The 71,072-nt window shown below is 34.9% G+C and overlaps 1 long non-coding RNA gene across 3 annotated transcripts; it reads right to left on the minus strand.

The window, feature by feature from the left end:
* Positions 1–32,967: 32,967 nt before the first annotated feature.
* Positions 32,968–60,468, minus strand: LOC148130677 (uncharacterized). Of its 3 annotated transcripts, none has more exons than XR_015749587.1 (4): positions 60,135–60,468; positions 59,664–59,724; positions 34,966–35,003; positions 32,968–33,950 (listed from the first exon to the last, which is right to left on the minus strand). It is a non-coding gene; the product is annotated as an uncharacterized LOC148130677 (long non-coding RNA). The 3 variants fall into 3 exon arrangements; XR_015749588.1 differs by lacking the exon at positions 32,968–33,950 and adding an exon at positions 34,627–34,734; XR_015749586.1 differs by lacking the exons at positions 32,968–33,950; positions 34,966–35,003 and adding exons at positions 39,351–39,452; positions 39,900–40,189.
* Positions 60,469–71,072: the final 10,604 nt, after the last annotated feature.

Consider the following 71,072-nt stretch of genomic DNA (forward strand, 5'->3'; position numbering starts at 1 on the left):
CATTTGGCTGAGATTAGCTGAAGAGGTTTATGAATACTTATGCTGAAGTATGGAAGATGATGCAAGTCTATCTACTTGACATTGTAACAATGGACTAGCACATCTAAGGTTAAAGTTATTGTTGTAAGTTTAAGTACCAAGACCCTACTGACTTCTTCATGACTCTGACACAATGTTAAGTCTACTGTTATTGAGCATTTCTGATACTGTGAATAGGCATAATTAGTTTCAAGGTATCTGTTCTCAAAGAGCAAAATGGCATGATTTCTCCCCATCACTGTTCCTCATTTTCCGGGATGCTTTCTATCACCACAACTTCCTTTATATTTTTCAATACACTGCTGGACCAAGTTCCAAGTCAAGCACAAGATATTGCCATCACTTCATGCAAGCAACTTAAAGACCAGAGGTCTTTGAATATACAGATATATTTTCAGAGAGAAAGCGAAGGAGATTCAGATATATTTATGCCATAAAAAGATTACCCCCCCATAATTATATGATCTTTTATTTATTCAACCACACAATCATTTTTTTCATGTATACTTTCTTATAATTTATGCATTCAAAAAGCCAGCTGGATGACTTTGCGGCCATCATTCTTTCTCAGCTCAATATGCCTCACAGAATTGTTATTGTGGAGAAAATAAGAAGTGAAAGGTATGTTGGATATATTTGCCACCTTCAGTTATATGTTCTCCCATATTCGTTGTAATACGGGCAGGATACAATAAATAAATAATTTAAAATTCATTTTAAAAATATACTTTTGTACATTAGCAACATCTCAGCGTGCATAACAGTTTAGGATGGCTAACTTTGATATGGTCCTATCAAAACATAAACTGAAAAAAGTCCTTTCCCTCTTTGTTATATTTTAAAGCAATTCATGATAATCCACTGTTATTCATTATATCCATTTGTCCCTTTGAGTATTAAGGTTTTAAAATTAATAACAGACACAGAAAACTGAATACCACATATCCATGTTATGTTTTTAGGGAAAATTCCCGTCTTTAATGGAGTACAGTTTGATGCAGGAAAATCCATTCTTGTTCTCTTGCACATTTTCTGCTCAAAAATAATTCCGCCATTAGTGAGCTTCTGTAAATCTGAGGCACTGATTTGAATAAATCCCATAAGATTTATTGAATGCTCTCTGGAGATTCAATCCTTCTTAAGCAGTTGTAAGAAACAATAGGCTACCAAAATTATTTGGATGCCCGACAGAAATGTAGAATACATTCTAGGATAGAGATTATTTCATATTTTGTAAATAAAATAAAATAAGTGTATATGATCACAAAGGTATTCCACAAATGTTGCTGAAGAAACTTTTCATCTACAAAGAATCTTTTTGAAACTTAATTTGAAAATGAGCAATAAATTGCTCTAACACTGCTTTAAGTGTACTGAGCTTTTTCAAAATGAAAGAAAGATAACCCTATTCTTTTTATATTTTAAAAGGTAAATGCAGGGAATGTGTAAGCAAGAATTTTTCTGTTGGTGTTATTTCTTTTTCTATTTTGGATCTAGCAGATTTTTTTTAATGGTTAGAGATCAAGTACAAACTGTGAATGTTTATTTTAGTTATTTATTTGCTAGATTTATATCCTAACTTGTCTTTAACAGCTCAAGGCAGATTACCCAGGAATCTCCATTTTATCCCAACAATTACAAACAGAGTATTTGGGATAAGAAAAAGCTACTGGCCTAAAATCATCAGCTGACTTTTCTTGGTTGAAACCAAACTTGAATTTTTAGCCTAGACCTATTCCAATACCTTAACCAGTTTATCATGCTGCTGGTTCAAAATGATCAAGTTCTGCCATGCTTCATAATTTTCAGACTTTCTTGTGACTCAAAAGTATTTATATTGGCCCATATACTGGGATTCCACTGAAGCATTTTTTTAAAATGTTTGATCTAGTTTTATTCACATATTATCATCTTTTTTGTACTTCCATCCCAATTCAAGAGAGCTCACAACATAATAAAAACAATGCAGTAATAAAAGACAAATATTCAAACATAATAAAATCATGTCACAAAAAATAGTTACATATGCACACATCAGCTGCCCTAAACCAAGATCTTCTGCTTTTATAATATAAGCCTTTAAAAAGCAGCATATAATTTAAAGCAATCTGTCTTAAAACTTGCCATTCCCTTGATATTTGTTGTTAGACACCAACATCCTCAAGAAAACTATCTTTATCAAGAAAACTATCTTTATAACCTAACAAATGTTAATAGTGATAATTTGTTCCAGAATGAGAAGTCCGTAATGAAGATCCTATTCCTTACATTTTGATATCCCAGGAGTGGGCTTCAAAAAAAGGTGCTTTTTTCAAGAGACAACTGGACTTTTTGGTTTGTCTTTGAAGATGTTTGCAAGAGGAAATCCAAGAAGCTTCTTTAGCTCTGACTGGATGGTGGGAAATGGAAGGCTTTATACTTCTTTCCATTCCCCACTCTCCAGTCAGAACTGAAAAAGCTTCTTGGATGAGATGCAAAACATCTTTAGAGAAAAACCAGAAAGTCCAGTTGCCTCTTGAAAAAAGCACCTTTGGGACAACCATGACCTGAATCACTGAGAATCTCCATAGACAGGAGTGGGCATGCTATCTCGGTCCTCTCATGCATTACACTTAGATTCTACATGAGCAGATGGTCTTAACATATCTAGAATCTGAGACAAAGACAATCTTCTAGGTGCTAAGCCTCAGCCTGAATTGGATCAGGAAGCAGACTAAAAGGTAATTCATCTTCCTCAGTATCAATGTTAATGTTAATTCTGCAATAATGTACCCATTAATAGGCATACAAATTTAGTGTTGATCTTAGCTTTGGATTTAGCATTTTCCTTTGTTGGTTGTTCATTTTTATTTTATGCAGTCATAGGATGGTATACTTTTATTTATTTGTTTTTTTAGGAATAGTGGACATCATCACACTCATGCAAAATGAAATGTGTTGCTTGGAAATCAATATCAATAATTTTGTAGATTTTCTGTCTTTTCTTTTTCTTAGCTGTACACCTAAAAATTTTCAAGATTTTATGTGTGCGTGCATGCTCACACACGTGTGCGCGCGCACACACACACATACATAGACATTGTAATGATTCCTCTGAATAAGTATAATGTCTATGTGGTACTATAGTATTGGAATCTGAAGAAGGAGGAAGTCCTGAAAATCAAATAGATCTTTAGACAACGTTCTCAAAGAAAGTGTCTCTGTATAATTTATCCCTTTATCACGTCATATTTGTTCAGAACATCCCTGATTCTCAGAACAGATTTTGAGGAGCTCTGAGTCTATCATCAAAGCAAACAAGTGTGTTTGTGTGTATATTTGTGTATGTTTGTATCAGTGGTGGGATTCAATTTTTTTTACTACTGGTTCTGTGGGTGTGGCTTGGTGGGCGTGGCAGAGGAAGGATACTGTAAAATCTCCAGTCAGAGGTTGTATCTGCCGGTTCTCCGAACTACTCAAAATTTCCACTACCGGTTTTCCAGAACTGGCCAGAACCTGCTGAATACCCACCTCCGGTGTGTGTGTGTGTATGTATGTATGTATGTATGTGTTATGTCCCACCTTCTAAAATAAACAGTTAAGGCTGAAAGCAGCAGTCCTTGTAAAGAAAGGCAGCAAACAGGAAAATGTTATGTCCCACCTTTTAAAGTAAACAGATAAGGCTGAAAGCAACAGTCCTTGTAAAGAAAGGCAGCAAACAGGAATTTTCACAGATAGCTCCAATAAGTAAAAGTTCCAACGAACTAAATCCAAGACTCAACAAGATTCTTCAGATCAAAATCCTTCACAAAATAATTCCAATAAGTAGAAGTTCCAACGAATTAAATCCAAATCCCAACAAGATATTTCAGATCAAAATCCTCCAAACTGTGCTCTTCAGTTCTCTCTTGCAAATAGACACTTTGTTCCGGACAAAGTGCAAAGTCATATCTCTCCCTTTATAGAGTAACTAATTAGTCTAATTGCTGGTCTGCTCTCCTACTGTATCCTCGTTGGTTCCTCCTTGTCAGGAGACGTCTTGTCCTGACATCTACCCAGCAATCATCCAAATTATCATCTTCTTCACCTGAAGATAACATTTGTTCCTCATTATCACCCGTTCCCGGCTGACCACCTAATTGAAGGGTGGAGGAGTTTGAAGGTTCAAGCCGATCTTGCAAATCAAATGCATTCATCTCCTCCTCATCGTTAGAACTTGCTGATTCATATAAGTCCTCCTCGCTGGAGCTGTCATTCAAAAAACCTGTAGCAGATGCCGGAATCACAACATGTATGTATGTATGTGTGTATGTATATATACATATACATATACATATACATATATATACATATACATACATACATACATACATACATACATACATACATATATATATATATATATATATATATATATATATATATATATATATATATATATATATATTTGTTTTCTGAGGTTCTCGCGGGTATTTGTATGTGGATCTTTGGTTATTCGGGTTTTCTCCCGCGTAAGATTCAAAGTATCTAGGCAACGTTTCGGCGAGGTCCCACTCGCCATCTTCAGGCTGGTGCTTTCGGCTTAGTGCCAGTGCAAGCAGTGTGTGACTGGAGCTGCCATCTCTCTATATATACAAGTGGTGGGGGATAGTGTGCTGGGCTGGTTGGCTGTGCTGCAGCCTCTTGATTGGTTGATGGAGTTGATGTTGGTATAATGGGCTGTGTAATGGCCTTTTGTTGTAGAGATATCCTGGATCTTGTGCTGTCATCTCCTGGGTCGTTAGCCTCTTGTGTTTTAACGGCTTGGGTAATGGGTTGTGTGATGGGCTTGTGAGTTCTTTTGTTGTGGTATCCTGGGTCTTGCGTTGTAATCTCCTGGGTCGTTTGTGTTTTGATCTCTTTTCGATTAGCCTCCTGTGTAGTAACAGCTTGGGTAATGGGTTGTGTGATGACCTTGTGAGATTTATTGCTGTGGTATCCTTGGTCTTGTGCTGTGATATCCTGGGTCATTTGCTGTGTTGTGACTTCTTGAGTTCTTGAGGTGTAATTTCTTGAGTTTTCTGATGTGATGTCCTGAGCGGGTGGCTGTGATGTAGCATTTTGGGTTTTTAATATGGCTTTGAGTTTGGGGTCTGGGTCTGTGTTCGTTTGGCTTCGAGTTCGTGGTCGTGCCACATCTTCATGGTGGGGGTCAGTTCGCTTCATGTATGGTTCAGAGGAGTTTGAAGTGGGTAGTGATGCAGCTGCAGTGCGTGTGTGTGTGTGTGTGTGTGTGTGTGTGTGTGTGTGTGTGTAAACAATGAATTCAACATCTCTATGATTATTATAGATAAGAAGGAAGTTGGTGAAAGAGTGCTTTTAATTTATATGAATTTTTGGAAAGCAGGATGCCAGTGTTTTTAATAGGCATGTAATAGATTCTGTGCAACCAATTTTTCCCATCTTCATGGTATATTATTTACCTCAGGAAAGGAATGAACTGTGTCACACAAGTTTCAGAAACATTGTTCAGAGAAAAGGAAAAAAAGGGAGCTTCTGTAGGTTGCTCCTTTCTTAAATGGATCTCATAATTGCAGATTTTCAGGAAAGTTGTTCCTGTAAATCCCATAGGCGATGTTGTTACAATCATTCTGGGGCATCAGACGGTATTTAACAGTTCAGATTGTCTAGGATAACAGGAATGCTGTTATGTTGAATCCTTCTACCACCGGGAAGAAATGAGTTGTGACATATCAGGGAAGATTAAATTTGTAACAGAGCACATCTTAAGCACTAGCTTATGATTTCACAGTAACATTAAAAGTCAGTATTTAAGGAATGTGACAGTTTGCTTGTCATTAGGATTTGATTGTCTGGAAAGAGCCATGACAATGGCTTGTGTGAACTAAAGACAAGATTTGGGGACTGTTTGCTTGCTAAACTCAGATCCTTAAAGAAAGTGGCCAGTTTTGTTTTCTCTCCTTAGTTATTGGATGGCTGCTTTAAAACAAAGTAACAAATGAACATGCACATTTTGATCCATGAAAACAGTTTCTACATATTCATCTTTATCCATATTCATATTTATACATGATTTTCATCGCAAATATTTATTTTTCTGCATTAGATGTAAGTATTGCTGTTACAACAGTCTGTTCTTATTACTGGGTTGTTTCGTTCTGGCCTGTACATAGTTGTATCTTCTACTTTTATTTCCTGCGTTAAATTATACAAAATGAGTGCCATACTTTAAGGTTCAAGTGGGTAAATATATACACGGTATATATATTTATATATTTGGCTAGGCGTGGCTGTTATGGTCCTCTCCAGAGTGTCTTCAGCTACATACAAAGACAAACTTCAACTCATTAATAAAAATTATTCTTTTTTTGGTCTCCTCATCATCACAAATCTGCTCCTGGTCTCTGGTCGTTAAGATCAGATTTTTTAGACCAATGAAGCAGAGGTGATTGTTTCATAATAGCTATTGCATTTCCACTCTGTTTCAACCACACTGTGAATGTAATGGTGCTTATTACACCATATTTTAATGTTTGTTACTGATAAAAACACAGCTTTATAGATGGATTTGGTTTTCTAAGGATCAGGTCTGAAAGACTCTGACAGGTCTAGAGACTATGCTTACAACAAAGGACATATTATAAAATCTTATTTTTCAGTTGTAACATAAATGAAAGATAGATCAGAAAAAAACTTGGTCCTTTTAAATTATGATGCTGGAGAAAAATATTGAACAATTATTCAATACTAGATAAAATAAAGCGCGATTGCTGACAAGGCACCAATAATGAAGCAGTGGCTTAATAAGAAAACAACATAATAAGAGAACAACTGTCAATGGAAAAATCTTGATGCCTGGAAAAAAAAGTGGCTAAATACTATTACTACGTACACAGGCAGGAGCTGACAGAAACTCAGAGCAGTGATTTGCTGTGAAATGTTGCTCATCAGATCATAAAAAGCCAGAAGCAACTAAATAATTCAACTTTGCAGCAAATAATGTAAAAGTACATTACAATCTCTAAATCCAAAAATTAATTCCAGTTGATGAGATTTATACATTGATTTGTGGAACTTGTTATAAGACTCATTTAATGATATCTTCATATGTTTAGAAATAAGTTCTTTTTAGAAATATTTCATGTTTAAAATAGTTTACTGTAAAACTAAATTTTGGCTGGAAAGCAATAGGTTAAGTTTTCTATGTGGGTTGGGTTTTATGTTTATATTTTCTTAGTCCTGGTTAGGAGAAATGAGCTTGTGTTCTCTTTGTTGTGCCAAAGTGATAGGGTTTCATTTGTTTGAAAATCTAGCTTACCCCAAGAGGTTACCGTAGTGTAGATTTTGTTTGCTCTGAAATAAATTGCTTATTGTCACAAACTGTCCAGCACTGCTGGGTTTTGAAAAGACCCCTAAGAAGGTTTTTTTTTTTTTTTCCTAGTGGATGGGTAGAAGTTTCTATATTGCAAGGTTTTTCAATTCTGAAAACTGGAATACAATTTGCAGCTGTTTGGCTCGTGACAGTGATATGGATCTGATTGTACATAGTATGCTAAGGAACCATGGATGCAGCTGGAATAGAGGTTATGAAAGTTAAAAGCAATGCAAAGGTTGCCCATTAATTGGCTGCTAATAAAAGCAAACTCAACTGTTTATAACTGTGGGAGCCAGTGCTCTGTATCTGATAACAACAAGAATTCATACACATTACACAGTTCGGCCATTCAGACCACGACTAATTGCAATGTGAGGCATAGTGATCAAATTTAACTCTACCAGCATGCACTCTGGTTTGGGACTTCATGGCGACAAGGTAGCATTTATTACTTATTCTCCATAACACAGCCTGATTGAAATATCTAGCTACATTGTCAAAGAAGCCCAGCTGGGTTTTGGAGCAGCTAATTAAGTCATTAAACCAAGGGGGTCAAATAATTTACTCCTACATGCTGAATGATAGCAAATCCTGTATCCTGCTATCCAAGACATTAAGGTTTGAATGTTTACAGAGCTGTTTGGCTAAATATATACTGTTTTTGGAATCTGTTGAAAAGAAGTCTCTGTTCCTAAAGAAATGTTTCTGAACCTGTTTTATTTATTTTTTTAATGTTATAAATATTTTATGGTTCAGGTATTACTATAAGCCAGGGATGTCAAACTCATGACGTCACCGCGGCGTCATGTCATTTTCTCCTTCGCTAAATCGGGCATCGGTGTGGCTAGTGTGTGACACATCCGGCCCATGGGCCGGGAGTTTGACAGCCCTGCTATAAGCCATGAGTTCCTGGATAAGGGCTATGTGAAAAATATTTGGCTAGGTTTGCATAATATACTAGATTAAACTGTGATCTACAACAGCTAGATTTATACAGCACTTTAATTTATGGAAAACCACAACCAACTTTTATTTATGACTATTGGTGGTAATATAATTCCTGGAAAAACAGTGCTGATCTTTCAAATGGAATTTTATTACCTTGGAAAGTCTGACTTAAGCATGGTATATAAAATCATACATTGCAATGTCCTACCTGTCAATGAATACTTCAGCTTCAACCATAACAACACAAGAGCACACAATAGATACAAACTCAAAGTTAACCGCACCAAACTTGATTGCAGGAAATACGACTTCAGCAATAGAGTGGTCAATGTCTGGAATACTCTACCCGACTCTGTAGTCTCTTCCCCAAACCCCAAAAACTTTAACCTTAGACTGTCTACTATTGACCTCACCCCTTTCCTAAGAGGTCTGTAGGGGGCGTGCATAAGCGCACCAACGTGCCTACCGTCCCTGTCCTATTGTTTCTCTTATTCTTTTATTTTTCTTATATGTACCCATTTCATGTATTCACAACTATGTATACACTTATACTTATTATCTTGTAAACAATTGGCAAATCAAATAAATAAATAAATAAAATAAAATAAATATGCAGCCATCATCACTGTTAACTATTGATACCCCAGTCTTCCATGACGATTGTTTAATTATCTTTAAATATATTGAATTATGCCACAAAGAAGAGGAAATCAGCCTATTCTTCAAATGCACCTGAAGGCAGAACAAGAAGTAATGGATGGAAACTAATCAAAAAGAGAAGCAACCTAGAATTAAGGAGACATTTCCTGACAGTTAGAACAGTTTTAATCAATGGAACAACTTGTCTCCAGAAGCTGCAGGTGCTCCAACACTGGGGTTTTTGAAGAAGTGATTGGACAACCATTTGTCTGAAATACTATAGGATTTCTTGCCTTAGCAGGGAGTTGGACTAAAGGATCTCCAAGATCCCTTCCAACTCTGTTATTCTATTACGACAGTCTCAGAAACAGTGTTTTATGGCCTGTTAAGAACTTGTAAAATGTCCACACTTGCGTGATCCTGATTTAAGTGCTTGGCAACCTGTAAGTCTGTGAGGAAGCCAGCAGGGAAGGTTGCAAACTGTTGCCATCTGACAAGAGAACTCTCTCTCTTTTCTGGGAACTGGATGAAAGAACTGCCTGATGAGATGAAGGTATTAACATACTTTCTAGAAATAAAAGCGGTTGTGTATTGTCCAAGATACTTTCTGCCATATCTATGCTGGCCACTTCACTTTCAAAAATGTCTTCATGTAGAATTCAACCGGAGACTTCCAGAACATGGATAGCTATAACAAGCTATATCATTAGGTGTATTTATAACATATTATAATAGAAAAAAATCAATATGATTGTTCTGTTCAACTGACACAGTATACTTTTTATGGAGGCAATATATTTTCCCACTTATAAAGCTGAATCTATGAACAGTCTCAAATTTCAGAATTGGTCCTTAGTAGGGCATGTAACTTTTTCAAAGGAAATTGAATTCAATATAGCTAAAAGAATGAAGCAGCCACCAAAAGCAAAAGCACTTTATTTGGCCTTGGATTCACTTTATTGACCTCTCCCTATCTAGTAAGTCACCACGGTACAAAAACAGCAATAACAGGGACATAAACTTGAAACTAACTAAAGGTCTCTTGAAAGGAAAATGTTTCAACCTGCCTTAAAAGAATGCTGAAGGGAATGGCCCAAACCCCATGACATGTCTTAGCTGCGGGGCACCACTGAAGTTATCCTATTTCTTACACATGCTCTTAGTATAATGAAAACAGAAGCAGACCTCCCTCAGCTCATCCTCAGTATTATAAAATACATCTTCATAGGGAGATCTAAGCAATACACATTTCAATAGTGGCGTTTAAAATAAATTACCCTCTCACATGGACTCGCAGTTGCTGAAGAAAAGTTATTAGAATGGATAGTATTATGACCTCCATCATCTTTGTTATTTACAAATTTTAGAAAGAGAGAATATGATATAAAAATGGACATGGTGTGTGAAGGGGTGAGGGGACATATACGAACCAAATAATAAAAATAGAGGTTGACATCCATATAATTTTGAGATTGCTGGAGAATTCTACTGAATTCTACTGAATTCTACTGAAACATTTTAAAGAGTTGAAAATAACAGCTCTATCTACCTATCTATCTATCTACTATCAAAATCACAGCCACCATATTGGGTGAATATTCTAGGAGGAGAAATGTTTTGATCTATGGTGGCCAAAAAAAAAAAAAAAAAACCACAAGAAGTTTGATGGCCTTTTTCTGATTAACCCATTTTATTAAAAGTCATAAGCTTTCATGACCTACAGCACAGTTCAGATACATATAATAGATATAGGGTTTTAAGTTGTGATGGGGGAAGAAAAGAAGACAGTGTGTCAACCTCTTGCTGAATAGAGCAGGTAAAGCCCCATTTTTCCAAATGCTATACAGATAGTCCTTGACTTATGACCACAATTGAACCCAACATTTCCTCTGCTAATTGAGATATTTGTTAAGTGAGTTTTGCCCCATTTTATGAGCATTTTGCCACAGTGGTTAAATAAGTCACTGCACTGTTATTAAATTAGTAACATATTTGTTAAGTAAAACTGGCTTCTCCATTGACTGACTTCCCCATTTGTTTGTCAGAAGCTCACAAAAGGGGATCACATGACCCCAGGACACTGCAACTGTCATAAATATGAGTCAGTTGCCAAGCACCTGAGTTGTGGTCATAGGGATTTTGCAATGGTTGTAAGTGTGAAAAACGGTCATAAGTTACTTTTTCACTACCATTTAATCATCATTAAATGAACTGTTGTAAGTCGAGGACTACCTGTAGACCCCTGCTTTTCTTCTTTTAATTCTCTGCTTTTATAAAACTGTGTACTGTAGCCCATACATAGATGATTAGAACATCAGATACCTATCCTGCCTTAGATTCTCAGAGTTATGTATGACAATAACTAGTTACCGTTTGTTTCTCTTACAGATACAATGCCTTATTTGTTATGTTTGAATATCCATTTCTAATGTGCAGATTTGTTGGAGTGTTTCTGTGTGTTTGTTATCAGCTCACTTTGAAAAAGGCTTTTTTACAAATCCAGATCAAAATAAAAATTCTCTTGATGTCAGATGACATTTTTGATTTATTACGAGCAGCAGGGTGGTAATTTTTTTTTAAAGCCAGAAGCATAACACAAAATAAATTTTAACAGCCAGAAGCATAACACAAAATAATTTTCAGTAACATGAATAAATGTCATGGGATATAATTTTGAAGAAACTAGTCCTAACTAATAAATTATGTACTTGTAAGATAAAAACTTTAGATTGGTGAATGAAATGTTATCAGTGCTTGAAAGATAAAATATATATGTATGATTAAACATATAATTAAATACCATTAAGAGATCTGTTTCCATGCTGGTTGTACAGGAAAAAAAACTATGGAAAATTATCAGGTTTGTTGTAAATTGTCAGTTTGGTTCATGACCTTAATGGTAGTATATGCTTCCCTCTTGCTCCATATTTTCCCAAAGTACCTTATGCATTTTGGCTTGACTTTGTCTATTTGTAATGTGATGCCAACCATAATTTGGTACTACTGGAAAGAACATGGATAAGCTGCTACAATTATGAATTAGTCTTTCCTCACCAATGTAGCCATTAGGACAAGGGTGGGGAACCATGCAGTGGTTGGATTCAATTGTTTTTACTACCAGTTCTGTGGGCACGGCTTGGTGGGTGTGGCTTTGTGAGCATGGCTTTGTGGGCGTGGCAGGGAAGGATACTGTAAAATTTCCATTCCCACCCCACTCCAGGGGAAGGTTACTGCAAAATCCCATTCCCTTCCCATCCCCACTAACCTGCTTTCCAGCTCCGTTCTCCTGTGCAGGGCAACAAAAGAAAAACGTGTGATCACCTGGGACTTGGGAGGCAGAGAATAGATGGGGGTGGGGCCAATCAGAGGTAGTATTTGCCAGTTCTCTGAACTACTCAAAATTTCTGCTACTGGTTCTCCAGAACTGGTCAGAACCTGCTAAACATCACCTTTGGAACCATGGCTTTTTTATAACTGGTGGACTTCAACTCTCACATGTCATAAAAGGGTCATGGTTTCCCACCCAGCAGAAGGAGGATATTACAAACATTCTTGATTTAAATTAGGCACAATTTGCCATTACTAATGTATGAGCCAAGGTGTGGTTAGTTTAATATTATGGGTTTAATTATCAATAGTTTAAACTAAGTACAGTGGTTCATAGTGCATACATTCAAACTGAAATTAAATTAAGTTGGAAACTGGTTTTTCTTGTGTCTGTCCATATTTCACGTATTGATAATCTTAGAAGAGTAACCCATGAATAATTCATGTGTGTTGAGCACACATGACTTAAACTCCAATTTGGATTTTCTTGTTCTATGAAAAACTTTAGAATTAGGCAAAGTAAACCCATAAGATGTACAAAGTGCAAGAGTATGAAAATCTGGATAGGCTTATTATGAGTAAAACTAGCTCTAGTCACTCAAAGTGGAGTAATATGGTATGTACCAGGGTCAGTGCATTTCTCTAGACTGTTTAATATCTACATGAAATGGAATAAATCATTTAACTTCCATTAATATATGAATAATATTTACTTATACACCTCTGCTTTCCCTACATGGGAGATGTGGCGGAAATCATGAAGTGCACCCTGGAGGATATTCTGCCCTGGCTGGAGAAAAAAATAATCTCAGACCAAAACCAATCAATGCAGAATGACTTTTGGTTCAGAATCCAACTGATTCTGGGGTAGGATAACTGATATCAACTCTATCTTTTGTGTTCCCTCTGAAATTGCACCTTGGTAGACCTACTGTATTTAAGACTCTTTGTCAACTTCATACTGAATCTGGAAGAAGCCATTTTCTTGTTTCTCATTTGCCACACAATATGGTGGGCAACACTGGTCTATCTCATGGGAACCAAGGTAATCTCCACAGGTGTCGGATGAAGACGGAGGGGAGTGCCTATGGATCCCGCCAATTAACCCAATTGGACAATGTGACCTGTGACTCTTGGGGAGGACATTATTTATTTTTTAATTATACTGAAACTGCAGGGAATATTTAGAGTTGGTTTTACAATTGGTGGTGCCTATATAATGTATCCTATAAAAAAATTCTTTGAGGAAGAATCTGATCTCAGAGTTCTGATTTGTTTGGGTTTGTTAGTCCAAACCTTAACACTCTTGGTAAGAGAGCAATGGGTTGTCATGGCCAGTTAACCTTATTTATTCTTGATATTTCACATTTTGCTGGCGGCAATTTGCCTACTTAGATCTGATCTCAGAGACAACTTTGAAGTTCCAGTTCATACAATATGAAATTGCTGTATTCTTACTGGAAAATTATAGTATGATCATATAAGACAGTTACTGCAATGGGTCCCTCAGTTGTTTATTGTTTTCCAAATGCTGGTTATTACTTATTAAGCCCCTATGTAGTTCAAAATTAGGGGTATTAGACACCACCTATCCAATGTAACTTCTGTTCACATGACCAAAGGGCATAGATAACACCCATGAATATTCCCTTACAGGTACAACAAGGTTACTTCATTAGAACACAGATCTTTGTAAAAGCTTATCCTGAGGGAAGAATACTCCATTCTCATGCCTTTCCAGTGAATAGTTAAAATTTGGATCTTCCAGAAGATCTTTGGAAGTAAATTCTGGAATAAGTTCTGAATTAATAAAGATATGGCTATTACTCTATTATTTTATTTGGCATTTTATAGAATACAATCTCAGTGCTATATTGAGAATTTTCCTTGCTTGGTTTGCAGCTTTACTTGTTGCTAAGGCTCACTGTATCTGTGTAGCTGAAAGCTATGCCATCAGTAGACTAATTATTGGCAGATTCTTCAAAGGTGGACTGATCTGATTTGACTATGACAAACCACCCATTTCGGCAGTAGCAATATGAGACAGTGTTGGAAGAGGAGGATCACATTTCTTTGACAACGGCAACAACTCTGGAATCTATTTTAGGTTTGCCATGAAACCTAATGGATAGTTACTACGAAACAAAATGTGATCAAGTGCTGGAAGATGAGCCCTTCACATCAGAAGACTAGAAGTCTCTGGTAAAGATCTGAAGAGAGTTTGTAATAAAACTGGTATTTATAAGTGAAGCAAACACTTTGGTTATCTGACTGTTGATGTAGCTATTCATGAAATGATGATCAGAACCTCTTAAAGAAAGTACGGAAAGTACAAAGAATCAACCAAACAAAACTAGGCTCTGCTTCAGATTTTTAAATTGAGACTAAAATTATGGAGTCAGAACTGCCTGAACTGCAAGCAGAGTTCAAGAAAAGCCAAAGAACAAGATACATCATTGCAGATGTGAGATAAATCTACAAAAATACAATTGAACACTATAAGGATATTTACCATTTTTCATTGACTGCAGCCTTTGACTGCTAAACCATGAAAGGTTCTGAACCAAATTAAGAAGCATGAATATACCAGAACATCTGATAATTTTAATGTATATTTTTACATTGAGCCAGAAGCAGCAGTCCAAACAGAATAGGAAGCAAAAGAATGGTTCAAAATCAACAAACACTGCATACTTTCCTCATACTAGTTCAATTTATATTTATAACAAATCATTGAAGAAGCAGGACTGTGGGAAGAAAACTAAGGTGTGACAATTGATGGAGACTGACAACAACTTTTCTATGCTGATCATGCACATAAGTGGCTGAAAGTGCAAGTGATCTGAAGCATCTCTTATTAAGATCAGGGAACATTGTCTCAAAGCTAGAGTGTAGCAGAATAGTCAGAAGACAAAGATTCTAAAAGCTGGTAACATCAATAATTTCAGCCTGGACAGAAGAGAAACAGAAATTAGCTGACAATTTCAGATTGCTTAAATCAATAATCAATAATGAAACTATCCATGGCCAAGAAATAAAAAGACATTGCCCTTGGGGGAGGGGAAAAAACTATGAAGGGCACAAACAATATCTTTAAATACAAAGTGGTTTCTTTGATCTGACATTTAACCCAGGATATTTTCATAATATTATATGGATATGAAAGTTGTATACTGAAGAAACAAAACAGGAGGGAAAAGATGCTTCTGAATTGTGATGCTGGAGAAGGATGCTATGAGTACAATAACTGCCCAATGAGCAAATTAGTCAGTATTGGAGGAATGTAAGCGTAAACCTGTTTTAGAAAATGAAAAGACAGGCATATAGTTTTAACATTTTAAACACTTCAAGTGAAGAGAAAGATTATTTAGAGTGGGCACTATGCTTGGCAAGGCTGAAGGATAATGTAAAAGACTAATACTATCAGTGCAATGTATTGATGAAATAAAATAAGCATGGATACTGCCAGACAAAGTTTAGAACAGCTATATATTTGATGGCAACTAATAAAACTATACTGAGAATTTATTTAGAGTCTTTGCTAAATTTCGATATAAAGAAACAAACAATTTGGTTTTTGTGTTCACTTTTAGGGTTTGAATCAGTGGTGGGCTTCAAATGTTTTTTCTACTGGTTCTGTGGGCATGGCTTGGTGGGCGTGGCAGGGGAAGGATACTGTAAAATCTCCAGTCAGAGGTGGTATTTGCCAGTTCTCTGAACTACTCAAAATTTCCACTACCGGTTCTCAGAACTGGTCAGAACCTGCTGAATACCACCTCTGGTTTGAATAGACTGAAACAATAAAAACAGTAGAAAAAGACATGATTCCATGTGGTCAAAGGTTTGAATTAGGAGCCTGAGTAAAAACCACAGGGTAAAAATCTAAAAAAATAAGTACATAAATAAAATGTCTGGACTGTGCTAATATTTTTATTCCTTGAAACCATGCTCTTTATCTTCTGCATTGCATGCTCAGCTATATAGTATGAAGGAACTTCTAGTTTACCCAGACCACAGTTTGCAACATATGATTTACAAAAGCATTCCAAAACAGGACTGTGAGCCATATTAAAAGTCTTTCCTTAGAAATTGCAGACTCATGTCTCAGATGTAAAATTAAATTGATTAAAATATGATATTATTTGGTAGCTTAACTGCATGACAGTTGGAGTATAATTGCAAGGATGAGGCCAATTTCCTATTCTTTGTAAGTCAACTGAGTTTTGACAGACTAGATGTGAAAATAAAATTATTGGCATTCATTGCTCCTTATTTTTTAAAAAGAATAATTCAAAGTCTAAGCTTGTAAATAAATGCAAATATACATTACCAGGCAACCACATGGATATGAATGCTTTTTAAAAAAAATTATGTATTTTTAGAATTCATTCCTTTTAAAGTACCGAGAAAGAGAAAAACATGAAGAAAAAGGCCTCAAAACCAGTCTGCCAGGATTTTGATTGGTATAAAATGTGGTTGAAACAAACTTTGATAAACTTTCAAGATTCTGTCCCTCTGTTTTTGTTCCTCTTGCTTTCAGTTTTTAATCCTGCCAACCTCAAAGGGGCCGACAATTGATATTATTTCAATAAACCTTTGGCTTGTAATTGTATATGAATTATTATCATAATGAAACAATTTCCATTATTATTTTAACTGCTTTGTTTTATACTTGTATCTAGGACTACTGTAACCTGCATGAGTTGGAGAAGCTTATAAATATTATTAAATAAACAACAAATTGTTGCTGTTATTATTCCAACAGGCAGAAAGTATCCACCACTTCAATATCTTCATTGCCATTTTTAAACTGGTTATTCTGTCTGTTGTTAATTTGCTCTTCATTATATTTAACTTTAGTGCTGTTTTTTGACTGAATTCTTTAACTTATACTACTAAAGCCTGTAGATCCAGGGTGTCAAAGTTGTGGCCCGTGGGCCGGATGTGTCACAAAATGGCCTGTCTACCACCAGTTTAATGAAGGGGGAAAAGATGTGATATGTCACGTGGTACAAGTTTGATATCCCTGTTGTAGATCTTTGCATACACATGCACACACACACACACACACACACACACACACACACAGGGAGAGAGAGAGAAACATACATACATACATACATACATACATACATACATACTTGAATAAATAAAATGAACAGTATACAGCCTTGTTGCATTCCATTCCTTTGCCAAGTCTGGAGCCAATCTGTTTTACCATATTCTGTCTGTACAATGCCTTTGTGACCTGTGTATCAGTTTTTCATGAAGATGAGACGTTTTGGGATTTCCATTTTTTCTGAGCACATTCCACAGCTTGACATGATTGTCACTATCAGAAACTTTTCTATAATCCATGGAACACATAGGGACTTCTTTCAGGTATTATTTGGCTTTCTCAGTTATTCAGCATGCATCAGCAATAATGTCTCATATCCTTGGCCCAGTTTAAACATCTGGCATCTCTTATTCCATGTAGACTTCTAATCTGCATTTGATAATCCTAAACATTTTTTGCTAACATATGATATCAAGGGTATTTGTACAACAATTTATACACTCTTTTAAGTTTCTTTTTCTTTTTTTGGTATTGGAATGTACATTGACCTCTTCCAATATGTTGGTCACTATGTTGTTTTTTAGATTTGCTGGTATAGGTTGATTAGAAGAGGAACCCGGAAGAGCAACAGGTGATGCCTGGCATGCTCGGAGACATGACTCTACATGCTACTTCCGGCACGCGTGTCATAGATTTGCTATCACGGGCCTAGAAGTAGAAGACATTTTTGAGGCCTAAAACCAAAGGTTACTATTAAATTATATTTTTTGGTTGGACAGAATGAGGATATTATTAAATGTATACCAAGCAATAATGTTAAAGATTAGGAATTAAATATTTAAATTCAAAAGCCAACTGTCAGCCAAGTTCCCAAAATATTTCATATTGTTGGCTGCAGAACCTGCATATCACTTGTATTTTTTCAACATTTGTAAATTACAGAGAAATACAGTAAACTAAAGTTAATTACTCATTTTTGGACAAGCAATTACTTTCATGTTTAAACATAGATTAATTATTGTAACATCCTGACAGATTTAAACAGAATTTGAAAATGTCTATATGTAGCCCTGCAGGCCTATACATACTTACATGGTGTAAAAAGTAACAAGCTCAAAGACATGAATAGGATTGTATCACATAATATACACATGTAAACATTTTTCAAGAATTAAATGCTGAACAAAACATTTTTTTGAAGTTTTAAGCCCCTTCAAGAGAGAAACTGAGTGGCTCTTGTAAGAGATGGATGCTAATATAATTGCTGATAGTCAGTGATGCTCTGAAGTGTTTTTTTTTAATCCAGTTTTTAGACATGCAAATGAAAAATTGCCAGCATGAACCTTTGAAAATTAAAAATTGTGATACTGTTTGTGCCTTTGAATAAAAAGATAATTTTTTCATAGTTTACCATACTTCACTTGATGAATCTTTAAAAGTCTAAACTGTTAAAAATATACATAATGAAGTTTTGGAATAAAACTTGTACTTACTTGAAATCTGGCCCAATGTATTTAAACCAATTCTATTTTATTGCATTATATTTCAAAAGTTATATTGTTTAACTGTCATTCATAAATCATTTAAACAAACTGAGAATTAACTGAAAATGTTGTGAAAAATAATCTGTGGCACTTTTTAATTATACCATATATAATTTCCTTAATTCCCTTTTATTATCAGTTACTTGATAATTATCCATCCAGGCTTACCATATTTTATTTATGACACTTTATTGGTGTTACTATAACTTTTCGTTTCATTGCTGTAAATGACCAGAATCATTGGGAGTCATGCATCATACAAGTTTAATTATTATTATCTATAATTTATAGGAATACTTAACTAATGCTGTTGCATAACAGTAATAGTAATAGTAATAATAACACAGGTTGCAAAAATTGTCCATTAGAATTTATGCAGAAAATACAAGCTAATTGTTTGCAAAAATCGCATGTGACTGAAAAAGTTTTCTAAAATAACGAAGTTAAAATGTTGTGGGATTTCAAAATTGAAACAGGTAATTAGAACAAAATATATCAGATATTGCTATGATTGAGAAAAAAGTGCGGTTAATGACAAGGCAATAGCTAGAAATAATTGCGTTACAACTGGAGAAAATAAAATGCTGTGAATTACAAAGTTAAAAACATTGAATGTTTATGAAGTAAAATGATTGTTCTACCAATTTTAATTTGAGATATTGGTTGCCAAATATTTTAGGAAATATTTAGAAATTTTAAACTTCCTCAACGATATTAACTTTTCTTGATTTATAACATATACCTATCATTTGTAGTATTGTGCTACACTGTGTATATGCATAGTATTTATTATAACTGGTAGCAATCAATTAAATTAAAAAAACCTCACAGCAGATTTTTTTGGTAAGTTAAATGTGGTGGGAATGTGACATCAAATCATGTAGGTTGTATGCTCTTTATCTGAATATTGCCTATGCTCATAGATTTCTTAGTGATATCTGGTACTTACGAATCACTGCAAAATCTTTGTGATCAGATATCATGTTGCAAATAAAGCAAATATAATGTGTTTCTATCCCATGGCCAATGCTTCCTCAATCATATCATAATCTAACCTGTGCCTTTATTTCAAAAGAGGCAAAATAACTTTCTCATGTATGAAAGAACAGTTTACGTGTTTATTGTTTAAGGAGCAGGGCTCAAAATATAGGATAGCAAATGCTGTGCAAATAGGACACACTGTTGGTTTCTTTCGTATCTAGAATTATGATATACAGCTCTTTCGTCAACAAGAGACTCCTTTTTATTTTAGTGTGAGAAGTAGAAGGGAGGATGCATTCATTTGAGTGGTATGCAGTGGTGAGATTCAAATGTTTTTACTACCGGTTCTGTGGGCATGGCTTGGTTGGCGTGGCAAGGGAAGGATACTGTAAAATCTCCAGTCAGAGATGGTATTTGCCAGTTCTCTGAACTAATCAAAATTTCCACTACCGGTTCTCCAGAACTGATCAGAACCTGCTGAATACCACCTCTGGTGCTATGGTATGTAACATGTATGTAATGGACATCCATAATGGTCTATAACAGTAAGAGGCACAAAATAAAAATTGAGATCAAAGTGTGGGTGATCCAAAAACTTGGATTGAAGCTCCCAATGATGTCCAATGTTTTATTACCAAATTTTCAAAATGACGCAAGGAACAAATGATTAAAAACACAAATGGGGAACAAAGCAGTTAAAATTCTTCAAAATAGGTTTTTGTGTGCATTGTTTAAAAGAATGTGCACAGCCATAGCAGAGAATAATAAAGCTAATTAATTATAAATAAAATTATATGTAAACAAAAAAAAAATCAAATTTAGTTTGTCTCAGACATCAAATCGTTATTTTTTTTAACCGGATTCCATTTCTAAGCCAAGTACACTATTTGGCTCATTAAATCTTAATCTCAATTATTTATCTTTTCAGTATGGAAATGGTTAGGCCATTTAAAGAGCCTTAAAATTATAGAATTACATTGTTTCAGAATCAAATTAGTAATATATGGAAGGTTATCATTTTTACTTAATAATTTCAAATACATACATTCATCACTAAAAATGCAAAATTCTTGTTTTGAATGTATAGGAATGAAAATGACACTGTGACTTGTAGAGTTGTTGTTATAGTATCTGTTATTATTGCATTGGAGGATAATTTTAAAAGCTAAGGTTGTTGCAGTTCAACAAACATGTTGCCCTAATACACCCAGAGTATCCTATTGTGTGTAGTCTTTAAGCATTTCCATGCCATAATGCTTATTTCATATAGTAATTTTACTGAAGAAAAGTTTCAGATAACTGCAAAGAATGTATTCTCTTCTAATGAGGACAATCTCTTATTAACCAGGGGTGATTTTGGTACGTTCCTTATTTATTAGACTAAAGAGCTAATCTAGAAAAACATTCCCAAGTTATGCAAACCATACCCTTATTGTAAAGTTTCTTTTTCCCTTGCATTAAGAATGATGGCTTACACATGGAAAAATAGTTGCCCCAGCAAAAGATAGAAAAATGACACATTTTCAAGGCACTTATGAATTGAAATATAATCCTGATTAAAATGCATGCGTAAAACCCTTTTGAATGAGGTGCAGATCTGATAGTGTATTCGGGGTTGTTGTTTTTTAACGCGAGAAAAGAAAGCAGATGGTCTCCTAATTCTTTTTGTCATCATTTCTTGAACATCTTGTTTTTTCAGGAGAAGTGTCTAGCAATTGCAATTTTTCTGGAACCCAAAACTGGTAAGAACAATGGATTAAATTTTGGAGGCGGGTGGAAGAATAAACAAATCAGCCAAGATGTCCATTTTTATTGACAGTTTAAGAAAGCAGTGAAAGGTTTGATGCTGTTTTGAATAATCATACTTAATTTTCAATAATGATTCTCACCTGGCAATTATTATAGTCTAAAATTTATATTCCCATCTCTTGCCTGTCTCCTGTGTACCTCTCAGTATCTCGATTCATATGAGAAACATAAATCACTTTTTGATTCCAGACAGAACAATGATAAATATTTGCCAAGTATCCTTTTTGGTGACTCAGGGAGGGGAAAATCATTTCTGATGAATTATGATGTTGTATATCATTACTATAAGTCAGTCAGAAAAATAAGAAAAGAAACAAAGTGGGGAAAGGACTTGTTTCTGCAGCTCCCCTCAAAATCCTGTCTAGAGTCTAGTGAAATAAATGAAACACCAATTTGCTCTAATTCAGAAACTTATATTATAGAAGATGTATAAGTATTTGTCGAAGCTTTTACAAAGCTTAAACATTTTTCATGCTGCAACATAAATGATTTTCAAAAAGCTGGTATTGTGCTACCTTTGATTATTATTTTGTCAAGTGCTTTAATGACACTTCAGTAAAAAACAAATCTAAGTATCTTACAAAAGCAATAAACAGTAAATTATACAACGCATAATATTAAAAGTACAAAACCAAAAAGCAGTGCTTACATAGGTACATCCTAATTAACCATTTTTTCAAGATCTTATGTGGATCATGTTCAAAATTACTGTGTGTTTGACAGACCATAGGAAATCCGCCCATATATTTATGGTATTTTTGCTTCTACCTTACAGAAAAAGGAAATTGTCCAACATGGACTGCGAGAGAAGCATAAAATTGAAATGAATCATGTGTTCTTTCTTCTGTCCAAAATGTCTGATTGTGGTTTTGCACCTGTGATTCATCAATACACACCAAATTTTTAAGAACTTGTCCATTGAGATCACATTTGATAATCCTTTGAGGATTTTTGTATGCTGTGTTAAAATGAGAGAGGGATGTGTGAAGATCGGGTTTATTACATTGCCTTATGTTGTAGACAGTCTTTCTCAAATCAGGACACACTCTGAAGTTCTGTACCTTAGCTAATATTGCTAATAGTAGGGGATTGTGGAAGTTTTAAGCCAAAACACCTGGAGAAAAGACTGGCTCTTCTTTGCTCTTGAGTTTTGAGTCAGTTAAAACTAGTTTATTGACTGCTTCTGTCAAAATGAATAAATGTTTGTTTTGTATTACATACCTTTTCTTTTCCTTGGTTGTCTCACTGTCTGCTATTCCTGTTTAATGATATGAGCTTCGCTACTGATCCAAGAGAAGCTATCACCGGTTGCCACACAGTATACAGATCACAAACTCTCTTGTTGCTCTTTGGATTATAGTAGCCCTCTTTCATTTTTAAAAGTTTATCTTTTACTTCTTTGGTGTTCTGTCAGCAAATAATTTCAGTCACATGCTGGATTCGTTATTCTTTCATCTCTCTGCAGAAGACTGAAGACATGAGTTGGAATGTAGTAGTACAGCAACCGATCTGCTATTTTGTGGAGCGCATATTGGCAAAATTTGGAACAGAAAGGATCATCAGGATTTCATTCTGTATGATAAGCCTAAATGTTTTATGTTTGTGAAACAGACTGACCCTTTACTTGTTGCTCATCAAGATAATATAATTGCAGAAAAGAAACTTTGTATTAAATATACATTTCTGCAGCTTACATAAGACGATACAGATAAAATACGATAGCTTTGCTAATTTACGTTTTTTTACTGGCAAATTTACTAACTACTCATAGTTTCCTTTTGCTTTTAGCAGGCAATTAAAGAATAAATGTAGATATGAGTTTAAATTGAAGTTTGGGAAATGGATGACTTCCACAATTTGCAATTAGACTGAAATCTGTTTGTTACTTAGTTTTCGCTATCATTATGAAGACATCCCAGATAAAAGTGGAAGAATTCTCACAATTCTGAGAAGTTTTGTGACTTAGCTAGCCTGGTCATGGCCAAGTTAATTTATTGTCACCTGGATCTAGGAACTGCAGCAAAAAGGATATATGTTGAATTTACTTCTCATTTAGTATAATTATGCTGTTCGAAGTAGTTGACAGCCTTTAATTAACTTACAGAGCTAAAAGAGAAAGGAACAAAGGGAAATGGGATTTATTACTTGCATTTTAATTTTAGTGATTTATGCAGGTTATAGATTATCGAATGCTAGAATTCAGAGGTACATTTCTGGCTATGTAAACCCTATTAATTTAAGAAATTTCTAATAATAAATATCTGCATAAGAGTCAATATAGGAAGCACAACTACCAAATATTTCATATGAACTATAGCAATACTGTATTACATCTTTACAGTGTGTGCATGTGAGTATGTGTATGTGTGTGAATTTATATTTGTCTCTATGTAGGAAATGCACACATATGGCTGTATACATGCATCCTCAGCCATGTTTACTTAAAGCAAGACTTTTAAAATATTTATAGAGTTCAGCTATTGACACAAATTTTAAAATATTATGCCTGCCTACCCAAGATACACAGTCGCCAAATACTTGTCAATGAAAGTTTCACTTAGGGCACATGACACTAATGTAGCCATGGCAAATATCATTATGGACAAGTCAAACTTTTATAAGAATAAATATAATTGCCATACTACTGTACCTGGGGAAACATATTCCTATCCTTCCTCAAAATTTGAACCTGTGGATCAGAGTTATCTTCAAGAGGATATTCCATAAGAGAACGTTAGGATTAATGTCATTTTCTCCAATCCTGGAAAATAAATTTAATATAGATTAAACTGATGAGAATTAGTTGCAAGATTTCAGATGGAAAGGATATACTGGGAGTAATGAGACATTAACTAGCTCTGTGTCATGCTGCCTATTTAGGCAAAATTTTAGTAGTCAAAGTTATTTTATTTTCATTTTTAAAAGATATTTTTTAAAAAATCTCAAAAGAAAAATAACCCTGTGGAAAATAATTTAATGCAGCATTAAACCTGGCATAATTTGGGATTTGTCAAAGTTCTCTGATACCAGTCTGCTCCAAATTATTAGTAAGGTTATGCTGCACATTAGTCAAAAAAAAATTAAAAATGGCTAAGACCTTCTTAGTGAAGCCAAGGTCTTCCACAGTTCAAACCAATAAATAATACAGCTATTTTCTCAAATTATTTATAGTGTATGTTTTGATCGTTGATTTTTAAATACTATTTTTACTTTTAAATCTTTGAGATAGGATATAATAATATCTGGATCTATATTTAGAACCAGCATGTAGAATCTTTCTGCTTACAAAAAGAAAAAAAAGGTACAATAAGTTGTACCTATTTTCTACAATAACAAATTTTGGATGACTGAAATTTAGGATCTTTTTTTTATTTTAGCATGTTTTTTATATATGTAAAATATGTTTTGAGTTCTATTTTAATTAGTTCTAATTTATTATTTGATGAAAAATTATTATTAATTTTCTTTGAACACCATGTTTGTGCAAAAGTAGGATATAAATCCCACAAATAAATAAAATCACTAAAGTTTAGTTTTGCTAATTAAAAATATGTATAACCCAAACTCTGAAATAATTACAACAGTCTAAAGTATTATTATTTCAATGACCTTGTTGTTTGGCAGCTACATATACAACAACAAACATCTGCTGGTAGAAATCAGAAGAGATTCTTATTTTGTTAATTTTAGTTAATTTAACCTAACCTATATTTTTCTGATAGAAATGAAATAATATAGGTAGCAACCAGATAGGGTTAACCTCCTAATTAGTTAGAGTAGAGTAGCCATGGAAACATGGTGAAAGTGTGATAAAAGGATCAGTGATGGCACCTCAGCGACAATGGAAGATAGTGCAAATTTCTTCATATTGAAGTAAAGGTAATTAGCTGATCTAGGAAGCTTTTGCAAGGACAATCGGTGTAGATGTACCATCTTATCTTGCTCTACATGTTCTAAATCACTTTGATGACCCCTGTAAACAGAAGAATGTAGGTAGGCTTTTCAAAATGCTCCTAGAATTCAGAAGAAAGAAATGAAGATCTTAGTTATGCATTGTACTCCTACTAATTTTGTTATGACATTTCACATTATCAGATATATGTATTTGCACAGACCTGTCCAGAATCTGTCCATGGCAGAAGGTATGAATTTCTACCCGTTCAAGAGATTCAGTAAGTAATCCCAGTCTAAATGCTGCTCCTCAGCTTAGTCCATTTTGCACCATGGCCGTGCTGATACAGTATAGCAAAGCAGTATTTTCTGCACATTGAGCTTTTGGAGGTTATATATGTGTGTATAAATAGGCTCTTAATATATTATAAGAAAAAATATTAGAAGAACTAGTTTCAAGACCACACAGCTTGTTCCAAAATAATATTGGGACTCTTCTAAGGCTATGAGTATGCTCTATATCTTAAGTACATGCTGAATTAGGAAAACAAAAGCTTCCTCCCTCTTTAAATTAGCACAATTTAAAATAGTCAAAATCTATAATTTACAATAAATTATTCTGGCTGTACTGTCATCAATATTCTTATCTATTTTGCATTTGAATGGTTCAGAATAATATCAAAGAGAAGTATGTTTTGCTCCTTTTTCATGCTGTCTCCTGTTGTTGCTAGAGGCATCTTGCTTTGTCATAACTTATACAATTATCAATAGCCCCTTTTTTAATTTGACATTTTAAGAGCTGTGTTAGGTAAGGGATAATTAATAGCACTTAGTTGCTTTAAAGTTGAGCTTTGATTTATATATAGCATAATTACTTCTAAAGCCTCTAACTCAGTGCTTACCCCACTAGGTATTTCATGTGTGTTTTGCTTTAATATGTCTCCTTCCTTATAGCAGGACTAATCCTTTACTTGGGCATATTAAGCTCAGAAACACTGATTACATATTGTGATCTTCTTAATTATTTCCTTTTCTTCAGTTATTTTATCTTGCAGTTCAATATAAAAAAATAAAATAGTGGATGAAAACTCATAATAAAATTTGTTGCAGATGAAAATCCAATACATACAATTACTGTGCCTTCAAAACCCAAAATATTACAGTCTTCTAAAAGCCTGAATATTTTCACCTAATCCCATGGTGCCATTTAACAAGTGAAGCTATTCTTATTTTTTTTTCTGAAATTGCCAATGGCTTTTCTCAAGATTTATTGAGGCTTTCCTTCAGCTTCATTCATCTTTTGTATACTTAGAATATCCATAGAATTCATTTGTTTCTGGTTGTATAGTTCATCATTTCATCCTGAAATGAAAGTTAGAAACTCCTGGGTAAATTGCTTATCATAAACCTGAACAATTATTTATTCATTTGTGATTGTGCATAAAAAAACTTTTCTAATAATGATATGCCTATAAGTATTAATGAAATGTAATTTAGCTTCAGCATTCATATTTTCTTTTGAATTAATTATCTTTCTAGGCTATATTTATATTAATATGGGCTTCTTCTTAGTCTCAAATTCTAAGGGGAGTAGGGCCTCTAATTTTCCCTCATCTCATCTAGGAGATTATCTAAGCAGGGTCTTAATGTTGGTGATCTCTTCCTTACAAATACACTGCACTAGTGTTCTGAGATTTCTATAAACAACAGCAGTCTAGATTATGGGTTTTATTACACCTCTTCGATTAAGACGAATTAACCATTCTTAGTAAAATTTACAAGGAAAGTAAAATAGTGTTAGTGTGGTCTCACCGTTTCTCTTATTTTGGGTTAGCAATTGACACACTCTGAAACTGTTTTATATCTGGACTTGAAAGATAATATCTATCGGTTATATAGTATACGTTTTGAGCAAGAAACAATTTTTTTTCTTGTAGTCACCAGAAATAATTTTAAAACTGATTTAAAATGTTTTAGTTTCATACATATGAATACTTATAAACAGTCAACTAATTTTTTTTACAAATTAATGAAGAGTAAAATTAAGGGGAAAATGAATTTATGCTCTCAGCTAAGAAAAAAATACAGTGTGCGTTTTAAATATATATGTTATTGTTATTATTATATTGCTAATGGAATTTACATTGCACACAATACAAAACTGCATAATTTACAATTAATTTTAGTAAATATGAGACATAATTAGGAGACAAGGAAATATTAGATTAAAAATAATCTCTGATGTCTTAAAGAAATATTTTATGTGAGAGGGTTTATTCAGAATGAAGAATTGCTGTTTTAACATGTTGCTTATGTTTAATGTGATCTATAAAAAAATTCAAGTCATTACGTAAGATTCTAATTCTAATGGTTGGTTGAATGGTTGGTAGCTAATTTTTTAAATTTTATACTAGAAAATAAGTGTATTTTTCAAATTAAAAGCATTTTTGTGCAACATGTACAAGATTATTTCCAATAATCTTTAGTAGGAATAAACATGAATTTATCTTTATATAGTTTATCTGTTGTGAATACATTTGCTTGCAATTGCAGCTGACATTTGTAATATCAAAGCTAGTTATTACTGAAGTAAGTTGTCAATTGTTCAAAGTATAGCTAGTTTTTCAATACAATTGGCAATTTAAAAAAAGATTAAAAAAAATATTCATAGCAATAGCTAGAAATTAAACACAATATTTCCCCATAATCTTGTAATAAAATGAGAAGCTGTATGAAATGAATATTTTCTTCCCACAGTGCCTCAACCACTCTTAAAAGGAAAGGGAGTGATTCTGTGTATATTGCAAATAAGGGTCAGACCATTTGGGTTTTGATTAACCTTTCTAGCATGTGCTATGGAGCTTGGTCACACACCGTAAATAGCTTTATACACCCACCATTTATATAATAAAATTTCCAAGCCAACATGTTTGGTCTTACTCTTAACCAATATCTATTGGGAATGATGTGGCAACCTACCTAATCGCCTACAGTCCTTAGTTAAATCATTAGTTTGTTAACTGCTGTTTGCAATCTAAACTCTCCCTCTGGAATGAACTTCTTTAAAGCAAAATGAAATAAAATAAAGGTAAGTAAAAGTAAATAGATTTTCCTACTGAAAGTTATTACTTCAAGAATGAAGAAGATAGATATTGATCTGGCCCATCCTTTGCCATTACAGTCAGGTTCACATAGATAGCACAGTCACTTTATTTTAAGCAAACAGCCATTTTCTCTTCTGACTTGGATTCCAGCGAGAATTGGAAAAAAAAAGAAACTGAAACATTTTTCTGTCCTTCTTACAGGGACAATTTAAGTTGAAGTAACAGTTTTCTGAGATACCTGCACCTGTTATTGATTTATCTCTTCTATGTCATGAACAATCTCCTGTTTCATAATACCCTTGTATACTGGCCTGAAATAGTTAATTAGAAATAGTTTTTACTGTGAAGAATGTTAGGAGAGGTAAAAATAAAAACTTTAGAATAAAACACACATGCTGTATGTGTAATGTAGCCTCTGTTCCTTCTTATACTGCATGTATTTGCAAAAATAATAAATGGAACAGTATCATGACTTCTATAATACTGAAAATGACATTCAGAATCTGAGTCCCCATTCTTCTGGAGTGTACTGCTAGCTAAACATCACAAGATGACCTTAAAAAGCTGTAAAATGAAGAATAAAGTATCAATCCTCCAAAACTTGTTATATTTCTTATAACAATCAATGTGCTTCAGATTTGCATCACTGAAAGGGATAGAAGGTTTGGTCTGTGTAAATTAACAGCTACTTTAAGGGAGTATTGTTGATTATCTATTTCCACAGAAACTTCCTTGTTTGTATTCTATTGTATTCTTCTTGTTTTGTTGTTCTCAATCTAGAGTTGCAGATGAAGACTTGAAGTCATATTTCTCCCAACTATCCTTCTTTCTCTTTTTATCATATCTTTTGACATTTTAGCAAATAAATTTTGACAGGAAAGGACATCTGCAAAAGATATTATCATATGTTGAGTTTGACCGTAGTACTAGATGCATATCAGGTCAAATTACAGTAAAGACCAGGAGTTCATTACAAGTTCTTTCTGTCTGTCTGTCTCTCTCTCTCTCTCAAAGAAGTTGTGTTTGTGTTTCTGTGTGCTGGTTCAGTTTTTTTTAATGTTTGTTTTTAAAGCACAATTTATCCAGTAATACTCACTTTGATACATTTTATTACCAATCTGTATATTATATCAAAGAATACACAAGCATGTTTTATATCTATCTCACTTCTCCAGAGTCCATTTTTAATTTTTAGACATATAGGTCAGTGAGCTTTTGCCTGGTTTAAATCCCTTAAAATAGCTTTTAACTTGAATAGACCTTTAATTCTGGCAAAAGTATCCCACTTTATTATGTCTCTCTTTTATTCTGTATTCACCCAAAGAACTGTGTGCATTATGTGTTTCATGGATAAAGCAATAGAGACAGAAATATGCAGTTAGTCATTTATGTGCATATCACATTATAAATCACGAAGATTAAGGGGAATCATATTTGGGAGCATAGCAATTTTGCAACCAAAAGCACTTAAATAATTACCTTTTTAAGCAACTTTTATTGACTATGCAGGAGGATCAAAAGTAATCTTACTTGTTTTAAATGGTATAAAGTGCCGAAATGCCATTAACAGAGTGTTACAATTCTTATTTTCGCTAAGATTCTTGAAGCTTATCAGAAAGAGACAAAAAATGTATAAATTCAGGAGCACTGGCTAGTAATATCCCAATTTCCCAAACCATTGTCAGTGGACTTCTGCTTTCTCCTGCCAAAATATGTGGAAGCATGCATGGATTCGACTAGATTAGTAAAAGGGGCTTGTTTCCGTGGCATTAGCCAGGTATCTTAGCAACAGGATCATACCAGATTCTATCAGTGCTCTGTGGTGGTGCATGTAATATCCTGGACATAATCTGTCTTTTAATTTTCTTTGGATTGTCATGATATTACAGATACATGTGTTCAGTTATAGATCTTTATTTAATAAGAGGAATGCTTTAGTTGAAGATTTGTACTATGTCAGAAGTGGGCAACTCACAATAATGTTATGGGAGCTTTAGCCTCTGCACAGCCTTGTCTCACATAGCAGATTGACAGGAAAACTTGCTCCCTTCATTAAGATGTGCCTCGTAGTTCATATCTTTATGCTAGAGATGAGCATGCTGCCTGAATTCATAATGTTGATAATGTTATTTAATGTCACATAGAATGCAAATTGCTTGTACAATTGAAATGTCATTCGAAAACATGCCACCGTATGCAACACCACTTTATTATAAGTCACTGAGAGCAATAGCTTAAATTTGGAATTGCACTAATCCTTCATCTGCTTTTGTTTACTTTTCATCTATAATAGAGATGTTGAATTTTCTGCAAACCACATTTGCATGGTTTATCTGCTAGCTGACATGGTACAATATGAAAAGGGAACAGTGGGCTAGGAACTTCCCTTTCATTTTTCAGTTGTTTGTATAATGCAAATTAATCACACATGAGAAAAATACAAGTTAAAATGCCTTGTCAAATCTTTTAAAGGAATAAGCTAAAGCTTATATATGAGCATTTCATTATTTAAATTTGTAATACAAATTTGCCATTGGTTTATTGGTAATTGATTTTCCTGGTAATTTAGTCTCATGCAGTAGCTTTTTTTTAATTGAAACAATAATACGGATTTTGAAAGATTCAATATGAAATAAATAATGTATTTGAAATAGTATACATGTCTTATATGGACACACAAAATGCATGTACAGAAACAATTTTATCCATGATTTTGAAGGCACATAAATAAATATTCTGTGATTTGCCACATTTGCCATGTGGCAAATCTTGTAAATAAACAATGACTTTATGACTTTGCACATAGGAATAGGTAACTGGCCTTGCTGGAACAGATCAAAGCTCATATTCATTCAGAATTTTATTCTTCCCAGTGACCAACAAAAACACCTCTGGAGTGCTTGCTGAAAGGAAATGGAGACATACTCATTTCTAATTATTATTCCCCTGCCACCAAATATGCTATATTTCAATAAATCTTTGAAGACCTGTTTTTTTAAACAAATCCTGGAAGAGAGTAGCTTGTGAACTGGCTGATACAAGTTCCATACCATGTTGGTAAACAATGCACTTTTATCCCACATACAATTTCATAATTCTATTTTCAATTGTTATTCCTTGATTTTTTAAAATCCTAATTATTATATTCTATAAGATGCCTAGAGTTCTGATTATAACTTATATGGTTTGATATGATATAGCAAGAGTTAACACAAATAACCACTGAAGGTCAAAACTAACAGCCCTTGACAGGCTTGGCTTCCATGAATCTTGTTTAAACATATCTGTGCTAATCACCATTCCCTCAATTTTTTCTTAATAAATTCAATAGATTATGTGCTGTGTCAGAATTGCTTCTGTTTGCCTGTTCTAAATTTCCTTCTGTCATCTTCATTGGATGACCTCTGTCCCAAGTGTTTTGAGACATACAAATGTGCAGCAGAAATAGCAAATGCAGACTGACAATATTTTTAATTGTAGGGGCAAAAAACAAAACACAATTCACAATGAAGTAATGCCTCACTTCTTCCCATAGTATTTATATTTTGGTAGCAATAATGGCTCAGGATGACACAATCCTTACAGGATTACTGCAGTAAGTTTCTTTATGATAGTTGTGGCAAATCCTATCAGGGTGATTTTCTATTTTGAACAGGTCAAAGCTTATCCCTATTTGGAAAACTTGGGGGGGGTTTGTGCCATAATTATGAATGAAGGAATCTTAGCTTCTCTTCACTATCTACCAATACATGTGATAAATCCTATACTTTCCAATTTGCTTTGAGACCAAAGTAATTCCTCTGGTCAGGGGCGATAGAGACTTTGTAATGGAATGCTGGAGTCATATTAAGAGAGATTTAGGAAGTGATTCAAGACTGCTTTTAAAAGCTTTTTGAAGTGTATGCATATGTTTTGGGGAACTAGAAGAAGGCAGAGAGTAGGTGAGACCACTTGGAAGAAACAGAAAGAAGAAGAAAAACAGAAAGCAGTAGCAGGATGCATGATGCTTGGAAAGAAAGGGGGGAAGACTGAGGTGAAATTATAGAAGAATGAAGGCATTGTAAGGCAGTGAAGTAGGAGAAAAGAAGAACTGAAGGATGGAGGGTCCAGATCTCTGAAATTCTGCAGTGAAGTCTGAAAAGATATTATCAAATACACCTAACACTTTATGGACAGGATGTGATGCATAGTATGTGATGCAAAGTTTAGAAATTTGGTTCTTGCCTTGTTTAATTATGAGTTGGTCACTGATTTATGTTTTCCAGACAGAAAAATCACAATTAATTTCATTATGAACCAGAAATTTGATGATGTGGTGGCATAATGAACATTTGTTTTTCTTCCATAATCTTCAATGACATCTTAAGTTAAACTGAGCCACCCAGAGGCATCCATAAATGGGCAGTCATATAAATGTAATATTAATGATAATAATCCAGTCTAAACATAGGGCTGACAGTGTGACCAACCAAATAATATATTAATATTCTTTCAATGTCTCTTTGTTGGATTTAGTAACTAGTCCTCCTTTGTTCTTCTCTCTATTGTTCTATTTTTTCTGAATCCAAACTTCCCAATATTGTTAGTATTAGAATGAGCTGCTTTCGAAGACCTTTGGCCAGTGGACAGCAGCAATAGATAGAGATAATCGTCACTGGTGTCAGGGGCGCCTGTGATGGTCTGAGTACTCTGCCAGCAAAAATGGGTTCCCAAGCTCTGTTTTTGGCTGTGACGGCCTCCTGCAACCCTCTACCTGTGAAAACAGAGTTCGGGAGGTCCGCATGTGGCCTTCCCAAGCTCCATTTTCACTGGCAGAGGCACCACGGGCTGGCCTTTCACTATTTCCAGGGTGGCCCTGCGAGCCAGATCTAAGTACCCTGTGGGCTGGATCTGGCCCCTGGGCCTTGAGTTTGACACCCCTGATATAAAGCAAGTGGAAATACATATCCAATGCTTTATAAGAATTTAAGATAATCTCACTTAACATGGCAGTTCTGCCTGTATTTCTGTCACTGTATTTCTGTTATTCATACAGAATAACATCATGTTAATGCATTGCTTAGGGATGCAATTCTGGTAAGTTATGGCATAAGCACAGCCAGGCTGGGGAACTGAGCTACTTTCAGCTAGGGGAGGGTGCATTGATGGCATGGATCTTTTCATGTATCTATTTCGGATGTTTCACATGTTGCAGATGCAGGAGATGAAGGCAGAGACAGGTTCTGCTTCAGTATATAGATGAAATCATTCATTTTCTGTAAACCAAGCAAAAGATATGGGATATGATATTTAATTGTCAACATCACTGGTTTATAAGCATTTTAGAATACAAATGTATCTATAAGCAAGAAGCAAGTTAATTATAAGCAGAAGGTAACAACACTGTTCTTCTCAGCTATGCATTTTTTCTTCTTACATCAAATCAATTTTAAACAGCATAGTTTGTACCAAATAAATCATTTGCTCAACACTGGCTATTTGACACGGACTGTCAGTGAATGTTGTTATGTCCTGATACTCTCAGCACACCTGCTGGACTTTGTAAATCAATGTTCATTTTTTCCCAAGCACTGTTCAACAAATACCAACCTGAGAAGAGGTGACCCTTTTAATTCCTTAATATAGGCTAGAGTTTGGCTTGATTTATGGAATCTGAGTGACCTATTCATAAAATATGTATCTGCAAGATGCAGTTTATGAGAAACTTGGCTTTTGGGACACATTAATTCTAAGTGGAGATCCAACTTTCATGTTTTATAATATAACTTTGACAGCTGTAATTTCAGATTAAAGATTTTTCATTCACATTCTCATCCTGATTGCTCTGCATGGGCCTTGTATTACCTTAATGTCAATAGCAAGTGTTAGTCCTACAGGGAGTCATCTAATAAACAGCTGCCATTTAAAGTGGAGACAGAATATTTGTTTCACCTGGCTTATCTCAAGGATGTTGTTCTTTATCTGAAGCTGGTAATTCTTCAAAAAAAAAAAATAAAGGATGAATTGTCACTATTGTCTTCTTTCTTTTCTTTGCAGAACCTAGTTAAAATAAACACCAATACTCTTGAGTTTTTCAGAAATCCTTTGTTAGCTATGTCTGTGCATCCAAATTGGTCATACACACAGTGCGTCCACAGATCAAAACTTTCATATCTCTTCCTGTGTAGGAGTTTATGCTGTAAATTTTATAAAACCCTTTTAACACGGATATGTAGATAATTAAAACAGTTTTATAGCTTTTTACCAATCATTTACTTCATTTACACTCACCTGCTTTGTTTCTAGAAAAATGTAGATTCTGCCTGAATCTAGAAGAAGAAATAAAGTAGTTTCAGAAAGGCACTGTTAGAAATAACTTCATATACTAGATTTTATAAGTCATTTCATGGGGGAGAGGGTAATGCCTTTATTAAGTAGTTGCCTTTTAAATTTTCTTAATGTGACAGCAAAGGATTATCCTTTCTGGCTGTATTCTATAATGTGTGGGTTTGTGTATGTATATACAAGACTGGAAGAGATTTCAGGACTAATGGTCTCTTTCATGGATAATTAAACTGCAAAACAAATCAATCAGTTGAAACAGCTGATGAATTTATTATATCTTCAGCAGTTTTCTTCATCCTGATGTTCTTGATGTGCACTAAAATTACAAGTCCCATCACTGTATAGCATGACTATTTACCTTTAAGGTTTACATCTATCTGTAATATTGATTGGCCGATCCTTTATAAGGAAACATAGATTTATGTAATTTTCCAGTTCTAAATGCAAAAGCTGTAAAAAATTTAAAAAGCTGACTCTATTTATTAGACCTTTTTTCATTTAAAAATCATTGTATGTATTAATGCATGGAGCAATAGCCTAAGAAAAATATTGCTATTATGACAAAGGAGTATAACCAGCAAATAAACCTTTTTCATGTGTTCATAAATGATTTTCCTATATATCATTTGCCAATTTGGAAATGCTCACAATGTTTTTAAAGGCATCTATTAAGAGAGCTCGGAAAAATATTCAGTTTTTATTGGTTACAGCAATAAATATAAACTGCAACATTTATATTTCAAGTCTGGTTCTTAACCAGACTTGAGCCTGGTTATTTTCTAACATTGGAATGCTGTGGTCCTATATAGGACAACATATAATTTGTTAGTTGGTTTAAGCATCACCACACTTTTAAAAAGTGAAATATTTTACAGATGAGGAAAGGGACTTGATAGCCATGTGGTTCTCCACTTCTATGGAAGTTCATAAATCTCCATTGAGGTAAATATTTGCTGTAAAATCTTATATCAAATTGTATTTTTCTCCTATGTATTTTATTTTAAATTTGATATATGGTATAGAGCAGTATTTTTCAAATTTGATAATTTGAAGATGTGTAGATTCACTCCCAAAATTTCTCAGCTACATGTTTGTTGAATTCTGGGATTTGAAATCCATTTATCTTAAATTGCCAAGTTTAAAAAACACTGATACAGAATCTCAATGTGTGTGTGTGTGTGTGTGTGTGTGTAAAGAACTTGATGCCTCTGTATAGAGGCTACATAGATTTCCTGAATCCTATCATCTTCAACAAATCTCTATCTTTATTTTACCTTAAAAAGAATAAATCTGACCATTTCAGTTTTTGCGAACATCACATGATTACATTACAAATCTAATAAGGTGTTGGCAATTGTTTCAGATAATTGCTTTTGAGAATGCTTAACTTACCATTTTTTTCTTTCCTTAACATCAGATACCTATTTGCATAGTTCTATTCACCATGTTGTGTCTCACATGGCAAGGCTAATAGAGAATAAAATCAGGAGCTCGCTATGTAAATATCTTAGAATATGAACATCTACATTTCAATTATGCTTCTGTGTGAAAAATAAATTATGTTGTCTTCATTACAGTGTTGTCCTACCCAATGTAACTAAAAGAATGAATCAGCTTAAGGTATTAACACTAAGTATTTTAGGAAAAATAATATAAAGCAGATTTTGTGACTATGTGCATGGAGCAAAACAGACTTTCATTTAATAGACTTGTCACAGTTCTCAAAGATCCATATTATATAGGATATTGTACTTCTTAGACTGTGTTAAACATTAATAATTAGAATTACAATAATTTCTGTCTGAGTCTCAGTGTTCTGGGTACAGTGAAAGATTCATGGTGGAAACTAAATTCCAAAGCTACTATCTAAAAGCATCAACCGCAACAGCAACAGCACTTAGACTTATATACCACTTCACAGTGCTTTACAGCCCTCTCTAAGTTGTTTACAGAGTCAGCATATTGCCCCCAATAATATGGATCCTCATTTTACTGACTCGGAAGGATGGAAGGCTGAGTCAACTGAGTCAAGATTGGTGAAATTTGAACTGCCAAATTTCAGTCCAGCAGAGGTAGCCTGCAGTACTGCACTCTAATCATTGCCCCACTGCGGCTCAATATATTGTCTATACATGGGACCTCAAGTTATCAGTCAGTTAAGGCACCAAGCAAGAAACTTTAAGAAAGTGACTGCTATTCCCATCTTAGTCACTAAGACAGCTAAGTGACTTTGAGTCAGTCACTCCCTCTCAGTCCTAGGAAGGAAGCAATGGCAAACTATTTCTGAAATCTTTCCAAGAAAACTACAGGGACATGTCTAAGCAGTTGTCAAAAGTCAATACTGATTCAGATATAAAATGGAAAAAAAACCCAGTAAAATCCTGTTTTCTCCTTATGTTATATGCATAAATAAGGAACATCAGTATTTCAGTTACAGGTATATGGATAAAAACCATGCAAATTACTTATCTCAGCACTATATCTTAATGCAGTGAAACTTGTTCCTCTAAGGAAGGTGATGAAATGAAATTCAGATATGATGCTGAAGATATCAAAATTCATTGAATATTAACTTCCTAATTTATATACAGGGAAAAATTTTGTAAATAGCTTAAAATGCTACTACAGCTTTTTTTTTTTAGCTCGTTGTGAATCTATTTCATCATGGCATTAGCCAAATTTTGGTGTATTTGACTGCATGCCATTTCAAAGGTGAATACTAGTGATTTACAGGGAATGAAAGAAAAGACCCACATTCACTTAGGAATGTAGCTATAAGCCTTAATTGATTTAAGCTGTAAATTAATTAGCAAAATATTTGGTTGGCCAGCAGGAGATATGTTTTAATAGTTGAATAAATGATGAACAGCAAGACTAGCAGTAAAGTATAGCTGGTTTCTCCATATACAGTATGGAAGAACTATTTTGGGGGAAATTCAAGGTGGAAACTATCATCCCTGTGGAAGTAAAAAGGTCCTATATGAAGAATTTCTCAAAATAGCTTCCTAGCAAAGCCAGTAGAAACAACTCATGTTTTGAAAATTAATCTCCATGTAAATTAAGCATAGATTCATAAGCTCACACACTCCATACTATAGACTCTTAAGTTTTTCTCCTTCCCAGTTCTGTAGTGTTTTAAAACAAAAATCTTGTTTCAACTATAATTTAATGAAGTTATTTCTTATTTGGCAACAAGCATGAACAATGGTCGAATCAAATCAAATATCTTTACTATGTTCTTTGACCAGTCTATACAATAAAAGAGTACTGTCAAAGGAAAAAAAATACTTAAATACAGAAATTAGTTATTAGAGAGGGGGAAAAATAATAGGACAATAAAACAGCATATCTAATTAAGATTTTTGTGCAGTTCTGTCGCTTGATGAAAATATTTGGCTACCTAATATGTGATTATAAGATTAATGTCCCTTAAAAATAATAATTATAATTTATCTGCAAGATCCTTTAGAAATTATTGGGACAATCAGAATATGTCTTGGAACATCATAGAAAGGGCACCTTATGAGGACATGGGTGAAAGTTTCTACCTCCCTGGAACCACAAGGGCAAAGTCTCTATGAGCAAAGGATCCCATAAAATCTTCACTCCAGTAGAGCTGATGGGAGGCCATCAAGTTGGGTTCTGGAAAATGCCTGTCTCTATTTGCTTAGTATTAAATTGTATAAGTATCCTGCATACTTATGACTGTCTAACAATTCAAGGGCACTGGTGATATAATTTTGGCCATCAGTGTCCCTGATTCTCTCTTTTATTATTGATTTGGTTTTCTCCAGGGTTAGTTGGCCTAAATATTCAGGAAAGAGACCAAAACTGTAAAGTTCTGCTATGTAAGTGCAGTATCAATGGTATTGATAATTATTTGATAGCAGCAGACACATCAAGCCTGTAGGATCAACTATGATTCTAAGAACTGAGATTTGAGGCCTTGTCCAGACCTCAGCCTTAAGACATATTAGCTTCAGAGCTCAGTACTGCATTGGGGGTGCATTTTGGGGTGCCAAACAAGATCCTGAGAAAATTTGAACGATTTCATAAGCTTTCAGGTATGAGCAATGGTCAAGTATCACTGGATCTATAGTCTAATGCAATTTTCTTAGAACTGAGTGAAATTACATTTCTACAGTTGTATACACATTTATTTACTAAAATTAATATCTAGAAACCTTATTTTATCCATTCTTGGCAGAATAAACCAGTAAAATATTAACCTTAGAATTAAATGAAACTGGTTGATATCTATTAATAATTCTATATGTGTAAATAACAATTAAATGCTCTGTTTATATTAATATTTATTAGGAGACATGTTAGTTGCACAGGCCAATTCTAAGCAGTTATGGACTTAATGTGTTATGCTGGAATGTGACTCTAGGATTCATTTGAGGATCCTTCCATTCCTTTTGGGATAGGACCTGTAAATAACAATAATTGGATAATCGATTAATAATATTTATACATTTCTACTATCTATGTACTTTGGTAAGCTATTTTAGATATGAAAACTTATATAACAAAGTTTTTTTTTTCCAGTTCAGTTTAATTATACCATGTGGAAAACAACAAGGTATTCCAGGAAAATTGGGGGCAGAAATCAGTCCAGAAGAGGCAAAATAAAGTACTGAAAAATTAAGAAATCCCTGAAACTCATTATTTCTTGAAAATGGAAGAAAGCTAAATTTTAAGTATTTATCCTTTTATCCTTTCTTTTTAACATTCATACATTTCTTTTAATGCATACATATTAAAATGATGCAAAAAAAAGTAAAAGAAAAAATTGAAGCTCATTTGCAGCAAACAATCATCACCATAATTTTAAAAGTTTCCATCCATCCTGGTACAGTCAGTGTTTCAGTATTTACCAGAAACAGATGTAGAAAGTCTCTGGGGGCTAATAGGCTCTTGATTGGTATTTGTTCAGCACAGCAGGGTCTGGTGTGTGATAGCTCTGCTTCTGCGTATTGATAAGTGTGGGCTGATGACGGGAGGTATAATTTGAAGGCTGGAAGAGGCTTGTTAGCTTTCTGTTGCTGGATGGAATGAAAGACACTTGTTTATTTAGAATTCTTAAGGCTTCTAGGATCACTGTGAAATCTGTTAGTAGGATTTTTTTCCCCTCCGAATTTTCCTTCATGTCTCTCGGTGGAAGTATCTGGTGATGAAAGAACTAACATGATTTATCTGTTCCAGAACCTACAGACAGATGCTGTTTTTCTCCTATTTGCTCCCTCCTTCCCCCTCCCCTGGCTATCCCTCTCCCCAACCACCCCACTAATCCTCAATAAACTGAACAACAGATGAAATCAGGTGGGCAGTTTTAATGCCTGTAAAGTTAGCTAAAATGGTGTTTTTACAAAGTAAAATTATTTTAAATACAATCTCCCAAATAATGAATGAAATGAATGATAAATTTATCCAGGTAGTAAACAATTCTACATCCTAATTGCTACAATGTATATCTGGGTAATATTAATTTTTCAATATAATTTTAATTTTACAGGCTTTTGACAATTTTAAAAAAAACAAGGAGGGATTTAGAACTTAAATTTCACTGTGTTTCTACTGGTTTCTACAGTTGTTTTATGTCAGACAAATTTTGAGAAAAGTAGAGTATTTCCTTGTATTATACTTCTCACTATCACATTTCAAATACCATATGTGACTGTAAGAGGATATAATTTAGTATTCAGACATCCTCCCTTTAGAAAATTATTCACCCAAGGTGAGATTGTCCCCCAGCCTTGTGTTCTTCTGGAAGGTCCTCAAAACTTTGTTTTTGGGAGGAGAATTGGGAGGGGAATCCCCCAGAAGTGTCCATTCAGTTTTGTGTATGTGTCTAGGTTTAGACTGAATTTTAATTATTACAGATATCTAATTGTTTTATTTAAATTGATTTAAATGTGATTGTTAGCTTGTGTTTTATTGTGCATACTGCCTCAGAGTTACATGTAAGTGAGGAGAGCAGCTATATTAAATAAACAAATAAATAAATAAAGTGGGGAAACCAGATGGTGTTATCAGAATAATCAAACAAAGAAACTGTTCAAATACTTGTGTTCCTGTAAAAGAGAATTGATGTAGCTCAAAGTTGAACTAGGAATCCTTGGTGCTTTCTGAGCTTGGATGTTTGTTTGCAAACATTTCATAATCAGATTAGATAATATCTTCAATGCTACAAATGCTAATGCTGAAGATGTTATCTAGTTGAGACAAAATGTCTGCAAGCAAACAACCAAGCTTAGAGAGCACCAAGGACTCCACTTCTGTTCTGATCCATAGAATCTGGAATGTCACATTGGTATTATTGAATTGGTACTATTCTTATTCATTATTCTCAGCTGATGTAAATTGATGCAAGGAAGAAACTGGGAAATTGAGAAAGTTCAGGGCTATACGAACTGTACTATAGCAGATCTAAACTACAGGTGAGGAGTCTGTATGAGGAAGACATACCAAAAGGCCAATTGAATATGAGGTATAATAAAAAAAAATATTGAAAATAGTGATGTCACCATTAGAATTTTCTTATAAATCAATGTGTAACAGCATCAGGAATGTTCTGTTCAGTTCTGGTCACTATGCTTCCAAAATGACATAGTGGAACTAGAGAAGGTTCAAAGGAGGGCAACTAAGATGATAAAGGTGATGGAGCACTTTCTGTATGAAGAAAAGTTGCAAAATTAAAGGCATTTTAGTTTAGAAAGGATGTGAGAACTTACGGTAATTGAATGTATTCAAGCAAAGCAAACTTGTTTCAATGAGTCTTAATACTTAAAAATATAACAGTTAAATACTTGATCAGTTTTGGGGAATACATTCTATAGTTCTCCACACCCAATACTGTATTCTACCAAAACTTTTTTCTTTATTCATATTGAAGTTTGTAATATAAGAACGTAGGGAAGAAATCTTTCTTTTTTTAAAAAAAATAACTAATTTTAAAAGTAGTAAATACAATAGCTTGAAGGCTGATTTAAGGCAATCTAGCAGCTTTGTCAAAATGTCAGGTAGATTTGCCCTCAAAGACCATCCCATTTTAGTGAAGACTTGTTGACCTTGTTGATATAAACCAAATGTCTGCAACTTAGTTCATTCAGGCAAAAGTTTGTGACCCTTAACCACTACATTAACATGTCTAATTGTAACTGACAGGGCAATTTCCTGGTGACTGTTGTTTGAGAGAAGCAGAGTTTGAAGCTACTAGCAATCTAAGACCTTTGACTGTCATATTAACACTTCTAATTCTAATTGACAGAGCACTTAGGCAAATGCAATCCAAGGACTGTTGGTAGACAGTTATATTTATCATCTGATAAAGCAGAAACACTAAACTAAGAAAATACCTATAGATACACAAGCTCATTGAACTGCTTATTTAATATGCATATGTTCCCTTGATAGTCCATAATTTGGAACTATTTTAACTGACACCTTATAAGCAGAGTTAGTTTAAACCGTTCTTTCACCAAACCAATAACTTAAAGCAAATCTTGATAAAGTGAATTGCTTCTGCTTTACTCAAACATCCTTCTAAAGGAGAGAGAATACCCTGTTTTCATTTTAGTTGCAATTGTTTCTTTAGTCATGTTAATTGAAAAGTTCCATATATGTTACTTTTTCCTGGAAATATCTTTTTATTGCAGTCAGCCAGTTTTAACTTGACATAATTAAAAAAAAGTATTTAAAAAATTGAAATATTTCATTGCCAGAGAAAAAAAATGATAAATACTATTTGATTTGTCCTATAATTAAAAATAAGATAGACACATGTCTTATTCCAGTTGATGAAAGATAATTTGCTTTGAAAAGAGAAGAGAAATTGGCAAAAGCTCATCTTCAGAACGCAATACTTTTGTACCTGTATAGTCTTGACTTTCACTGTATGTTCATGTCTCCAGCCATTTGAAACTATCTTGGCTTTACAAGCTTAAATTTCAGCTTTTGCTTTAGGTATTTTAGCTTTTGCTTTTAGGTATCCTACCTTTATTATTTTTAGAAATAAATCAAGGCAGCAAATAGATCTAATACTCCTTCCTCCTCCTATTTTCCCCTCAACAACAATCTCTGAGGTGAGTTGGGTGGAGAGGGTGACTGGCCCAAAGTCATCCACTCTGTTTTCAAGCCTAAGGCAGAACTAGAAGTCACAGCCTCCTGATTCCTAGCCTGATATGTTAACCACTATACCAAACTAAGAAGCTCCCTTGGTTCAATTTGAGAAGCCAGGAAGGTTTCAGAGCAATAGAAAGATCAGCAACTGAAAATAATATCAATTGTCATATCTCCTGTCACTTTCATCAATAACAGATAAAAGATAACAGATAATCAGAGTTGGAAGGGACCTTATAGGTCATGTAGTCCAATGCCCCCCTGCCCAAGTGGGAGATCCTACACCATTTCTGACAAATGGCAGTCCAATCTCTTCTTGAAAGTCTCAAGTGATGGCGCTCCCACAACTTCTGAGGGCAAGCTGTTCCATTGGTTGATTGTTCTCACTGTCAGAAAGTTTCTCCTTATAAAGAAAATGAACTAAAATAAAATACAAAAAGTCAAAACAAATTCTCAAGCAGAACAAGAATAAGGTAGGAAAACTGAAGCTTCTTTTATAGGAGTCTAAATTTTTTGAAACATTGCAATTTAAATTTTGGCACAGTACAGGGAGTCCTCAACTTAAAATCACAGCTAAGACCAGAATTTTGGTTGCTAAGTAAAGCAGTTGTTAAGTGAATCACATTTGCTTACTGGTCCTAAGTTACTTTTTCCAGTGCTGTTGTACTTTCAATGGTCACTACATGTTTCTCAGGTAATTTCCCATGTATCTGTATTCCATTGAGTATCTTAACAGAAAGCCTTCCTAATAATGCAAACCCAATAAAATCCTTTGTCTGTAAGAAACCAAATACTGAGTAGGTCAGTGGATAAACTATCCACTTAAAATGAAACAAAATTATCACTTCTGTTCGCTCAAGTAACCCCAGCCATTTTAAAAGAACTAATGATTCTAGATCACATTTCATATGCAGAAGTACTAATTTCAGGTGTAATAAACTGTGTTATTAAATAGTTGTTTCTGAAGTTTCTCTTTCTACAGAAGAGTATAGGACAAGTATATAGAAGAGAAAGGAGAATACTGTTCCTATTATTCTTTTAGTCTTAGCATTGCTTACTCTGGAATGGATCCAAAAAACCTTGCATCTTGATGTTGTATTTGAATGTTGAACAACAGCTTTCTATGGCATATCTTTTTTTTTAAATGTGTTCCAATCATGATACATAATATAGTATCAACCTCTACAGGTCAAGCCACAGGAAATACTTTCTTATTAGTGATTGGATATGCAACCCATTGAGCATATCCAACATAGATCTTTTTAATGGTTTATAGGACATGAAGCTGACAACCACTGCACCAATTATAATGCAGGTTCCAAACTCTTTTTAGAAACAGTATATATGGACTGTATAGCAGTAATCCATCCTGTATATGCATTGTTCTATTGGTAGAAGATAGCTGTATAAATTTGCTTAATAAATAAAATAAATATATACCATATACCAATCACCACAACAAGCTTGTCCCATAAATTACTTGGGCTCAAAACAAGAAAAAACTGTTTGTTTTGCATGTTTTACTCTGAACTCTGAATCCATGATTAATCACTCTACTAATCAGGATTAGATATACCTAACAAAGTTAAAGATTCAGTTTGTTTATCCTTGTTTGAAATATTACCATGCCAAGCATAAGTTACAAACTTTGATGTGTTTTTTGGTTGTTATAAATAAGTATTTGGCCACACAAATGCAAAACTATGTATCTTGTATGCAAAATACATCTATGTATTAAAGTAAACATAAGTTTGGTCTAGTGGTTAAAGCACCAGGCTAGAAGCCCGAAGACTGTGAGTTCTTGTTTGGCTTAGGCATGAAAGGTGATTTGGTGGCTTTGATTCAGACCACTCACATCACAGAGTTGTTGTTGTTTGGAAAACATTATTAGATTTTTTTTAAATTTTTATCCTGCCTTTATTTCTTTATAGGTAACTCAAGTGACAAACATACCTAATACTCCTTCCTCCTCCTATAGAGTTATTTATAAAAATAATAAAGACAGAATATAAATAGAAGGAAGGAGGGAAGGAAGGAAGGAAGGAAGGAAGGAAGGAAGGAAGGAAGGAAGGAAGGAAGGAAGGAAGGAAAGGAAAGGAAAGGAAGAGATAGAAAGAGAAAGAAAGAGAAAGAAAGGAAGAGAAAGGGAGAGAGAAAGAAAGACAAAGAGAAAGGAAGGAAGGAAAAGAACAGAAGAGGAAGGAAGAAAGGAAGGAAGGAAGGAAGGAAGGAAGGAAGGAAGGAAGGAAGGAAAGAAAGAAAGAAAGAAAGAAAGAAAGAAAGAAAGAAAGAAAGAAAGAAAGAAAGAAAGAAAGAGAAAGAAAGAGACAGGAAGGAAGGAAATAAAGAAAGGAAGAGAAAGGAAGAAAGAGAGAGAGAGAATGAGGAAGGAAGGAAGGAAGGAAGGAAGGAAGGAAGGAAGGAAGGAAGGAAGGAAGGAAGGAAGGAAAAACTAACAGAAAGCCACTGTACAAGATCTGTCTTGGTTGGAAAGTTTGGAATGATCAGAAAATAGTACCAGAACTTCTGTTGCTAAGTGAGTGAGTCACAAACAATTTTACATTTTTTTTGCCACAGTAGTTAAGCAAATCATATGGTTGTTAAGCAAATCCAGCTTTGCGTGGACTTTGCTTGTTGGAAGCTGGCTGGGAAAGTCTTAAATGGCAATTATGTGACATTCCCTCCCCCTCAGGATATTGCAATTATCATAAAAACATGCTGGCTGATTGACTGCATGATTCACTTAGCTGTAATTATTTTAATCATGTGACTGTGGGATGCTACAACAATCATAGGTAGTCAAGGACTATCACAAGTCACTTTTATCAGTTTAAGACTACCTGTTATATAATTGGCACTGGAACTGAATCATACCTTATGGTATTTGGGGATATGGGACTTGATCTATGATTGTGAGCGATAGATTCCATAGGACTGTGATTATTACAAAGCTTCCATAAGCAACCTAGCTGGTGGGGGAGCCCCAATATTTAGCCTTTCTGAACAGACCAGCGTTTATGGGAAGTTTCCCCATCTTCTTGATTAGGAACACACATATGGATATATGGTGAGCCATGCACAGAATTTAATAATATGTTATCAACTTCTCCCTACTTTCTGAAGCAAGTTAACAATTATGTCCTTTGTAACTACTCCATTTTACTGCTCCCCCCACCTTTTTTGTTTACATTTAACACTTAACATTGAGAATAAGTGACAGATTAATAGGTAACTTTGTAGACACTGTATGGGGCGATTTGTTCCTAAAACTTTTGCCAAAATACCACACGTCTTTGAGAATAAGCATATTATCCACATTTATGTGCACAGCAGCTGCTTGATTTGTTTAACAGAAATTTTGTAGCAGCACAAATGACAGTTTAGCATATAGGATTCCTAAATATTAAACAGTAAAACTCTAAACATATCCCTTTGTTCTTTGACAGGGATCTCTGATTATATATTATCATATTATAATCAACTAGTGCAAATGAGTGACAATTAAATTTACTTTATAGAAGAAAGGAAGTGACCATAATGAAGGATTATAGAAACCACTTCTAGGGCAAGGAAGTTTCTTCCTTCCCTCCTTGTTCTCCTCTTTTTCAACACAGTGCAATGTTAGGCAGTGAGAGACCAAGCTTTCTGGATAGTCATACTTTGATCTTAAATGGTGGGTGGGCCCCCTGCCATCTCATGTTATGTCAGCATATTTCTCTTCTAACATTCTCCATCCTTCACATATTCTATTTCTTGAAGTTGGAAATACCGAGAGGTCACATATTTCTAGATTTTGATGGAGTGAGCATTTTTAATTCTTCCACTCTGCTTTATTTTTTTCCCCACTTTGACACATTAACTCTGGCTGTTCTTTTGAAGGACAAGATATTCTTGCCAGGTGGATATTCCCAAATTCTCACAACTCTGTTCATATGGTCTTTTATCAGAATGTCTCTGAACAGTGAGAACTCATAACTCATATGAATGGGAAACAGTTGGGGGCTTGCCACACTTCATCCCTCTTGATTGTTGACATTGTTAGCAGCTGCTACTGTCAATCTATCTTTTACCAACTGGGAGCACAGTATATAAAAATGTTACAAATACAGCTTCCTTTCTTCCTCCTCCTCCTCCTCTTCCAATTATGGACGGGGAAAAGAAACCTTCTGGACTTGTTGGCTTAGTCATTTAAACTCAGTTAACTCTAACAAAATTATAACTTGAATACTTAACATGTTCAATCATTATCTGGAAGAGTAGTCTTCCCCAAACTAATGCCTTCTGATATTTTGGGAACACAAATCACAAAATCCACAGCCATTTTATGGGATTAGATATCATGTTGAGGAAAGCTGCCATTTGGAGAGCCCGGATTTTCCCTTACATTCATTTTGAACTCTACAAATGAGTGACAGACTTTAACCAAGCCATGTAAATCTATTGCTGATGGACAAGAGGAAAGAAAAGTCAATATGGAGCTCCACTCTGTTGGATATCCCAGAAAGGAGGTCAGCAAATTGGCCTGTATTTTTAAAATCAATGTTCATTCACTTCTTTCAAAGAAGAACATTTCTATAAAATACTTATAACAGAATGTGATATTCTTGCCTTAAATAAGTATGAATCTGCCTTTTATTGTAGTTATCTCTACAGCATTTTATATGTCTTTTCTTGGTTTGTTATCATTCTACTAAACCCTAAGAAAAATCTAAAGAACTTCTAAGTATCCCATGAATTTTTAATTGTAATAGTAGCACCACTTGGAGAAAAAAAAATCTGACTTTGAAAAATTGTTAGAAACTGTTCTTTATATTCAGAGTAACAATCTAACACATTTCCCACAACAAATTTGGTGGATAATTTTTTTAAAAAGTCCAACAATAAACAAAGCTGTTGTCTACAGTTCTTGGTCCAGATTCAGAAGGTTTGGAGGGCTAAACTTTTACCAAGGAGGCATATGTTTAGTTCTCACCTTACTTGGGATTGAAGAGAGAAAGTGATGCAGCAATGATATCATTCTGTTGAAAGAGCAATATTCCTCACACTTACCCTGAAGTTACAGAACAGATGATGAGAATGGTGTTAAGCTGCCGGAATCCAAGTTGGATCTCAGCTTAGTACATATTTTTGTCCCCCTTCCCACAGTATTCATAAGTAATACTAATTAAATACCAACAATACTAATTCTATTAAAAGACCATTATTATACAACATACAACCTGAAGATTTTGCCAATTCAGTACTACAAGGGTCTTGGATAGAGTCTAAAGGTGAGAGTGGAATATATTGTATTCTGCTAATATTTGCTTCCTTCTAAGAAACAGATTTATTTCTGAATTCAGACATGAAAGAGAAGGTAAATGGCATTGCTAAACTTGAGGAGAATAAGGAAATAGGGTAGAAGTGTGGGAAAGAATTGGACCAATGGGGGAGAACAATGTGGAAGGGAGCAGGACAATATATAAGAGTCTCCAAAAACATCTTATCCGAGGTGTTTCTGGATAAGATGCACCTTGTTATATCTTTTTTTTTCCTATGAGAGAAAGACACCCATTCATTTAAGAGGAAGTTTATTTTATTTTATTTTATTTTATTTTTATTTATTTATTTGATTTGTCAATTGCTTACAAGATAATAGGTATAAGTATATACATAGTTATGAATACATGAAATGGGTACATATAAGAAAAATAAAAGAAACAATAGGATAGGGACGGTAGGCACATTGGTGAGCTTATGCACACCCCCTACAGACCTCTTAGGAAAGGGGTGAGGTCAATAGTAGACACTCTAAGGTTAAAATTTTGGGGGTTTGGGGAAGAAACCACAGAGTCAGGTAGAGTATTCCAGACATTGACCACTCTGTTGCTGAAGTCCTATTTCCTGCAATCAAGTTTGGTGCGGTTAACCTTGAGTTTGTATCTAATGTGTGCTCTTGTGTTGTTATGGTTGAAGCTGAAGTATTCATTGACAGGTAGGACATTGCAATGTATGATTTTATATACCATACTTAGATCAGACCGAAGACGGCGTAATTCAAGGTTTTCTATGTCTAGAATTTCAAGTCTGGTGGCATAAGGTATTCTAGTTGAAGTTGAAGCTGGAGCATCCAATTCCAGCAATGAGGTTTAATCTTGCTTTTATAAGAAAGTTGTAATCCGACAAATATCTGCTAAATATATGCTTGTTTGATTGATATATTTATATATGCCTATTTATAGTTATGTCTTGAATTTTAATAAAAAGTAATACAATACAATCAGGGGTGGGATTCTACCAGTTCGCACCTATTGCTAGAACAGGTTGTTAACATTCTAAGCAGTTCGGAGAACCGGTTGTTAGAAGAAATTACTGGCCTAATCCTGTAAGGAAGGCAGGAAGGAAACATTCTGGTGTTGCTTACAGAAATTGCCTCTCCATTAACCCTTATTACATTCTTGGCAGGACTAGACTTCCTGTCTCAGGAATGTCTCTGGAGGTTTTTTTCCCTCCTTTGCTGGTACTTTGCTTGTGTGGAGTGACCATTCAAAGTTACAATGGCACTGAAAAAAGTGACTTATGACCATTTTTCACACTTACGACTGTTGCAGCATCCCCACAGTCATGAGAGGCCAAGTGAGGAGATGCGTGCCTTGATGTGAGTGATATTGAGTTGGCCATGCCCAGCCAATAACATGACCACCAAGCCACGTCCACCAACTAAGCCACACCCACAGAACCAGTTGTTAAGAAAATTGAATCCCACTGCTGGATACAATACATTAGAATAAAGTATATATTCATAACATACTCTCAGGGAAGAGTTAGGGGAGGTTTCTAGTGCAGCCCCCATATAGGAACTTTATAAAGATACAATAAAAAAAATTCTCTGTGTCAAGCTATACTGTATGACATGATGAAAAAATAACTCTTTCTTTAAAAAAAGAAGTAGTAGAAGAAGAGGAACCTGATTTTACCAGGAATGCAAAACAAAAATACTTAAAAAGCTTTTCTCTTCTTTTCAAAACTCCCCACTTTCAGTTTTCTTTGGATTAATTCATGTTTGCGTCAGATTCTTCTTATCCACACTGAGAATACCCTAGGCCTTTCAGCAGTCCCAGTTCAGTTTGAACCCCACTCAGAAAAACAATTAGCAATCAATTACATTAATTAAAAGGTTTGCCCACAGGAAAAGGCAAAGCTTTAAACAATTAACAGGAAAAGGTTATTTTTTAAGAAACAAAGTTCTTTAGAAGCAGCCACAACCTGAGCGAAAATGTTTGTTTTCTCAGTGCAAAGAGGCACTCTTAACCTATTTCAGATGTTGGCAAATGACATGTTAGAGCTTCTTTTTCACAAAAGCTCTTTGCTACAAAGCACTGTAATATAAAGCACAATTATCTAATGGTTGAACTATGCCAATTAAAATATGATATTCAAAAACGTCAAGCAGCTACAGCTGCTCTCGACTTCACTAAGAGTTAGAAGTTTGACACCTCTGAAATATAGAACATTGTCAATTATGTAATCTGAGCTGGATTAATGAAGAGAAAACAAAAATATAAACCTTATTCCTTGAAATCCTGAAACACAGTTATAAAAAATTGAGCTATCTTAACAAATCCACCTAAAACAAGTAAAAAGATGATATTCCTTGGTAAAAATTGAGCAAAGTAAGTTATTTTTCCATCACACAGTAATTTTTAGTTTCTCTCAAAATTATTCTTTTTTGTTTTCAGTATTATTTTCCAATATTATAAGAAATTTGTCTTCTTTTTTTAAGATGTTATTTTATTGTTGCCAAATGTTTTTGAGCAAGTGAGCAAATGGTTTTGCTCACTTGATTAATTGTTACACAGATATTGATCCCTTCCTGGTCTTCTCTCTTTTCTGGCTGAAAAAGCACCATAGAATTTTCAATGTGACATCTTTCCTTGGGCTTTTTTAAAGCATGGGAAACCAAGCAAGCTGCAGGGCCAGGGAATTTGAGATGAATGCACAACGAAAGTGATGACTCTTCCCACACATTCGTTCCTTGGTCAGGACAAATGAAAATAAAAAAATAAAAAATAAAATAAAAAACCGCAGTTCACCAGATGAAAGTGTCATTCATGTTTTCTGCAGTAAAACAATGTTAAAATCCATTTATTTTCAATCTGATTGAATGACAAATATGCAATGTAATAATAGATAGATAGCAAGATTTGTCAGATTGACCAAAAATGAAACAAGCAGAAATGTAGAGACCAGCATACACAGAGTGATAATTGTATTAGAATACTAAATTTACAACTTAAGGTGGCCCAGGAGGTTATAATTATATAAAAAGTAAGCTATGGATTATTTAAAAAATCTAAATTTCTATATACAGACAATTCCCTACTAATAAATAAGTTATATTCTGAGAGGCTTGTTCATAAATCCATTTTGTTTGTAAGTCCAAACAAATATAAAATATAAGAACAATACAGTTCTTACCTTAATAAATTATATTTTGTATTCTCCACCCAATTGATTGCTGGCTAACGCTAACCATTGCATCTTTCAAATAGTAGTGAGTGCCTTGGTTTCCTTTCACTCCTTGCTCCTGGTGGGCATTCAAGGACGCATTCCCCTGGTAATGGCAGGAGCCTAGCTTTGGGTCCAGAGGATGTCTCCTGCATGGATCCATTTGCCTTTGACTGTCAGTGCTGGGGTAGACCATTATACCTTGGGCCACTGGGACCTTTTTGGGAAAGAGCCACTAGCAACGCAACTGGGTGCCATTGCTTTACACCACCGTCAAGGGAAGAGATAAAGTTCATGCTGGTCAGTCTTGATCTAATGAGCAGCAATGCAGCCCTCCATTCTCCATTGGGATAAGTGAGAAACATTTTGTGGAGACTTCCCAGTGGTAGGAAAATCCCGGCTACAGTTCCTGATGAACGTTTTCACTTCTTCCTTTTTTCCCATTTCTGCACTGTGACCCTCTCCAGGGGCATTTAGGGAAGATGTGATCACTGACTATCCTTTCCTGTAGTCTTGTGCATGTGTGTGGCTTGGCTTTTTTCTTCTCTACCTTATCAATTGTGGTGTCTGTGGCCACCTCAAGAAAGAAGCTCAACAGGTCATCCCTTCCAAGTCAGTATTCAGACAGAGCAGAAACCTCCCCACTTAAGCAATTTTCTTCCCTTCTGGGGCACTTGGACTATTTTTCAATTCTAAATACTAATTTCAGAATTAGGCTCCTAACAAATGTTCCAAACTCTTAACAGTGTCTTACATCACTGAACATTCCATCATAAAAAAGTACATAGTTTCTAAAACCTCAAGAAATTTTGGGATGTTAAACTAGCCATGTGATTCTTTCCTGTTGTAGATTAACTAAGGAAAAACTGACAAGATATCTAATAAGTGCTCATAAAGATTGTGACGTAAACCCCAAGGTCTTGCAAAATTGGACTGAACTGATTTTTAGAGCAGCGTGCATTATTAGACTTCCCACTGCAAATTTTCCTGCTTCAATTTTTCTATTGCAAATCAGTGAGACTGAAAATATAGTAGATGGTAATTAAATGTTAAAATAGGGTACAATGAATTAGAATTGATTTTTCCCATTCATATTTCATTGAAGTAAGTAAAAGATTTGTGACCATTCATGTCATTCCTTTCAATAAGCCTTGCAGGAGACCATTCAGTAGCTAATGCACTTAATTTGAAATAGCCTATGTTATTACTTTGAACAAAAACAAAATATAGTAGAGCAATGATCCACAAATGTTGTATATGTATAGAGGCAGATTGAACAGGTCTTAAAGACTGAGAAACATAGGCATGGTGCCAAGCTTTATGCAGGGAAACATTTAACAGCTTGATAACTCAACTAAATCTGAAAGGAATTATGTGGGGCAAAGAGGGGGCATTTCTATAGCTAGAGAGAAATGGAAATTCCCTCTCATTAATAGCAAAACAGAGTTTCCTGCAATATACATATGAGGTGTTTAGCTGGTTGGTATTTATTTTTGATGATTTCAAGAGTTTCTTTTATCGGGACTTGAGTGAATAGTGAAACCACATCGAAACTTACAAGCAGATCTTCTTGTTCCACGTGTAGATCTTTGATCATTTCCAAGAAGTGGTATGAGTTTTGTACATGTGAAGCTGCTGTTTCAGCATGGGGCTGTAGCTGTTTTGCTAAGTGTTTAGCTAGGTTTTGTAGTGGTGCTCCTCTGGAGCTGACTATGGGTCTGAGAGGTATGCCTTCTTTGTGTATTTTTGGGAGGCCGTATAGTTTGTGGCATCTGGAAGATTTTTCTCTTGGGATGATCGTCTGTTGGATCTCTTTGCTCATGTGGCTGGTTATAATTTTCTTCGTGGTTATTTTTTCCAGATATGTGGTTGGAGTAGGTCTGTCAATTTTGTTTCGTATTCAGACCTATTGACAGACCTACTCCAAGACTCCACATACAAACCCATAAACACGGACCCAACCACATATCTGGAAAAAATAACCAGGAAGAAAATTATAACCAGCCACATGAGCAAAGAGATCCAACAGACAATCATCCCAAGAGAAAAATCTTCCAGATGCCCCAAACTATACGGCCTCCCAAAAATACACAAAGAAGGCATACCTCTCAGACCCATAGTCAGCTCCAGAGGAGCACCACTACAAAACCTAGCTAAACACTTAGCAAAACAGCTACAGCCCCATGCTGAAACAGCAGCTACACATGTACAAAACTCATACCATTTCTTGGAAATGATCAAAGATCTACACGTGGAACAAGAAGATCTGCTTGTAAGTTTCGACGTGGTTTCAATATTCACCCAAGTCCCGATAAAAGAAACTCTTGAAATCATCAAAAATAAATACCAACCAGCTAAACACCTCATGGAACTAGAACACGGTTTAACCAACACATATTTCATATACAAAGGACAAAGATACAAGCAAATTGAAGGAGCCCCTATGGGATCACCACTGTCACCCGTCATTGCAAACCTGTTCATGGAAGAATTCGAATCCAGAGCCCTGGCTAACACCACCCACAAACCCAAACTATGGTTAAGATACATCGATGACACATTTGTGATTTGGCCCCATGGAAAAGAAAACCTAAACAATTTCCTAACACACCTAAACAGCACACCCCCCAAAATCAAGTTCACCATGGAAACGGAAACAAACAAACAACTACCATTCCTAGATGTACTAATCTACAAAAAAACAGATGGCACACTAGGACACACCATATACCAGAAGAAAACACACACCAACCGCTACCTCAACGCCCAATCCCACCATCACCCAGCACAGATAAACTCCGTGGCCAAAACACTAATTGCCAGAACCAAACGCCTGGTAGACAAGACACACATAAAGACTGAACTATGCACCCTGACTAAAGTACTGACAGCCAACGGCTTCCACAAAAGCAAAATCACTGGCTTGATCCACAAAAACACACTGAGACATAATGGAGATCTAGAAGATGAACAGACCTATGGAACAGCTGTCCTGCCCTACATAAGAGACAAAATCAGTAAGATACTACACAGGCATCACGTCAAGACTGCCTTCAAAACAGACAGAAAAATAGCAGCCATCCTTAGAAACCCCAAAGATAAAATTGGGGGAAACCAAGGCATATATGAAGTCCCCTGTGCATCATGCCCGGCCACATACATTGGACAGACCAATAGAAGAATAAGTACCCGCCTGGATGAACACAAAAATGCAGTAAAAAAGCTGGAACACACTTCCTCACTAGTCCAACGCATGAAAGCCACAGGTCATAGCACCGACTTCAATGGCACCAAAACCCTAACCACTATAGAAAACCCCAGCCACAGAATTATCAGAGAAACCATAGAGATTGAAAAAAGACCGGAAAGCATGAATAGAAGAGATGGTTCCACCAGACTGTCAATTATTTGGAAGCCTGCACTCACAAACAAAAAAATCTCCACACCACTAGCCAGGCAAACACCTGGGCACAAACAGATCCCCCCTGATACCTCCAGCTCAAACACACCCCAACCAGGCACCCAGATGAAACCTAGCTTCCTAACAAATGACAGCCATCCATTTACTCGGAGCCAAGCTGCACTAAAAGCTTCCAATACAGGAACACAATGTTGCCAGCCAACCAAGACAAAAAAAGCCACAAAACAGACAGAAGATATTAGAAACACCAATCAAGCAGAACACAGCAAACTCCAAGACCAATAAACAGAGACCAAGACTCCCAACCAATCAGGATGGAAAAAAAAACCATTCTGGCACAGCAGTAGGCTAGCCCCAAATTTAAAACTGAAACAACTGTAGAAGTCTGACTCACAGACTAACACAATAGAGAAGCCTGATGATGGCAGATGAGATTCTGCCGAAACGTTGCTACAACTTTAAAAGCACAACTATAATGACATGGGAAAATACCCGAACAAAGCTGAATGCCATACATGTAAGTACCCGCGAAAACTTAAGAATACACACACACACACACACACACACACACATAGATATGTGGGTGTGGGTGTATTGTTAGATTTTTTTATGGATTATGACCACAAAGATTTACAGAAAATACTTAGATAGAGAGACAGACAGATAAGTCAAATAAAAGTCAAAGGAAATGTTTGCCTTTGTATGAACAGAGATAAAGTCAAAATCATGTGAAGTATTAGCAGTGCTTTATAAAGCGTTAGTAAGACCACACCTGGAATACTGCATCCATTTTTGGTCACCTCATTACAAAAAATATGTTGAGACTTTGGAAAAAGTTCAGAGAAGAGCAACTAAGGTAACTGAAGGCCTGGAGATAAAAACATGAAGAACAGTTGCAGGATTTGGGTTTGGCTGGCCTAGAGAAAAAAGAATTCAAGGTGAATGATAGCAGTATTCCAGTATAGAGGAGGGGATCAACTTGTTTTTCAAAGCACCAGGGGGCAGGACAAGAAACAATGAATGGAAACTAATTTAGGAGAGAAGCAACCTGGAATTAAGGAGAAACTTCCTAAAAGTGAGAACAATGGAACAGCTTGCCATCAAAAGTTGTGGGTGTTTCATCACTGGAGGTTTTTAAGAAGAGACTGGACACCCATTTGTCTGAAATAGTATAGGATCTCCTGCTTAAGCAGGGGGTTGGACGAGAAGACCTTGCAGGTCCCTTCCAACTGTATTCTGATTTTAATAGAAATATATTGGAAAGCACTTTTAAAGGATTTATGTACCACTATCTTTTCTCTCATACCTATAATATTTGTTTAGCTTTAATCCTCTAATTACATAAAATATTAATAAATAAACCTTGGTCACTTGGTTCATTGAAGTTAACGTGCAAGACAGTAAGGAGAGGAAAAAACTCCAAAGAAAAGAAGACCATGGAAAATTGAATATAGTAGCAGCTTTGGTCTAGTGAATAAATTGCAAGAGATTGTTAAATTCTAATTCTGTTTTAGGCACAAAAGCCAGCTGGGTGATCTGGGCAATCATTCTATCTGAGCATTAGGAAAAAAGTATCAACATGCCACTTCCAAAGATGGTGCAAAGAAATTAGTATCTCTTTGTGTACAGTATAGCTCCAAAGAAGTTGCAATTCAGTACAACAGAACATGGCTCATATGTCAGTATTACCAGATTTACAAAGGAAAAACCCTTCCTCATGTGGAATTTAATAACATTTTCCATCCATCTCAGCTGAGGGCATAATATTGATCTAAAAGAACATAATTGCTTGGTAAAATTTATTGTTTGTAAGTTGATCTAGTTACTATAGCACTATCAATAGCACTTAGACATATGCTGGTTCAAAGTGCTCTACAGCCCTCTCTAAGCATATTGCCACCAACAATCTGGGTCCCATTTTACAACCTTGGAAGGATGGAAGGCTGAGTCAGCCTTGATCCAGTGAGAATCAAATGCCTGGAAGTCAGCAGAATTAGCCTGCAATACTGCATTCTAACCACTGCGCCACAGTGGCTTCTACAATGCTGCTTTGAAGTATGCATTGCTGGATCCCAATTGAAGTATGCATTGCTGGATCCCAATTGTACTCTTGGTGAGATTTTTACTGTGTTATGACTGTAATTCTATATCAACAAGTGCTTAGATGCCATTATTGATTTTGTCTCCATGCCATTATAAACCCAGTTAATCTAATTTCAGTTTGAATTTTCTATCAGGAATCATATTTTATCAATTAATGTTAGCTGTGTCATATCTTGAGATGAAAAGAAATCTTTAGCTAGTATGTGAACACACACAGCCATGCACTCATTTTGACTTCAGTAAGTCCTGCTTCTAGCTGCAGGGTAATATTTGGCATACATTTTGCCACTTGGAAGCGCTTTCTCAGGAATTTTGACTGAACCCTTTCCAAGTTCTGATAATTAATTCCTGGGTTTAATTGGACTCTGTATAAGAGCTGGGATAATGCCTTGGCTTCAAAAAACTAGATGGCAGCTGGTATGTATTGTATATCTGTGACCATAACTTCTGAAAATGTTTTTAGATTCATCATAGAATATTTTTTAATAAAGTTAATGTGAGAAGCTATCAGCAGGTTCTGTCTCCATTTTAACATAAACATAGTCATAATAGAAATTATTTCCCGAAGTCCTGCTAGTCCTGCTAGTCTTGTACACCAAAAAGATGGGATGTAGTGGTTCCTTTTTTTTGCAATATTATTCCCTCAGAAATAAGGTTGGCTTACTCCTAGTTATTTTTCCAGAAGGTTCTGAAAATCTGGTTTTGTCAATGGGCCTGTTGTTGATTTGGGGCCAATCAAGAGGCTTGTATGATTATATTTGTTGCTGCTACAGGGGGGGTGCTGAGGAGGGTTTTCAAAGTTTTTTTATTGCTGGTTTTTAATGTTTAATCCACCTGGAGTCACCATATGTGAGTTGGGTGACCATATAAACCTATTTAATAAAGAAATAAACACCAGAAGCAAATCCATTATTGTCTCTGTTATCTCTCTTTGAACTTATCTATAGAAACTTTGGGATCTGCTAGGAAAAAGGGCAAGGAGAAATAACTTTAATCTCTAATACTTTGATGCAATCACACAATATGCTTTCTTTGCTTACCAATAATTAAATATTGATTTTTATTATTTATATTTTTAGGCTATTCTTTTAACACAACTTAGAAAACAGAACAGAAACAACACAAATAGCCAGCATGAAAGTTTGGCCCATCAAAAATTGTAGATTCTACATGCTTCAGTTTTCTTAAGATTAAGCTCTACTATGTTTATCTCATTTATTCCAAATTGGCTTGTAGATTCCTGTGCAAGGGTTTCATAGCTTTTCTGGATCATTAATTTCAAATGTGAGGATGTAGCGTACACTAATGACACTTTAATTCATTCCCAGATAGATCTCTAAATACATTTAAAATAGTTCATATGGAGTCTGACCAAGGGTAAATTTATGAACTATCTATGTAATTAATAAATTAAACCACATTTTTTACCCTAGACGCAGTCATTTAATGGAAAGTGGTTTGTAGTATACAATTCAAAGCAAATACGTATACCTGCTCTAAATTTTTTTTAAAAATGGGTAAGAATAGTATTCCCCTTCGTTGTAAAAACATATACTAATTCAGCTCCCGCATCCTGAAGCCAATACAGACAAATAACCAAACTGTTAAATAGTCTGAAAGTTTATTAACAAGGTTCCCTATTTTTAACTTTATGCTCACTAAAATTTCCTAAGGAGATAGAGCAACATGTGAAGCTCATATCTGGCTTATTTTAGGTTATTCATTGTTGGAGGTAAAAAAGAAACAGTCTAGACATGATAGTGGATTAAAAACTAGCAACAAGAGGTTTAAGGATTATAACAGAAGGCAAGTGTAATCTTCCCAATTCTTTGTTGGGCTTACTTTGTATCAAATGTCATCTCTTTTTGTCTAACACTTTTTTAGAGACAATGTCTCTGTTGATAGTCTTTCCCGAACACTTGCTCTGGCACTGTGTTTGGGCCACTGTGCATTTGGAATATCTAGGTGTGGCCATGGGTTTGAATATCAAAAAGGAAATGCCAGAGACTTTTCTTCAATATCATGGCTGTTTACATTTTCTTGCTTCTAAAAAATGACTAGCTTAATCATGAAAGAAAGCACCAAAATACCTGTATGTCATAAGATGTAAGCTTCACACAAGTAAAACCTTTGAATTGTTACAGTGATGAGTTAATACCCAGTTAAAGATCTTTGAACAACACCTTGAACAGTGATCTTGTTGGGACATATCAACCAGATAAGTCAATAGTTAGTTGATCTCTTCAGAAAGAACAGCAAATGAATGTAATCTTTCACTAGTAGTTTATATCAGAGTTGATTTTATGTCATCTAATAGAGAAAAGCAAGTATGCAGTGTAAGAGAAATGAATACAACAAGCATTTCTGGTTTAGAAATTATATATATATATCCATTAGTTCGTTAGTTTGTTAAATATGTTGAATGTCAGTTGTTTTAAGTTGTGATAAAACAATTGAAAAGGTACAGCACTGGCATCAATATCAATCATTTTTATAGTAGCACATTTACCTTCTAAAACTGATGCTGCTTATCTGTTTGGACAGGCAGTTAATATAACTTGACAGTCAACCTAGGCATGGGGTAGAACATATTTTAGTACCAATAAGACATAAATTATACAGTTTCTTACTTAAGAATATAACGATGTGTTACAGTTTCCTCTTCTTCCAAAAAGGAGGAGCTCAAAATGGATCAACAGCAACTCTCATAAAAATAATAAAATAAAAAGGATTCAAATTCAAGAATAATTTAAAATAAGTGATGCAGCAGATAAATAACCTTTTTTTTAAAGGAACTCCTCTAGATTGAATTTAAAAACTAGCAACATAAGAAAATGTGATGTTTCGAGAGAAAAATATCCATTTTCTAAGCAACAAGCTCTTGGATATGATTTTTCTTTAACCTATATGCTATTAACCTATATGCTGATCTAGGTTATACTGTTACTGTTTGTTTTGTTGATTTGGTTTGGATTTATACCTTTTTGTCCCTATGCAGTTGTCCATACTCATTCTGAAAAAGGCCCATCTTGGAATTTCTTTATGGAATTTCATTCTTCTGGATTTCACTGAACTGGGGGAAGCCAGGGTGTTTGTAGACTGTAGGGGAGATTATGGTATAATAAAAGACAAAACGTTGATGAGATCACATTCCATGCCCATCATGAAACCACTAAGTGCAATATACCTACTTTAAAATAAGGATTCGTTGCCCTTGAAACAAAAATATTGAATACAAATTCTTTTAAAATTCAGAAGCACTGAGCTAATCTAAAGGACATACATTTGCCACAGTAAATGTCCTTGAGACAATATGCAAGATGCTCTGAGTTTACAGTCTGAAAAAAGTGATAATGGGGTGAATTGCTAGATCTGTACTGCAATATAAATTAGTAGAATATATTTATGTTGGAGAGAAAAATTATTATCTAAAGCAATTTCTCAAACTCAGTTGTAAAGATGAATGAGGACAACTTGTATTTTACTTCTTTGTGAGCATAACAGAGATGCTGATAAAAGGCACCTGGCCTGGTCAATTATGATGCCAGATTTGTAAAGCAAACAGAACATAACTTGCACAGGGTAGAAAAAATTAAATTAGATTAAATTCATTGTGTGTTCTTGCAACTGATTTCAAGAGAATGTGGCAATATCTAAATGTCACTACCTTCACACAATGTAGTCTAAATATTAAAGGAACATGTGACTGAAATACTTTTTTCTAGCAAGGTATCATCTATATATTTTTGAGATTTATAAACATTGTTTTGACTGTGGAGTCAAAAATGAACATTCTAACTATTGATGTAGGTGTTCATTTTCATTACCAGCAAAGTTTTATTTGATTTTCATATTAAAGATTAAAATTTAGTATGCAATATCGAGCATATTATAAAACTAATGATGTTAGGCATCATTTTAAGTCTTAAGAACATATTCTTAATACTTGAAATCTGAAAAAAGGCTGCCTATTTACATTCCAGAAAAATAGTGTTAAATGTCTGAGTCACACAACCCACAACTCCACATCCAACCCTACCTCATCCAACCCACCATCACTCAAAACTAGGCATGCATGCCCCTAACTACCTCAATTCCAACTACAACTGGCCTTAAATGCAAGCTACTCAATACAAGAAGCCTTGTGAATAAAATACCTGAATTTCTCCTCTTACTAAATATGGCTAAATTCAACATCATATTTGTCTGTGAAACATGGCTCAATGCATCTCTGCCTGACTGCATCACCACAGTAAGAGACTATCATGTTTACCGATCAGATCATGAAATCCGTAGAGGAGGTGGTGTTGCTATCTTCTATAAAAAGTCCTTACATCTAAAAAACATCCAAGTTACCCAAGAGCTTGCTCTTCCTGAGACCATCATCTGTGAACTGTCCTTAAATATCACATTTCAATTCTTACTATGTTACAGAGCCCCTGATTATGACATCAAACATGTAAACAAGCTAAATTCACTACTAACATGGGCAACATCCTGCCCACACACTTTTATCTTTCTTGGTGACTTCAATCTACTTCACATTAACTGTACCCTAAACCAATGTCAAATTGAACCCATACATGCAACCTTCTACAATGCTGTAACAAACCTGGGACTGGAACAACTAGTAACCAACAATACTAGACTTAACAACTGCCTTGATCTCATCTCCTGCAATAGTTTGAATTCAATTTACGGAATACAAATTAAAGAACCCTTTTCCAACAGTGACCACAGCATGATTGACTTTTGTCTCAACATACGTCCACACAAAAATCATCACAACGATGGAATCCCCAATTATAGCTTCAAAAAGGGCAACTATGATCTTATAAACAACGATCTCTCATCCCTTGATTGGCAATTTCTATTCTCTGGATGCAATACTGTAGAAGACCATTACAACATATTTTTACTTGAAGTCAAAAGAGTCATCAAACTATATGTACCAATAACAACTCCAAAACCAGAAGAAAACATATTACCCATAACAATAAGGAAGCTTCAATCTAAAAAGAGATCACTTTGGCAGAAAAACAAATCTTGCCAACATTGCCAACTTCAAAAGCCAATACAAAAATTTATGCTACCAGATAAAGACTGAACGCACCAATTATCACATTAAACAAGAGGAAAACTTTCTATGCACCAATTCCACCCACGCTTTCTACAATTTTGTAAACAACAAACTAAAAGACTCAAGGTCCATCCCATCCCTGAAAGGACCTAATGGTAAAGACTGCAACGACAACACTATTAAAGCCAACCTCTTTAACACATTCTTTAGCTCAGTATTTGTAAACACCAATGGATCATGCCCAGTATTTCCTAGTTGAACCACAGACAACTACAATGATATAATACATATCGATTTTACAGTAGACAATGTTGAAAAAGCACTACGCAATCTAAAACTATCTCTATCTATTGGACCGGACAGGATATGTGCCTACTTCTTAAAAAAGCTATCCACTGCCACAGCCGAACCTCTAAGCATAATCTTCGAAAACTCTTTCAGGATCAGCTCCTTGCCAAAACTATGGTCACAAACCACGGTCATCCCCATCTTCAAAAAGGGAGACCCCAGTCTAGTTGAAAATTACAGACCAATCTCTTTATGCTGCGTCATCTGTAAAGTCATGGAATCAATTATTAACCAATCCATCATCCTCCACTTAGAAACAAAAAACCTACTCTCTAATAAACAATTTGGTTTTAGGAAAAAACTATCTTGTAATCTGCAACTCTTACACTGCAAAAACATATGGACTACACAATTCGATCAGGGCAAACCAATAGATGCAATCTACATAAACTTCTGTAAAGCCTTTGATTCAGTGGTACACGACAAACTACTCCTAAATATAAAATCTTATGGTATCTCTGGACACCTGCATAACTGGATAGAAGCATTCCTGTCAAACAGACAACAAATGGTCAAAATTGGGAGTGTCCTATCAAATTCTGTACCTGTCAACAGTGGTGTCCTTCAAGGCAGTGTTCTAGGACCAACTCTCTTCATACTCTACATAAATGACCTCTGTGATCATATTAAGAGCAACTGCATTCTCTTCACTGACGATGTAACACAACAGACAATATGACATACCCTTCGACTATGTATCAGAATGGTCAAACAAATGGCAACTTCAAATCTCAACAAATAAATGCTCTGTCTTACATATTGCAAAATAAATCAGAAAATAAAATATAGGCTGAATAGTCAAGACCTTGTTGATGATCCAAACTCTGTCAAGGATCTTGGAGTACTCATCTCTAATGATCTAAGTGCTAGAGCCCACTGTAACTACATTGCCAAAAAGGCATTAAGAGTTGTTAACCTAATCTAAACATAGCTTTTTCTCTGGTACTTTACACGACTAACCAGAGCATACAACACATTTGCTAGACCAATATTTGAATACAGCTCATCAGTCTGGAACCTGCATTACGTATCTGATATTAACACAGCTGAGAAAGTCCAGAAATATTTCACAAGAAGAGTTCTCCACTCCTCGTTGCAGAATACCTTATGCCATCAGACTTGAAATTCTAGTCCTAGAAAACCTAGAACTACACTGCCTTCGGTCTGATCTAAGCATAGTATATAAAATCATACATTGCAATGTCCTACTTGTCAATGAATACTTCAGCTTCAACCATAACAATACAAGAGCAAACAATAGATACAAACTCAAGGTTAATCACACCAAACTTGATTGCAGGAAATACGACTTCAGCAACAGAGTGATCAATGTCTGGAATACTCTACCTGACTCTGTGGTTTCCTCCCCAAACACCAAAAACTTTAACCTTAGACTGTCTCCTATTGACCTCACCCCCTTTCTAAGAGGTCTGTAGGGGGTGTGCCTAAGCACAATGTGCCTACCATCCCTGTCCTATTGTTTCTTTTATTTTTCTTATATGTATCCATGTATTCATAACTATGGTTTTACTTATACCTATTATCTTGTAAGCAATTGACAAACCAAATAAAATAAATAAATAAATGTAATAAATTATGTGGAGAGAAAATTTCTGGCATAGAAACATATGGACTAGCACATCTCTGTACTGGAGATGACACAGTACTAAAACCAGCAGCTAAGCAGTATGCCCAAGCTAGTGGAACTTCTCCAGAAAAGGAGAAAGCCACAAGATGCTGATTTGAGCACCAGATGGCAGCTCCTTGAGAGGAAACTTCCAAGATCCAGAGAGATCCTATGAGCAATTTGTAAGTGAAAGCACTAGAGCTGCAGGAGAAAACAGCTTGCTCACAGCCTCTAGCAGTCACCTTAATGGATACTGGGTTTGCCCAATCCACTTTTCATAAACATTTTTGGATGGAGGAAATTTTAACGTGTAAAGAGACCTTCAGAGCAGCAAAGTATTTAAAGCCATCTGGATGAGTATACTTTCAACCTGAAAGATTAAAGTAAAAAATAAGCACACAACTATAAAACTTAAAAATAATTAAAAGCAAAAAGTTTGCTGGGAGCCCAAAAACCAAAAGTTAAAAACAGACTACAGGGACTATTTTTATTTTATTTTATTTATTTATTTTGACAAGCTATTGCAAGATAACAGGTATAAGCATAAACATAGTTATGAGTACATGAAATTGATACATATAAGAAAAATAAGAAGAAACAATAGGACAGCAACGGTAGGCACATTGGTGCGCTTATGCACGCCCCCTACAGACCTCTTAGGAAAGGGGTGAGGTCAATAGTAGACAGTCTAAGGTAAAGTTTTTGGGGTTTGGGTAAGAAACCACAGAGTCAGGTAGAGTATTCCAGACATTGATCACTCTGTTGCTGAAGTTGTATTTCCTTCAATCAAGTTTGGTGCGATTAACCTTCAGTTTGTATCTATTGTTTGCTCTTGTATTGTTATGGTTGAAGCTGAAGTATTCATTGACAAGTAGGACATTGCAATGTATGATTTTATATACTGTACTTAGATCGGACCGAAGGCAGGGTAGTTCTAGGTTTTCTAGGTCTAGAATTTCAAGTCTGGTGGCATAAGGTATTTTGCAACGAGTAGAGGAGTGGAGAACTCTTCTTGTGAAATATTTCTGGACTTTCTCAACTGTATTAATATCAGATACATAATGCGGGTTTCAGACTGATGAGCTGTGTTCAAGTATGGTCTAGCAAGTGTTTTGTATGCTGTAGTTAGTAGTGTTATATTACCAGAGAATTTGGAATATTGCCTTATTTAAAGTTTTTTTATATATATATATATTCCATTTCTAACATTAGAATGAGCAGCAGCAGGGAAAGTCAGAATTGGTCAATTTGTCACAGCCAGTTTGCTGTGGCTAGCTTGCCACCACCAATGTACCTCTGCCAATTCACTGCCACCAAGTCACCACAGGACAACTCCACACCGCCAACTTGGTGTGGGGACAACTTTCTGTGAGCAGCTGGAGGGATAGCCAGATGGACAAGCAAGCAAGTGGATAAGCAGAATAGTGCATTGGATTGGGCATAGGAGGTGGGAGGTTGTTGGGGGCTTTCATTTTCAAACACCTGCTTCTATTACTGCGTCAGGGTCCAAGTTGAAGAGGCCGGACATAGTGGCATTCAGAGGGGATGGCAGGGACATAATGGCCAGGGGCTTCGCATTTTCACAAATTCCAACACTGCTGTTGATGCCACCACTGCACCAGGTACAAAAATGCTGCAACCATGACATGGAGTTGCTTCAGCTGCTGCACCAGGCTCATTGTTCAGCACATCAATCAGTGGCTTCAGTGGTGGCTTACCAGTAGTTATGATAATACAAAGAATTTTGAAGACTAATATTGAGATAAAACTAGAACTTTTCTTTCTGAGATTTATGGATAATCAATTAGAAAAGATTTATGGAAGACTAATTTTATATATGATACCTGCAGTGAGATATGCACAAAGATAAATAATACCAAAAAATCCACAATGAAAAAATGGTTTGTGAAGATGGCAGAAATGGCAGAGATGGCAAAACTGACTTGTTTGGTCAGTGATAGAACAATAAGTTCTTTTATAAAAGGCTGGTTATGTTTTTTGGACTTTTTTCTGAAAACTGGAAAAAAAGTGAAATGGTGATTTTTGGATTTTTTTAACTGAAAATAATTAAATAAAAAGCTGAACCATTATTGGAATGCTAAGAAAGGAGAACAGATAATGAGTCTGTAACTGCTGTAAAGAACTATAGCAATCTTTTAATTTTTTTTCCTTTCTTTAAATTCATTGTTTTCTATGCCCTTTTTTCTTGTTTTTTCTCATTTCATTGTATACTTTTTTAATCAAAAACTAATAAAAATTGTTAGTGAAGGAGAAGATCTGATTATGTAGTGATTATTCAATGTACTAGAACTTAAATCAGTGTAACATGACAGATTAATCTCCACGAAGAGCTTTCTATGTTGAGGAAAGGCAATTCTCTTCATCAGACAAAGAGGCCATGAGATTTGCATTTACAAGACACTTTGTGTCACTTTGCTTTCCTAGACTGGCCATTCCAAGTATTTATAGAGGCTGCAAAGAGAAGTTGCTGCTTAGAAAAGAGCAGCTGTATTGCAAGAGAAGCCTTCATCAAAACAAAGCAGCATATCCAAGCTCTGCATAGTTCTTCTGATTGTTCATTTTAAAGAGATATTTATTTAACAGGACTGTATTTCATTAATTCCATCAGGATACTGTGAGGCAAGAACTAGTATTCAAATTCCAGGATACCAATGAATGTCAAAAGAATTTTAAAATTCTTTTGTTTCAATATACTGTATTACACATGTCACGTTGCAATATATCAGTTGCCTCATTTCCTCTTGGTTAAAGACAAATGCTATTTCAATTTCCATGATTGATGTATAGCTTATTACATTCATTGAACAGCAGAGAACTAGAGGTCAAGAATTACAAAAATGCAGGAACTGCTGCTAATACCATATAATTAATTTATTTCAAGCCCACCCCCACCAGTACTCTGCATTTCTAGCTCTTTAGTAAATGGTACTCAGAACTGCATATTTAACTATATTTAATTTTGATTCAGTGGTACACGGCAAACTACTACTAAAACTAAAATCTTATGGTATTTCTGGACACCTACATAACTGGATAGAAGCATTCCTGTCAAACAGACAACAAATGGTCAAAATTGGGAGTGTCCCATCATATTCTGTACCTGTCAACAGTGGTGTCCTTCAAGGCAGTGTTCTAGGACCAACTCTCTTCATACTCTACATAAATGACCTCTGTGATCATATTAAGAGCAACTGCATTTTCTTCGCTGACGATGTAAAGCTATTCAATACCACAGACAATACTGCTACCCTTCAAAAAGACCTCGACTATGTATCAGAATGGTCAATCAAATGGCAACTTCAAATCTCAACAAATAAATGCTCTGTCTTACATATTGCAAAATAAATCAGAAAATAAAATACAAGCTGAATAGTCAAGACCTTGTTGATGATCCAAACTTTGTGAAGGATCTTGGAGTACTCTTCTCTAATGATTTAAGTGCTATAGCACACTGTAACTACATAGCCAAAAAGTCATTAAGAGTTGTTAATCTAATCTTACGTAGCTTCTTCTCTGGTAATATCACACTACTAACTAGAGCATACAAAAGATTTGCTAGACCTATACTTGAATACAGCTCATCAGTCTGGAAGCCATATCATGTATCTGATATTAACACAGTTGAGAAAGTCCAGAAATATTTCACACGAAGAGTTCTCCGCTCATCTACTCATTGCAGAATACTTTATGCCAGACTTGAAACTCTAGACCTAGAAAACCTAGAACTATGCTGCCTTCGGTCCAATCTAAGTATAGTATATAAAATCATACATTGCAATGTCCTACCTGTCAATGAAATGTGGCGGCTGACAGTCGTCCCCCCTTGAAAACTCCTCCTAAAAGAAAGGGAAAAAACAGATACAGGGGTTAACACATTTCCCTTAACCCCCTGTCCCCTCCCCCACAAGGACCCTTCAGTTTGTGGGGAAAATCCTCATGGCTTCAACCATAACAATACAAGAGCAAACAATAGATACAAACTCAAGGTTAATCGCACCAAACTTGATTGCAGATAATACGACTTCAGCAACAGAGTGGTCAATGTTTGGAATACTGTCCCTGACTCTGTGGTTTCTTTCCCAAACCCCAAAAACTTTAACTGTCTACTATTGACCTCACCCCTTTCCTAAGAGGTCTGTAGGGGGCGTGCATAAGCACACCAATGTGCCTACCATCCCTGTCCTATTGTTTCTTTTATTTTTCTTATAAGTATCCATCTCATGTATTCAAAACTATGTTTATTCTTATACCTGTATCTTGTAAGCAATTGACAAATCAAATCAATCAATCAATCAATCAATTATATTAATTTGATAAAGGAAGGAAGGCCAGCAGCACATTAAATGAAAACTGGTCAAGGTAAGATTCAAGGTATTTCACCACAAAATTTGTTTAATTATCTGATCTTTTAGCCTATTATTGTATAAATAATTGCCAGTTAAAGCAAATATGGCTTATATTTTCCCCATATAGAACATAGAAGCATATGATCTGATGTGATCATATAAAATGTGGGTTCAAAGCATAATGAAGATCCAAATAAATAAATGAATGAATAAATAATTAGAAATATTTTCTCTATGAAGAAATACTGACATGTTTACCTAAAAGGCAATAAAACATAAAGATTTACTTATCTTCCTTTATATGCCACACTAATTCTCACTGATATTAAATAGCTTACTCTACTCTGTTAGATAAATCTAAATATTATAAATAAATATCAAATGAGTAACAAACTACAAGTCCATATCTTGATCAATAAACATCCCAATTAACAAAGCACCAAGGATCATCCTTCATGATACACCTGTCACATATTAATAAAAATAGGTTCTTCAATGGCCATTAAAAAGTTGAAGCCATCTGGATCTACAGTTTTAAAGAAAGGAGAGCAATTTTAAAAGTCCACCACGTATTATAGATAACATTTCCTGTGATAAAGTTTTGAAAGGGAAGGGATTTACTATTATTATTTTTAGCTGATCTCATTGAATGTTGGAAGAAGGTGGCTCTGAACGCCCCCAAGTTCTGATCCAGAAAGCATTTTAAAGGTGAAAAACAACATGTTAAATTACATCCAGAGGTAAACTAGTAGTCATAGAAACTCTGAAATACAGGTGTTATATAGGCAAATCATGAAACTCTTAGGATTACCAAAGCTACTGTGCTTTGAAACAACCATAGTTTCCAAGTGAACTTCAAGGACAGACACATGTATAATGCATTGTAAGAATAATACAGGAAGTTACCAAGGGATGTGTTTATGCATATTTTAGACTAATAAAACATAAAAACCATAAAGAAGCAACCTAGAACTAAGGAGAAATTTCCTAACAGTGAGAAAAATTAACCAGTGGAATGGCTTGCCTCCAGAAGTTGTAGAAGCTTTTAAGAAGAGTCTGGACAGTCCTTTGTCTGGAATGGTGTAAGATTTCCTGCTTGAGTAGGAGGTTGGACTAAAGATTTCCACTGTCCCTTCCAACTCTGTTATTCTGTTATCCACCCCAAAACAATTACTAGAAAATATCAACAGATTTCTATAAGACATACTATTAATAAGATATTGGCAACCTTTTCGGGTAATTATCCATGTTTGATTTTATGGGAAAATGTCTCTTGTTTTTTTCATCAGAAAAACAACTGAAATTTTTGATGATCAGATTTGTAAATGAGATGTCAGAGATAATACAATGGACAATTTCATAAAACACACATGACTGACCCTGTATCTGAACCACTGTATTTGAACATGATTCGTGTATTTATTTTTCTACACCATTACAATCTGATAATTCTCAATGACCTACAGATCATATAAACAAAAATAAAAGATAAAATAAAAATAAAAAATAAAAAAAAAATAAAAAATAAAAGATCCATGTTGATATTAAAATCCAGTCACAATTATCCAGTCAAAAATATAACCACATTAATTCTTTCATACAAACATAAAATGTACAGAAAAATAAAAACAAAGAATAAACAAAAGACAAACCCAAATGGTACCAAGAGAAAGCCTTCTTTAAAAAAAAAAATCTTTCTGAATTTTTATTCAAGAGTTAAAATACAAATTTGAAAAAACAACCAAGAAAAAACTAAACAGGATAAAAAACATAAGTGCATAAAAAAAACACATATATTGTACTACCCTAGTTGAATACTGATAAATATATTAGAACATTAGTATTTGTACACCCCACCCACAAAACAGGTCTACAATACATAAGCTTCTATAACTTTATTTACCCAAGCAATTTAACCTATCATCCATCTACTATAAAAAAAGTTAAGTTAAATCCAATAACAGAAACTAACTTCAAACTGATAGAACGCAAAAACTTATAAGAACTGAGTGTAATGAGAGGTGAAAAAGATAAAATACACAAAGATAAGTAGTGAATTCTACAAGACTAATTCCTGGGTTAAAAGCAATCACATTAATAGTGGGTTTACATTGATAGTCCATAAATCCATGCAACTGATACTGAAATTTTAAAAAAATAAAAACAATTTTAGGATTTATAATATAAGAATTGTAAAGTGGTTACATGATAAATGGTATTTGCAAATCTTGAAGAGGTGGGTGTGGTGTTATCTCAACTTCCTCAATAACTTTATATTGCATCTTGTAGATGCATTTGTTCCATTAAAGTCATCAACATTTATGATGAACCTCTATAGTTTCTGGATTTCAATCTCTGTTTTTAAACTATTTTTATTGCTTTATTTTATGATATTATATTATTATTAGCAGCAGCAATAATAGATTTCAGATCTTCAGAGCGATGGAGAGATAAGATAAATGTTAAAATATTCAATATTCTTTCCCTTGTGATCTT

This window comes from Notechis scutatus, chromosome 4, assembly GCF_049901735.1.
Source record: "Notechis scutatus isolate UNSWTSFEM ecotype Mainland chromosome 4, rNotScu1.2, whole genome shotgun sequence".
Lineage (NCBI taxonomy): Eukaryota > Metazoa > Chordata > Lepidosauria > Squamata > Elapidae > Notechis > Notechis scutatus.